Raw genomic sequence first — 72,089 nt, 5'->3', positions numbered from 1 at the left:
CTCCTGTTGTCCCTGCACATCCACTGGAGATCTACCCTGGGAGGTCCTCCGAGGAAATCTGCTGGAAGAAACATATTGTTTCAACAGGGAACAATGGAAAGTATTCCCAATTCTGAGAGATCTTGGCAAGCGTAGCCGAAAAGCAACTGGGTTGACCTTCTTAATGATAAGAAACGGTCCAATAAATTTGGGTCCCAGTCTAGCCGAGGGTTGTCGAAGCTTGATGTTGCGAGTTGACAACCATACCTTATCTCCCACCTTAAAAGTGCAAGGACGTCGGAGCCTATCAGAAAATGTATTTTCTCGGAAGGCCGCTTTTCTGAGGGCAAGGTGCACTTTTCTCCAAATTGCTCTGAGATGGGAGGTTAAGGTCAACGAGGAAACTGGAGAATGATGGAAAAAAGAGTTGGCTCTAGGATGAAAACCAAAGACTGAAAAGAATGGGGACTCCTTGGTGGAGGAATGACAAGAGTTATTATAAGCAAATTCGGCCAAAGGAGGAAACTCAGACCAATCATTCTGGAGTTTGGCCGAATACAAGCGTAAGTACTGTTTTAATGACTGATTGACTCGTTCGGTTTGCCCGTTAGACTGTGGATGGTAACCCGATGTTAAAGACAGTTTCATCTTCAATGAGGCACAAAAACGTTTCCAGAATTGTGCGATGAATTGTGGACCCCGATCAGAGACAACATCAGTGGGCAAACCATGGAGCCTGAACACATGGCGGAGGAACAAAACTGCCAACCCTTGAGCAGAGGGTAATCGGGGAAGAGCAATGAAATGAGCCATTTTACTAAAACGGTCCAATACCACCCAAATGACTCGCAATCCGGCTGAAAGGGGAAGGTCCACCACGAAATCCATGGAAATATGAGACCATGGCCTGAGAGGAACGGCTAAAGGCATAAGTTGCCCGATAGGCAACGAACGAGGAACCTTATGCTGTGCACAAACCTGACAGGAATGGACGAATTCCTTAACGTCTTTAGAAAGACTAGGCCACCACACTGAGCGAGAGACTAACTCCAAGGTCTTAGTGATACCCGGATGCCCCGAGACTTTGTTGTCATGAAACTCAGTTAAAACAGTGCCTCTCAAAAATTCAGGGACAAAAAGACGACCAGCAGGAGTAAGGGTGTGCACACACGGTGAGATCCTTGCTATGTCCTATTTTTACTTGCGATTTCCCCTGAACTCCCCGGAGGCCAGGTAGGACAGATTTTGACTAACTTTTCTTGAGATCTGGACTATGTGTGCTTACGATTTTGGCTTATGTGAGATTTTGGCTTATGTGAGATGTCATTGACATGTGAGATGAACTAGATAGGACACTGATCTAGCAAGGATTGACTTGCCTGCACAGCCTATCTTTTCTTGCGATGCCGACCTGGCGGGACCGCGCATCGGGATCGCAAGGTGAAAGTCACCTTGCGATCTGCACTAACTTTTCTTACGATTTTGACTATATAGTCAAAATCTTAAGAAAAAATCTCACCGTGTGTACACACCCTAAGTCTAGGAGCTTGGTGTTGAAGCTGGTTTAACTGAGTAAATAAATCCTGTGTGAGGCCTGCCCGGATGACTGAAGATGGAACTATGGGGGTAGTAACAGGATTGCTATTGTGAACCGGAAGAAAGCAACGTGACAGGGCATCAGCTTTCGTATTCTTGGAACCAGGCCTGAAGGTGATTATAAACCTGAAACGAGTAAAAAACAATGCCCAACGTGCCTGCCGAGCATTAAGCCGTTTAGCTGATTCAATATATTGCAGGTTCTTATGGTCGGTAAAAACAGTAATAGTATGCCTAGCTCCCTCCAGCCAATGCCTCCATTCCTAGAAAGCCCATTTTACTGCCAGTAATTCCTGATTACCAACGTCATAGTTGGATTCAGGGGAGGAGAATTTCCTGGACATGAAGGCACAAGGATGTAACTCCTGAGACTCCGGATCTTCCTGAGAAAGGATAGCCCCCACTCCAACCTCTGAGGCATCAACCTCCACAATAAAGAGAAGCTCCAGATTAGGATGTCTGTGGACAGGAGCTGAGACAAAGGCCTGCTTCAAGGCCCGGAAGGCTAACTCAGCTTCAAGCGACCAATTGGAGGGATCTGCTCCTTTTTTAGTCAAAGCTACTATGGGAGCGACCAGGTCAGAAAAAGAATGAATGAACCGCCTATAATAATTAGCAAACCCTAAAAAGCGCTGAATTGCTTTTAAATTAGTGGGTTGCGCCCAATTAAGGATGGCCTGGAGTTTTTTCGGTTCCATGAAAAATCCCTGGGGAGAAATAATGTACCCCAAGAAAGACACCTCTGTGATGTGAAAATCACACTTCTCAAGCTTGGCATATAAATGATTCTCTCGTAATTTTTGAAGAACCAGACGCACCTGGGTAACATGTTGTTCCATAGACTCAGAGTATATCAAAATGTCGTCAAGATTAACGACCACGAACTTCCCAAGGAAGTCACGGAGAACATCGTTAATGAGGTCTTGAAAAACCGCCGGAGCATTTGACAGGCCGAACGGCATCACCAGGTATTCATAGTGACCCGACTGAGTGTTGAAAGCCGTCTTCCACTCATCCCCAGAATTTATTCGGATGAGGTTGTAAGCTCCCCTAAGATCAATTTTCGAAAAGATCACGGCGGAGCGTAACTGATCAAAAAGCACTGAAATTAATGGCAAAGGATAGGTGTTTTTCACAGAGATCTTATTCAGAGCCCTAAAATCAATACATGGTCTAAGTGACCCATCTTTTTTCTCAACAAAGAAAAATCCTGCACTCAACGGAGATTTTGAAGGCCTAATAAAACCTTTTTTAAGGCTTTCCTGAATGTAATTATTCATGGCCGTGGTTTCTGGCCCGGACAGGGCATATAATCTCCCCTTAGGCAAAGTGGCACCTGGTACTAACTCAATTGCACAATCGTAGGACCGATGGGGAGGCAGAATGTCCGCATTGCCTTTGGAGAACACATCGGCAAAATCCTGATATTCCACAGGAATAAGCTCTGGGACGATTGCTGCAACCCGGACTGGATAAGAAATACATTCCTTAACACAAAAAGGACCCCATTGGGAAATCTCCCCGGACCGCCAATCAATGGTGGGATTATGAAAGGCAAGCCAAGGGTGACCCAAAACTACAGGAACTGCCGGACAATGTGTAAGGTAGAATTCTATATCTTCAGAATGTAAGGCTCCTACTGTAAGTAATACTGGAGGTGTGCGGTGAGTAATTATCCCATTGGAAAGCGGACCCCCATCTAACCCGTGCATGGTGATACGTTTATCCAACGGTATCTGTGGAATGCCTAAGGCCTTAGCCCAAGTTAAATCCATAAAATTTCCTGCAGCTCCACTGTCGACAAAGGCCGACACCAATGAACTGAGGCTGCCAAAGGAAATTTTAACAGGGACTAAGAGAGAGTCATTTGAGGAGATAAGCTGCAGACCAAGTGAACCCCCTCACAATTCACTTGGTCAGAGCGTTTCCAGACTTGTTCGGGCAGTTGCGAGCAATATGTCCCTTACCACCACAGTACAAACAAAGACCAGAACTTAATCTTCTGGTTCTTTCCTCTGGGGACAGCCGGGAGAGACCCATCTGCATGGGCTCCTCGACGTCCTCTGGAAAGGTATAAACACAAGGACTAGGCCTAACAGTTGTTCCTCTTTCAGCCCTCCGCTCTCGGAGACGACGATCTATTTTTATTTCAAGCTCCATGAGTTTATCGAGAGTCTCAGGAGCGGGGTACTGGAGGAGACTGTCTTTAATAAGTTCAGATAAACCGAGGCGAAACTGACTGCGCAGTGCCGGGTCATTCCAGCCACAGTCGTTCGACCAGCGGCGAAATTCGGTACAATACACCTCTGCTGGATTTTTACCTTGTTTGAGAGCACGCAGGTGACTCTCAGCTGACGCCTCTCTATCTGGGTCATCATACAACAGACCTAATGATTTAAAAAAGGCGTCTACAGATAACAAAGCAGGATCTTCAGCTTTTAACCCAAACGCCCAGGTCTGTGGATCTCCCTGGAGTAACGACATAATAATCCCAACCCGCTGAGATTCAGTACCAGCGGAACTAGGCCTTAAACGAAAATATAGCTTACAAGCTTCTTTAAAATTAAAAAAATCTTTTCTGTTACCCGAAAAACGGTCGGGTAAATGCATCTTTGGTTCTGGGACCACCCACGGGGAGGCTCGCAAAAGATCTTCCTGTGATCTCACCCGAAGAGAAAGGTCCTGAACCATCTGAGTAAGTTCTTGAAATTGGTTAACTAGAAGCTGACCGGGATTTGGTCCTAACCCTGCCGGATTCATGAAGCCGGTTAACTCTTACCAAAACTGAATGGGGAAAAATTTAAAACCCCTCTTTTTTTTTTTTTTTAGTTTTTTGGGCCGGTGATAATGTTATGATTCTAATACTCAGGTCTGGGGTGATTTTATATGAAAGGACCTGAATACCAGAACGAAATGCTGGGAAAGGGGAAAGGAATGGGAATAGCCCCTGGCGCCCTATCTCCGTTGTCTCGCCCGTGCTGTCAGTACACTCTCGCGAGACTATGGTTGCTTGGGCCCATGGCAGCCGCGTTTGAAGGGCGGATTACGTCTGCCCAACTCCGATGCCCCCTCAGGTCTTAATGAGAGACAAAGAGTGAACCGAGACAGGGTGATAACAAGGGGCCCTCTAACTAAACAACAAGGCCAGGGGCTACTAACAAACCTAAAACTAAAGTATGCGCGGATTACCACCAGGGAAAAGAACAACCAAAATACTCCACTTGTCCACTCTCCTACACGGCACCGCCGAGTTCCGGAGAGGACTGTGGAAGCGGATACCTCCGCAAATGCTCCAAAACCAGAACACAATATAAAGCGGCCTAGGCCGCAGCACACGGCAGAGCCGCCACTCACGAAACCAAACGAGATCCTCTAAAGACTGTCACAGGTAAATTAGGACCAGGAGAACTCCTTGGGATGAGATGACAAACACCAAGACTCAGGAACTCAGAGGACTGGAATGACCGGGCACAGCAGACCAGGAACAGACGTTCACCAACATGAGCAGCATGCAGGAAACTATCACCGGCGTCTGTGTGAGGCACTGAGAAGGTATTTAGCAGGGAATCCTCCAATCAGAGTCCAGAGCCTGATTACAATGAATGTCGTGCAGCTGCCTTGCTGCACGACCAGAAAACATGTGTGCACAGTTAAATAATCAACCCAGCAACGGGGAACGCGGTCCGTCCGTGGCGTCCCCGTTGCTAGGGTCCCGGCGGCTCAGCGCGCCCGGCGTCCTAGCGTTGCTAGGGAGCCGGCGGCTCAGCGCGCACGGCGTCCTAGCGTTGCTAGAGACCCGGCGGCTCAGCGCGCTCGGCGTCCCTAGTTGCTAGGCGCCGGGCCGGGAGGAAGTCCGGACCGCGGCGCCTAACAACGACATGACTGAAATACCAGCAAATGTCTAACTAACTGGCAGATGTTCTAATCATGAAACTATACCTAATAGAACATAGAGTCAAGGGGGATCACTACAAGTACATTATGAGTTGAACCCTGAAAATATAAATAGAATTATGTATAGAAAGAAGTTGTCAAATGCTGAATACACTGGCCCAGAGGTAAATTTTTACACACAACTGCTTACTCAAGGCATCATATGGATGACAAGGTACATTGATGACCTGTTCCTGATTTGGAAGGGGCCACAGGATGCTTTAGCAGAACATATCATCACCGCTAATACTAAGGACAACAACATAAAATTCACCTACAACATCAGTGAATGTGGCGTTAACTTTTTGGATGTCCGAGTCACATTAGTTGACAATTATCTGCACATGGGCTTGTTCATGAAACCCACAGACAGAAATATGTACCTGCACAAATATGTACCTGCGCAAGTTTGTGACGTCATATACCCGGTGACCTGTTCGTGGAGCACACTATCTGATTCACTGGGTGACTTCTATATAGGTAAGCTCTTTTGTTTGTATCATTGTTCTGACAAAAGTTTAGCCAATTAAACTGAAACGTTAACCTGCATATTGTGGTGCTAGTCGCCTGATTTACATAGCCATTTCAAGACCTGAGAGTGCCGCTATGTGTTTTCGTATATATATATATATATATATATACACACACACACACACACACACACACACACAGTATATGTATACATGTACACACATACACGTTGTGAGGGTCCCAGGACCCATGAGGAACTTAACACAGCCAGGGTGTCTTGTGTCTGCAGGGCCAGGTGTGCGGCTGCGGGTGGCTGCATGATGTGCTTGTCAGAGGCAGCGGAAGGCAGGCAGCTGGCCCGGGGACCCCTCTCACTATTGGTTGTAGCAGGTGAACGGTAGAAGCGGTGTGGGCGGCCATTAGAAGCAGTGCTGCCGGTAGTAGCAGGAAGGTGGTAGGTGCGATGCGGGAAGGAGGTAGGAGCAGTGCGGCCAGTAGGAGCAGGAACTTGAAGGCTGCAGGTGTGGTGCAAGCGGGCAGTGTGGGTAGGCGGTAGGAGCAGTATGAGCTGAGCAGGAGCAGTGCGGCTGAAAGTAGCGGGGGGAGGGGCGGTGCGGGCAATTTAGAGCGGGCCAGCCCAACTGACAGAACAACAGGGGAGGGGGACCTGCACAGCCAGAAAATTGTTTATTTACTTACCTGGCTGGGAGATGGAATACTGTCTGGTGGGCGGACAGCCCAGCTTTTTGTGTCCATGATCCTCGGGGCCCCCTCTGAGCCGCAAGGCCCGTAACAGTTGTCCCCTTTGACCCCCCCTGTCGCCGGGCCTGCCTAGTATAGGGTAGGATCAGTTGTGTAGTGTTAATGATGATTATGACTAATAGCAGACCTACCGTTTTATCTGTGCACACATGGGCCCTCATTCCGAGTTGATCTCTCGCTGCTGATTTTCGCAGCGCAGCGATTAGGTTGAAAAACGGCATTTCTGCACATGCGCATGGTATGCAGCGCACATGCGCTAAGTACTTTCACACAAAACTGTGTAGTTTTACAGAAGCTCAAGCAACGCTTTTCAGTCACTCGAGTGTTCATTATTTGATTGACAGGAAGTGGGTGTATCTGGGCGGCAACTCAGCGTTTTCAGGGAGTGTGCTAAAAAAACGCAGGCGTGCCAGGTTAAAACGCAGGAGTGGCTGGAGAAACGGGGGAGTGGCTGGCCGAACGCAGGGCGTGTTTATGACGTCAAATCAGGAACTAAACAGACTGCAGTCATCACAAGCTAGAAGTAAGTCTTCAGCCACTCTGAAACTGCATGAAATTTTTTAGTTGCAGAACTGCTAACCTTTCGATCGCACTTCTGCTAAGCTAAGATACACTCCTTGAGGGCGGCGGCCTGGCGTTTTCATTGCTGCTAAAAGCAGCTAGCGAGCGATCAACTCGGAATGAGGGCCATGGGTCATTCCGACCCGATCGCGCACCGCTGCCCGGCGACGGGAATGCCAGGCAGCGATTGTTCTAACGAAGATTTTGACTGCAGTGGAGATCGCAAGGTGACTGACAGCAGGAAGGCGTTCCGGGGTGGCAACTGACCATTTTCTGGGAGTGGAGCGGAAAACGCAGGCGTGTCCAGGCGTTTGCGGGGCGGGTGTCTGACGTCAATTCTGGGACCTGACAGGCTGAAGTGATCGCAGTGGCTGAGTATGTTTAGTGCTACTTAGAAACTGCACAAAATGTTTTTGTACAGCTCACCTGCACAAGCGTTCGCATACTTGCACAGCTAAAATACACTCCCCTATAGGCGGCGACTATCTGATCGCACGGACTGCAAAAAGTTGCAGCGTGCGATTAACTCAGAATGACCCCCACAGTTAGGGGGCAACATGTGTTGCATTTACTTGTAGCTCTGCATGAGACACAAAAGGTTTATCATTGCTTGATTAGGGTATGTCTTCACCTACTGTTTAATCAATGTCAAGGTACAATACTTGGAAGGCTTGAGGTGATGTTTAAGGCTGAGCTATGGACAACCCAGTCGGCTCGCATTGCAAAAGGAGCTAAACATTACTTTAGTGTCCCTAAATGTGACAATCATTATCATCAGTATGTAGTTACACCTGGCCTCAGGCACACGCAGCAGATCTTTGTGTCAGTGCAGGGTGCTTCAGTTCACAAGTTACATAAACATGCATTTACTGTATTCCATCCCTTTCCTCCCATTTAACTTCTCCAATCTTAAAGATGCTCAAGTGACAGATTTGCCCCTGTCCCGCCTCTTGTTTGTCATGTACAGTGCATTAATGGCCTGGGGGGTAATTCAGACCTGATCGCTCGCTAGCTGTTTTTTTGCAGTCCTGCATTCGCATAGTCGCCGCCCATAAGGGAGTGTATTTTAGCTGTGCAAGTGTGCGATCGCATGTGCAGCCGAGCGGTACAAAAAGATCTTGTACAGTTTCTAAGTAGCCCAGGACTTACTCAGCCGCTTCGATAACTTCAGCCTGTCTGGGACCGGAACTGATGTCAGACACCCGCCCTGCAAACACTTGAATACGCCTGCGTTATTCCAACTACTCCCTGAAAACAGTCAGTTGCCACCCACAAACGCCTTCTACCTGTCAATCTCCTTGCGATCGTCTGCACAAATGGATTCTTCATAAAACCCATCGCACAGCAACGATCCGCTTTGTACCCGTGCGACGCACCTGCGCATTGCGGTGTATATGCATGCGCAGTTTTGACCTGATCGCAGCGCTGCAAAAAACGCTAGCGAACGATCAGGTCTGAATTACCCCCTGGTTAGTCTGTTCCAAGCCAGAAACAATAAGCCTTCACTGTGGGAGTTCACAATGGCAAAGTCTCTATTTGGGCACAACACTGTTCTCATCCAGAGCCTGTTTGATGTCTCTGCAAATATTTTGAAATCTCAGTATTGAAAAAGAAAAAAAAAAGTTACGCAAAGCAGGTATGTGCAACATGGCCCTGATTCATGTACGCAATGCCGATGTTTTCGCAACGGAGTGATTATCAGCAGGCTGCACATGGGGTGCTATTGCATCATTACAAACATGAATTAGACCCTATGTCTATTAGCATTCATGTGGCTAAATTAATTGAAATGAACTTTAAATGGTAGAAATGTTATCTACAATACCTCAGAAACATTATCACGATAGAGTAGATATTCAGAGACGAGAGTATCTAAAAGAGGTACATGTTGGCTTATGTAGGTCTCTTGTGCTACAATTGTGATCAAAGCCTCTCTGGAGGCAGGGGTGTAACCAGTGGTGCAAGTATGCAGGTACGCTCGGGTACGGAGTACCCTTAAGAATTTGGCAGCAGGTACGCAGTACCACCTGCCCCACACTTTGCCACTACCAAAATTATAATATGCCACAAAGCAACATGACCATGGTGCTTGGCATGACTGCTCCTCCCAGTTTGTCAGGGTTACTGGGAGTGCGACAGTGGCTGTATAATGGAGGCATTACTATATATTGTTATTAAATTGGGGGCATTACTATATATTTCTATTATACTGGAGGAATCACTATATATTTCTATTATACTGGAGGCATTAATATATATTTTTAGCCTTGCCTCCAGAATCCCCCCAAAAAGGGGCTGTGTCATGTGGCCACGCTGCTAGTGTCATGTAGCCACTCCCACTAGCAGCATGTGGCCACGTCCCATCACAACACATGACCACGCTCATTTTTCATCACTCAGTACCCATAAGAAAATATTTCTACTTGCACCACTGGGTGTATCGAGAGTGGCTCCGGTGAACCTCAAGCTCCGGGCACCGTAAAAGCTAGAGGGTGCCCCCTCCCTGTACTGGCAGCCACAGAGCAGGAGGGAGGAGCAGAAGAGCGCACACTGACTTGGACTCGGAGACTAGGTAGGGTACAGGACGAGCCAGAGGTGATAGCTGGAGACACTGACAGCCAGAATATGCAGGAGCTCTGCCACCCTCTTTATATGTCTCCCTGTCTGCTTGTAGCTGTGCAGCAGGGTTACTTCTGTCCTGCTACACCACTCTCTGCCCCGGCTGCTGCAGCACCTCTCTCTGTCACAGCTGCTGCAGCACCTCTCTCTGTCCTAGCGGCTGGAGCACCTCTCTCTACATTGATGCTGCAACACCTCTCTCTGCCCCAGCTGCTGTTGCAGCACCTCTCTCTGCATTACTGTATTAGAAGCTGCAGAGTAACATGTATAAGCAGCTCTACTGTGGCATAACATGTATAAATGACTCTACTGTTGTGTAACATGTATAAGAGGCTCTACTGTGGAGTAACGTGTATAAAAAAGGCTCTACTGTAGTGTAACGTGTATAAAAAAGGCTCTACTGTGGTGTAACGTGTATAAGGGGCTATACTGTGGTGTAACGTATATAACTGGCTCTATTGTGGTGTAATGTGTATAAGCCGTTCTACTGTGGCATAACATGTATAGGCGGCACTTCAGTGTTGTGTAACATGTATAAGGGGCTCTACTGTGTGGCATAACATGTATAAGGGGCTCTATTGTGTGGCATAAAGTGGATAAGGATTACTACCGCATGGTGTAATGTGAATAACGGACACTATTGTGTGGTGTAATGTGAATAACGGACAATACTGTGTGGTGTAAAGTGAATAAGGGACACTACTGTGGTGTAATGTGAATAACGGACAATACTGTGTGGTGTAATGTAAATAATGGACACTACTGTGTGGTGTAAAACATAATAACATAGTAACATAGTATCTAAGGTTGAAAAAAGACAATTGTCCATCGGGTTCCACCTATTTGTGGTCTCCTATGCACGATTATTTTGTATAAAATTTTGACTGAAGTTGCTGACTGCCGTTACGATTAACCCCTCTTTTTTATAATAACCATAGTACGTGACTATACCCCGTAACCCTGGATATTCTTATCCATTAGGAATTTATCTAACCCATTCTTAAAGGTGTTGACTGAGTTGGCCATTACAACTCCCTCAGGCAGGGAATTCCAAACACGTATCGTCCTTACCGTAAAAAAGCCTTTACGCCATATTGTGTGGAATCTCCTGTCCTCTAACCTGAGCGAGTGTCCACGAGTTCTCTGTGTTGATCTAACCAAAAACAGGTCCTGCGCAAGATCTGTATATTGTCCCCTTATATATTTGTAAATGTTGATCATGCCCCCTCTTAATCTCCTCTTTTCCAGTGTAAACATGCCTAGTCTTGCAAGCCTTTCCTCGTATTCCAGCGTCTCCATACCCTTAATTAGTTTGGTCGCCCGCCTTTGAACCTTTTCTAGCTCCAGGATATCCTTTTTGTAGTAAGGTGCCCAGAATTGTACACAGTATTCAAGGTGTGGCCTCACAAGTGATTTATATAACGGGAGTATAATACTCTCGTCCCTAGCATCAATTCCCCGTTTTATGCATGCTAATATCTTATTAGCCTTCTTTGCTGCAGTCCTACTTTGGGTACTACTGCTTAGTTTGCTATCTATGAGGACACCTAAGTCCTTTTCCAGAACAGAATCCCCTAATTTTACCTCATTTAGTAGGTAGGTGTTATTTTTGTTCTTGTTACCACAGTGCATTACCTTACACTTGTTTGTATTGAAGCGCATTCTCCATTTCGCTACCCAAGCTTCTAATTTAACTAAGTCATTCTGAAGCGACTCAGCATCCCCCTCCGCATTTATAACTTTACACAATTTGGTATCATCTGCAAAAATTGACACCATGCTATCTAGACCTTCTGTTAGGTCATTAATGAAAATATTGAACAATAGCGGTCCTAATACTGAGCCTTGCGGCACACCACTTAGCACTTCAGTCCAAGTTGAAAAGATCCATTAACCACAACGCGCTGCTCCCTATTATCTAACCAGTTTTTGACCAAGTGCATATTGTGCTTCCTAGCCCTGATTCTTGTAGCTTGTAGATAAGTCTCATGTGTGGTACAGTATCGAACGCTTTGGCAAAATCTAAAAAGATTACATCCACCTCTTTACCCTGATCTAGGTTTGCGCTTACTGTTTCATAAAAGCCAAGTAAGTTGGTTTGACAGGATCTGTCCTTCATAAACCCATGTTGATTCCTTTTAATGACCTTATTGACTTCAAGGAACTTCTGAATACTATCTTTTAGAATACCTTCCAACACTTTCCCCACTATAGATGTAAGACTAACTGGTCTATAATTACCTGGTTCAGCTTTACTTCCCTTTTTGAATATAGGCACTACTTCCGCTATACGCCAGTCTTTGGGAACCATACCTGATATTACTGAATCCTTAAAGATCAAAAATAGCAGTTTTGCAAGTTCAGAATGAAGCTCCATTAGAACCCTTGGGTGAATACCATCGGGACCTGGTGACTTATTAATCTTTAAATGTTTTAATCGGTCACAGACTACTTCCTCGCTTAAATAAGTACCTATCAGTGGGATATTCTCATTATTGAGATTATATGTTAGTCCCTGAATTGGGTCCCCTCTAGTAAATACTGTTGAAAAAAATTCATTTAGTGTGTCCGCTATGTCATTATCATTTTTGCTTAAGACTCCCAACTTGTCTTTTAAAGGGCCTATACTCCCCTTCTTTAATCTCTTGCTATTAATGTATTTAAAGATTTTTTTGGGATTCGCTTTGCTTTCCTTTGCTACTAGTTTTTCAGTTTCTACTTTAGCCGCTCTTATTTCCTTTTTGCATATTTTGTTACATTCCTTATAGTGCTGAAATGACTCTGCTTCCCTGTAAGATTTGTATTTTTTAAATGCTCGCCTTTTCTTGCCCATAAGTTCCTTAATCTTTTTGTTAAGCCACATCGGTTTATGATTTTTATTCCTTTTTTTGCTGCTCGTAGGAATACATTTGAGTGTATTTTTAGCTAGCAGGAATTTTAGTACCTCCCATTTCTCCGTAGTATTTTTTCCTAAAAACAAACCTTCCCATTCAATATCCCTGAAAAATTTGCTTTGCTAAAGTTTAGAGTCCTAGTTGAGCCAGTATAGGGCTGTTTATGGAAACTGAAATTGAATGTGACCATATTGTGGTCGCTGTTTCCTATGGGTCCCCTACTATAATACCTGATACCAAATCCCCATTGTTTGTTAATACCAGGTCTAAGATTGCATTGTACCTAGTTGGTTCCCCAATTAGTTGAACTAAGTAGTTATCATTAAGTGTGTTTAAAAACATATTGCCCCTAGCAGTGTCACATGAATTGTTTTTCCAGTTTATCTCTGGATAGTTAAAATCTCCCATCACTACTATGTCTCCTACTCCTGCTGCTCTTTCAATTTGCTTTAGTAACAATTCCTCATCAGATGCGTTGATACCAGGCGGCCTATAACATACACCCAATACTAACTTTTTTATTCCTTTTTCCCCGCATGCAATTTCTACCCATAATGTCTCGACAGTGTCTACAGTCCCCTCCTGAATATATTCCCGTATATGAGGTTTTAAAAACGGCTTTACGTAAAGACACACCCCTCCACCCTTTTTATTTAGCCTGTCTCTCCTAAACAGTGTATAGCCCTCTAGATTGACTGTCCAATCATGAGATTCGTCCCACCAAGTTTCAGTAATGCCTATAATATCATACTGTTTGCTTGCTGCAAGTATTTCTAGTTCACCCTTTTTACCAGTAATGCTTCTGGCGTTTACATACATACAACTAAGATAAGTATTTCCCCTTGCGTTAGGGACATCTTTCACCTTATGTAGCAATGATGACCTGTAATCGTCATTGGTTAGTGCTTTGGTAAAATCTTTTTTAGTACCCATTTTAGTAACCTTACGGCCTGCTCTTATCCTCCCCACAACTTCTCCCCCATTTCGTTTACTACCGCCATCCCCACTATTCTCACTGCATGACCCGTAGTTTCTAGCTAAACCCTCCCCCCAGGCTCCTAGTTTAAAATCTCCTCCAACCTTCTAACCATCCTTCCCCCCAGCACCGCTGCCCCCTCCTCAGTCAGGTAACAACAGCGGCAGCACCTTTGTGCGCACCATGAACCCAAAGAATACCAGGCGCTTCAGACTGGTGCACATGATAAAGATGCTCAGCATAGAAAAAGCGACTGCAGTAAATCCTTGAACTCTTCCATCCACTTGAAGGTTGATGCCTGTGGCAAGGACAGACAGATACAGAAGTCCAGTGCCTACAGCAAATAGCGGTGTGAGGTAACAAAACTTCACTGTGCCAACATTCTCTTCGAAACCGCCGCCAAAATACCAAATGATCAGGCAACTGCACACCAATGTTGGTAGATCTTCATGGAAAAAGTGAATAAAGTGAATAGGGGACACTACTGTGTGGTGTAGAGTGAATAAGAGACACTACTGTGTGGTGTAATGTGAATAAGGGACACTACTGTGTGGTGTAAAGTGAATAAGGGACACTACTGTGTGGTGTAATGTGAATAACGGACACTACTGTGTGGTGTAATGTGAATAACTGACAATACTGTGTGGTGTAATGTGAATAATGGACAATACTGTCTGGTGTCATCTGAATTGGTACTATTCTGTAGCCATGCCCCTTCACCATAAAGCCACGCCCCTATATTTTTTTGTGCACCTTTGGCGCACACTATTGCTATTTTATACATGGAGAGGTGCCCAAAGGAAACTTTTGCCATGAGCTTCACAATGTCTAGAACCAGCCCTGTCACTAATTTTAACTATTTTTTTCTTTTCAAATGTAACACGCACCCAATTCAGTACAGGGGAGGGGGTGCTGTAACATACCTTTGCTCCAGACATCATGACACCTAGCTACACCTCTGTCTGGAGGTAAATCTTTTGCAGAGGAACCAAGAGGGAGTTGGAAAGGTTACCAGTCTCTAACGGGAAGAAGAGAGCAGAAGAGGTGTAACCACATGATGCAGCAACCAAGCCCATCCAGGTAAGTGTACTGTAGGTATCTGTATAATGAATAGCCGTAGTCATGCCCCCCTCAACTGGCCATGCCCTACATCACCTGGGCCCGCTTTAAGTCTCATTAGTTCTAATCTTTTACACCTAGTATAGTAAGTACTGATGATGATGATGATGATGATTAGCAGCAAACCAGACTCATACGCTACAGATGCATCATACACTCTGCAATGGGTGATTATAAGCATTTTATCCATGCATGTTTATTTAATCCCTAAATCATGTACAATTTACTTTCAAGTCTGCATCAGGCACCACTCTCAAATTATTGCAAAAACAGATAAACCTTATAGTGGGGATGAGTAGAGCAAACTATTAATTATTTTTTATATAGAAATTTCATTGTGCAAAACCTAAAGAACAGAGCCAGTTTAAGGACCAGATGGGCCTGGGGCTGAAAATGTTCAAGGGCCTATACTGAGAAGGGGAGGAGCTGTGAGCAGTACTGTGTGGGTGTGGCCAGAGCCCAATGGGTGGTGTATATCCATTACACAATCAGCCCCACTGTTTCCCTTAATACATAAAATGAGTTAATTTGCATAATTTTGTAAGAAAACTAGAAATACCATTGTAATACATATGATTTTATGGCTGACTGTGTAACCAGCTACGCAGCTGGTCCTCAGCATGCTGCCATGACGATGGGCCTATTTTAATGAAGAGGCCTGGAGCTGCAGCTCCATACGCCATATTGTTAATCTGGCCCTACTAAAGGGTTAAAAAAGGCTGTCAACATGAAGTTTTTTCTCCAGTATATTCTGTGGTTTTATAAATGTGTTACATGCAAATTATAACGTTTATTTTATGATGTGAATACACTCTGTTTACAATTAGCCATTGTTCTAATGAATATTTGCTTCACTCTTACACTGTTGTGGTTACTAGTCTTTATACTGTTTATATTAGCGGTTGTACTTTAATCACTGGATAAGCACATCACACGCTGTACTAGTAAACTAGACTACTATTCCATCATGTCATGCTTACTGAATATGCTTGTAATGTATTTTGATATATTTTATATATTCTTAAAAATGTAGAGAAGAAGAAATACGTTCGGCGTGCTTACAAAGGGGTAACGTTTTACCTCCTTCACACCAAAATACTGGGTTCTTTCCAGGATAATGAACACAGTTTTAACCAGTGGTGAGACCCCTTTCACACCAAGGCAAGGACCCAGGAAAAAAACAAGTCAGGTGTCGACGTAAATGGGCTGACCCAGGTTGTGTGATCTGGGTCTGCAACTCTGAGTGAATGGGGTATTATTATGCAGTGAAAATGTAAAGTTTAATATGCTAAAGCCTAACTGTGTGTGGCCACCCTAAGGGGTAATACAGAGTTGGACCAACATTGCTCAATAAATGGAGAAGTAAAATGCACATGAAATAATAGTTAGCATCTCAAGATCTCATGATATGTCCAGCTCTGGAAGGGCAGCATACAGTATGCACCAATTTTATGCCAGGAGACAACAGTAGTGTACGTGCCAGGTTGAGGCTAGACCAAAACAGTAGTATATCATTAACATTTACTGTACTTTACACCAGGAGATGTGAGCAAATCCTGATTAAGGGTTCTGGACCCTCTGGGGTAAAAAACTTCTAGTGTCCACTGTAATGCTAGATCAATCTGCAACAAGTTGCCAACTATCCACGACCTCTTCATCTCCCACTCTTTTAACCTTCTCGCCATCACTGAAACCTGTCTCTCCTCCTCTGACACCACCTCCCCTGCTGCCCTCTCCTACGGAGGCCTCTCCTTCACCCACACGGTCAGACCTGATGGCCGCCAGGGTGGAGGCGTGGGCATCCTCTCTCTTAACTGCACCTTTCGTGTCATCCCACCTGAGCCCTCCCTCACCTTCTCCACCTTTGAGGTCCACACTCTACCCCTCTTCTACCTCTTCTACCCCATTCACCTCCATGTGGCAGTGATCTACCGCCCCCCTGGCCGCTGTTCACCTTTCCTTGACAACTTTGCTGCCTGGCTTCCCCACTTTCTCTCCTCCGACCTCCCCTCTATCATCCTCGGTGACTTTAACATCCCTATCGACATCACTAATGCAGCTTCCTCTAACCTTCTTGCTCTTTTCACCTCCTTTGGACTTTCTCAATGGTCCTCCACCCCTACTCACAATCTCGGCCACTCCCTCGACCTTGTCTTCACCCACCGATGTGATCTCTCTGATTTCTCTAACTTTTCCTTCCCTCTCTCTGACCACCATCTGCTTTATTTCACCCTCTCATCTTCCCCTCTATGCTCCACACCCAGACACACCATCACCAGACGTTATCTCGGGTCCCTCAACCCCGCTATCATGTCCTCCCTCGAGACCTTCCTCTCTCCTCTTTCCACTATGACTTGTCCCAACCAGGCAGCCTCCTTCTATAACTCTTCCCTTACTGCTGCTCTTGACTCTGTGGCCCTCCTCTCATCTGTCCCCCTCCGCCGCTCCAAACCCCAACCATGGCACACCAAAATTACACGATTCCTACAAAAATGTTCACGGTCCGCAGAACGCTCCTGGAGGAGATCCCACTCTCTGGCGGACTTTCTCCATTTCAAGTTTATCCTCTCCTCCTATAGCTCTGCTCTTTCTCTCGCCAAGCAATCCTTTTTCCAAACACTCATCTCTTCTCAGTCCTCCAGTCCACGCCGACTCTTTGAAACTTTCAACATTCTCGTTCGCCCCCCTCCTCCTCCCCTCCCCTCTTCCCTCACTCCCACTGACTTTGCCTCCTTCTTCATCTCCAAAAATTGAGGATATTCAAAATTACATCTCCTCCCGTCACCCCTCTGCTGCCCCCCTGCTCCCACCATCCCTCCCATCCATCTATCCCACCCTGTCCTGCTTCCGTCCCACCTCAGACAAGGAAGTCCACTCCCTCATCTTATCCTCTCCCCCCACAACCTGCCACTTGGACCCCCTCCCCTCCCGTCTTCTCCGCTCCCCCCTTCCTGCCTGCTCCCACCTTGCTCACCTCTTTAACCTATCGCTCTCTACTGGCATATTTCCCTCACCATTCAAACATGCTCTGGTGTCCCCTATTCTCAAAAAAGCCAACCTCGACCCTTCATCACTCACTAGCTACCGCCCCATCTCTCTTCTCCCTTTCGCCTCCAAACTACTTGAACAGTCTACAGCCATCTCACAAGCTACCTCTCTGACCACTCCATCCTTGATCCACTACAATCTGGCTTTTGCCCACTCCACTCCACCGAGACTGCCCTGGTGAAAGTCACCAGTGACCTGCTTTCGGCCAAATCCAAGGGCCACTTCTCTTTGCTCATCCTTCTGGACCTCTCTGCTGCCTTTGACACCGTGGATCACCCTCTCCTCCTCCGCACACTCCAAAATGTTGGAATCTCTAGCACCGTCCTTGACTGGTTTACCTCATACCTCACTAACCGCTCCTTCTCTGTGTCTGCCTCCGGAACCACCTCACACCCTTCCATCCTTCCTGTTGGTGTCCCTCAGGGTTCTGTCCTAGGCCCCCTTCTGTTCTCCCTGTACACCTCTTCCCTGGGTGCGCTCATTAACTCCTTTGGCCTTCAATACCACCTCTATGCTGATGACACACAACTCTACCTCTCCTCTCCTGATCTGTCCCCCTCTGTCCTCTCTCAGGTCTCCAGCTGCCTCTCTGCCATCTCCTCCTGGATGTCTGAGCGCTCTCTGAAGCTCAACATGGATAAAACTGAACTTATTATCTTTCCCCCAGCCAGAGCAACACCCCCTACAAATATCTCTATCACTGTTGACAACACTATCATCTCCCCCGTTCCCCAACTCCGCAGCCTGGGCGTCACTCTTGACTCCTCCCTCTCCTTTGCACCCTACATCCAAGCTCTGGCGCAATCTTGTCGGTTCCAGCTATGCAACATTGCTCGCATCAGGCCATTTCTCTCCCAGAGTGCAACTAAACTTATCATCCACTCACTGGTCATCTCACGTCTCGACTACTGCAATGTGCTCCTCACTGGCCTCACTTGCTCCCACATCGCTCCCCTCCAATCTGTCCTCAACTCCGCAGCTAGGCTCATCTTCCTCTCCCGCCGCTCCACTTCTGCCACTCCCCTTCGACAAAATCTACACTGGCTCCCATTCCCCTACAGAATCCTCTTCAAACTCCTCACCCTCACATACAATGCCATCTCTAATTCCACTGCTCCCTACATCTCCAACCTCCTCTCCCTTCATACTCCCTCCCGCCCACTACGGTCGGCTGATGACCGTCGCCTCTCCTCTGCCTTGGTCACTGCTTCCCATGCACGAGTTCAGGATTTTGCCCGTGCGGCACCCCTTCAGTGGAATGCGCTCCCCCGCTCCATTAGACTCTCCCCGACCTTGCATAGCTTCAAACGGGCACTGAAAACCCACCTATTTATCAAAGCGTACCCCTCCAATGCATAACCTAGTCCTTAGGCTGCTCCTCCATCCCCCTGCCCCATGCCTTAGACATCTCTGCTTTGCTCGCATACCACCATCAGGCTTCTACCTGCTTGCTTGCTTGCACCTCATGTCATCTGTCTGTTGCCCCTCCCCACTAGATTGTTAGCTCTTCAGAGCAGGGCCCTCTTTCCTCTTGTCTAAGCCCTCTTCTTGACACATTTCACTCAGCGACCATCTTTACCTGCTTTTTCTCCTGCTGATAAATGGCCCCTCTCTATCTTTGGCCGCCAGCCCCAAGTAGTACAATGATCACTCCCTCACTACTTATATCTAAGCTGTATTGTGTATGAGAATTGTGTTGCTCTTTGTTACCTGCACTCCATTATTGTTATTTATTTACTGTTATGCTAAGTTTTGTCTCCCTGTACTGTCCTTTGTACGGCGCTGCGAAACACTTGTGGCGCCCTATAAATAAAATGTAATAATAATAATAATAATTCCCCAAAATGCAGAGAACAGTGCATGGGATTATTCACTACTTTAACAGAGATGACATGTTTGATCTTGGCCGGCTCGGACTGGCCCACAGGGGTACAGGGGAAACCACCGGTAGGCCCCACTGCCTGGGGAGCCCTCCTCCTCTAGAGATCAGGTTCTAGACTGTGCACTTGAATTATATATTATACATATGTTACCTTATACTGCACAGGATTATGATGTATTCTCTACAGTACATTGCTGTCATTAATCTGGCACATTATCATTCATGCACTAGCATTAATTACTATATAAATTATCAAGGAGTCCAGACCAGGTACTCTATAATGGTTAGCCAAACCTCTCTCTTGGCTGACCACACCCCCTTTGGAGACTGGCCACACCTCTACTCATGGGCCCCTACTACTGCATACCCCTGGTGGGCCCTTCATGCTCCAGTCCGACACTGGATCTTGGCATTTAATGATGTTTGTGGAGTGTAAGGGAGACATTGACTTCTGGGAAATGTGAGGAAGGTTCTAAAATCACATGCAGCTACCCAGATGGCCAGATGGAGCTGCACCCCAATGTACATAGAGAAAGGTTTTAGCAGTAACAGTTAGAAATACATCAAAGCTTGGAGAGAGATAAGGTGAGAGAGATAAAGGGGTCCATGAGATAAAGGGAGTTCTCTGCATTTTGGCTGTTTGCTAGATTTCCATGCTTCTATAGGCACCTATGGCAGTGCTAAGTGTCCCAGCTGTCCCCAATGTCATCTCCAAGGGCCAGCACTGCACCCGTGGGAATTACCCTGATCAATGTCACGGTGGAAAGGGTTCTATCCAGGGTGTGACCTGGTTGGATACTGTGTTCCAAATCCTGGTTCAGACCCGAAACTTAGGTGGAAAAAGGGTATAAGTGTAAGCAGGCATTAGCATAAAATGTGACCATATCTGCATACCATCTTGAGAGAGAGAGAGAGAGAGAGAGAGAGAGAGAGAGAGAGAGAGAGAAAGGAGCCAGTACAGTGGGAATAGCCAGCTAGAGATTCCGTTCCCTGGGTTTGAGTGAGTACTGTTTGAAACTGACAGCCAGCCACAGACATGTGTGCCTTTCAGCCTCCACCACCTGTGTACAAACTAACCAGTGTTTTAACAAGGGTGCCATATTGTGCTAGTGAGGACTCAGAGAAAGAGGGCTAACTCAGGACTAAAGCTGGGTACACACTGGCAGATATATCTGCAGATGGTGGTTGTTCATACACACACAGAAAGATGCACCAATATATCTTAAGGCCCGTACACACTGGTCGATGTATCGGCCGTTCTCTTGAACGGCCGATACATCGCGGGACCGTCGGCCAGTGTGTACGGGCGATACGTCTGTGAACTCCGTCGTTCACAGACGTATCGCGTCGGCCGCGCAGCACAGCCGACAGCCAATATATCTAACGATATATTGGCCCGTCGCTGTGTGTGTACGGGGCGGTCGTCCGACCGCCCGAACACATGCTGCGGCGGCCGGCGGTGATTGACAGGTGAACTGGGCGGGCGCGAGCGCCCGCCCGCCCAGTTCATGACGTCAGTCATGAAGGTGGGTACACACTATTAGATATATCTGCAGATCAATTGATCTGCAGATATATCTATGTACGGATCGGGCAGTGTGCTGTGCATACACACAGCCCGATCCGTCGGGGGACTGACGTCATGAACTGGGCGGGCGGGCGCTCGCGCCCGCCCAGTTCACCTGTCAATCACCGCCGGCCGCCGCAGCATGTGTACGGGCGGTCGGACGACCACCCCGTACACACACAGCGACAGGCCAATATATCGTTAGATATATTGGCTGTCGGCTGTGCTGCGCGGCCGACGCGATACGTCTGTGAACGACGGAGTTCACAGACGTATCGCCCGTACACACTGGCCGACGGTCCCGCGATGTATCGGCCGTTCAAGAGAACGGCCGATACATCGACCAGTGTGTACGGGCCTTAATAGTGTGTACCCACCTTTAAAGATATATCTGCTGTTCAACCTATTTGCAGCTATATATGCAGATGGGGATTGTTCATACACACTGAAAGATGCACTAATATATCTGCAGATATATTGGTCATCTGCTGTGTTGCACAGCAGATGCAATATATCTGTGAAAGACGTCTTTCAGATAGGCCCTACACACTTGGCGATATTCTGAAAGATATGAACGATCTCGTTCATAAATGAACGAGAACTCGTTCATATCTTTCAGTGTGGAGACTTAAGCGATGAACGATGCGCGTCCCCGCTCTCGTTCATCGCTGGTCTCCCGTCGGCTGTGCATGCAGGCCAATATGGACGATCTCGTCCATATTTGCCTGCACTTCAATGCAGCCGGGTGACGGGGGGAGTGAAGAAACTTCACTGCCCCTCCGCCGCCGGGTCGCTCGTCGGCCGTATCGGCCGTCGGGCACCTCGGCGGCACATCGCCAAGTGAGTAGGGCCCAAGAGACATATTGCTTGTACACACCTGCAGATCAGCAAAAGATATATTGGACAACCAACCGATTGGCCAATATATCTGCCAGTGTGTACCCAGCATAAGTTTGTTATGAGTTCATGAAAAATATTTTTGCTCCAGGGCAGAGTTTAAACACAAGGATAAGAGATATATCTGGGCTAAAAGACTGAGGGGGTGATTCAGACCTGGTCGCTGCTGTGCGTTTTCGCACAGCGGGTGATCAGATCATAACTGCGCATGTGTATGCACCACAATGTGCACGCGCGTCAGACAACAACAATGGGCATCGCCGGTCAGCGACAGGATGGTGCGAAAATTCCGATCGCATGGACGTTCGCAAGGTGATTGACAGGAAGAGACCATTTGTGGATGGTAACTGACCGTTTACTGGGAGTGTCTGGAAAAACGCAGGCGTGCCCAAGCGTTTTCAGGGAGGATGTCTGACGTCAGCTGTGGCCACGAACAGCCTCTTCTGATCGCACTGTAAGTCCTGGGCTACGCAGCGACTGCACACAGTGAATTTTTGCAGCTCAGCGTACACATGGGATCGCACACTTGCATGGCGACTTTACACTCCCCCTGGGGGTGGCGACTATCTGAACACAGGACAGCAAAGTTAGCAGCCCAGCAATCAGGTCTGAATCACCCCCTGAATTTGTGCAACGCAGACAGATAGTTATTGCCAGAAGGGCTGAGCTAATTATACAAGTGTTGATCAAGCCCATACAAAAGCCCCCTTATTTTGACATAAGTGCCGTTGGCAAGAGACAAATAAAGGGCCTAATTCAGACCCTGTCACTGATGTGCAAAAATCGCTATGAAGCAATTTTTGCACATCTGCACATGCGCGTACGCCGGTACGTACATGTGCAAGTTCCTAAACCGTGTTCACTTCAGAACGCAGTTAAAGACCGGGAAGAGGGCGGGAACGAGACATTGATGCTGCGCTTTGTGCTATGATCAAGTCTGAATTGCCCCAAAAGAACTGAGTTATATTGATATTTTCTATCCCAGGATCCCCTCAGTAACTGTGGCCCATTTCACCCCCCTTCTCCCGATTGACACACTGTGGCACAGCAGACTTTAACAAGAGCTCCAACGATAATTGCCTGTGAAGATTATTAGGGCCTAATTCAGACCTGATCGCTATTGTGCAAAATTGCACATTGGACAATTATCGAATGACTGCGCATGCGTATGCCCCACAAGGTGCACGTGTGAGCCCTAACAGCGACAGAATGGTGCAAAAATTTCAATCGCTAGGCATACGCAAGGTGATTGACAGGAAGCGGACATTTGTGGGTGGTACCTGGCCGTTTTTTAGGAGTATCAGGAAAAAATGCAGGCATTCCCAAGCATTTTCAGGGCGGGTGTGTGACGTCAGCTCTGGCCCCGAACAGCCTGTTTCTTTCGCACTGTAGGAATAAGTCCTGGGCTTCACACAGACTGTACAGAATGGGAAAATCATTAGATGGTGAGTGAGTTGCAAACGGATTTGCAGATGTCCGCTATCTGGGAAAGTTTTCGCACGGCGTACGCATGCATTCGCACACTTGCACAGGTCAAGTTTTCACTCTCTATGGGCGGCGGCTATCTGTTCGCAGACCTCTGCAAAAACACAGAGGAGCAATCAGGTCTGAATTAGGCCCTTATTACCTTGGCTAGGGAAAGATAGAAAGTCAGTATTGAGGATTACTGAAACGTATTGTTATTATTCTTCTTGTGATCACATTATAGAATGGAATGCACAGTGTCCAATTTGATCTCCTGATTACAATGATTTTATGTTAATTTTGTGATTCCAACCGTTTCTTATCCTGATTCTAATTCTTCTTCTTCATGATTCTAATAACTTGTCTTTTGCAAATTGGATGATCTTTTTGTGGTGTGAACTGTGGAGAATTGCATATTCCTGTTTTCTCTTGTATGCCAAGTCTTCTTTTTGTGATTTGCAACCCAAGCAACATCCTTTAATTAACCAATCATCCCAATTCCAGAGTTCATTGCAAATTAATAAAAAGACTTCCTGTTGGAATTGCTGACTCACTTCTATCAATTCGTATCAATCTTTCCTACCACTCTGAGTACGTTACTGCGAGACAAGGTACAGGGAACAACATTTCAGGGGAAAGGTCACTCACATAGCCACCTAACACCTGTGATACCTCTCTCAACCACTTAGACATACCCTGCCAACCCCCGGGGTGTTACACTTGCTCTGCACTTCTCTATTACACTACAATCTGCATTCTATTTAAAGTTAGGGAATATTAGTTCCCCTTATTGCAATATGATCTATCCAGACAACAGTGTTGATTACTTATATATGGATGCAGCTCCAATGTGTATAATAGCACAATCACCATGTGTTTGAAGCTCCTTATACTAAAACCTGTTTTTTTGTTGTTTTTTTAGAACAGGTTGTCTGTATATGAAATAACAAACTTTCACATACACAGTTTATCATCACAGTCTTTCACTTTTGTTCAAAGGTGTCATCAGCACTGCATTTTAATGTGCTTTGTTTGTGCAATGCTACAACCTTGAAATCCTGCCCCACTCAGGGACCTCATGCAGCTACTAGAACTCACTAATTAGCATTAAATACATTTAAAGAATTTGTTTCGTTTTATACAGCTTTGAAGATGATTTATTCATGTCCTTGAAATTTCTAGAGTGCTATTATTTTGAGATCTTGGATTTAACAAAATCATCAATTTTATGACATATATTATTAAAGATGAGCTACATGTATAATCAGAATTCAGTGGTGTAGGGGGTTCATTTTAAATGTATTCAATTCTACTTCAGTTCTTTACTTCCTATAGGAAAGAGTAAATTATTAGTCTTGATAACTGCCTATTGTCTACAACAAAGTGTAGTAAGTATTTGTGGGGAGGGGGGTGGAGCCCCCAATAATGGTCGTCTATCACGGTCCTCTAGAACTAGGGCCAGTTGCTGGAAAGCCAGAGCTGAATGTGCCCTGAGTGCTCCCACATTCCCTATGTTTGGAAAGGCACCTAGTGCACTAAGATCAGTGGAAACTGTTTGCCTAGGACTTTTGGTGTGGCAGAAACAATTGTCAAATGTCTGGATGAATGGCTGCAGTGTATGACACTTTTTTATTTACACACTTTTAGAAATTCTATACTCATTCACTATTTTATCACATTTGATTGGGGATAGTGCATCTGATTCTTATGGGCTTTAAGGTGGCCATACACTTACGCGACTTTTCCGATGGAGAAGTCGCATGACGTTTCCCATTGAACTAACCGTCAGCTTCCTGGGCGGCAGGATTGCATACGATACAATGTATGCGGTCCTTTTGCATGCGATGTATCATATGCGATCCCAGCCATGCCTGCGTAATCTAATTTATTTATAGTGCAGTACTTATGATCTCCGGCTCCGATCCGAAGCACACAGGGTCGCGCATCTGATTGGATTGGAGGTAAAACAGTATCCAGACAGCGGCATCTCATCTGCCGGAATACCTGCAGCGAGGCAATGAGTTCCTTTGCGGACTCGCTGCGCTTGCCATGCTGCGGGCCCACTTTGCTCCCCACAGGCTCTATTCCTACTTGGTTGGTGGTATGGACCCACCAACCGAGTGAGAATCAGGGGTGGGTGTCGGGATGCCAGCCGTCAGCAAATTACGGCTGTCGGGATTCCAGCGTTGGTCTCCTGGACACCAGGATCCCGACCACTGGCATTTTGACTGCATTTTGATTGAGCATGCACCTTGGACATGCTCCAGTTTCTTTGCAAGCATAGAGATTAAGGGGGTAATTCCAAGTTGATCGCAGCAGGAATTTTGTTAGCAGTTGGGCAAAACCATGTGCACTGCGGGGGAGGCAGATATAACATGTGCAGAGAGAGTTAGATTTGGGTGTGATGTGTTCAATCTGCAATCTAATTTGCAGTGTAAAAATAAAGCAGCCAGTATTTACCCTGCACAGAAACAATATAACCCACCCAAATCTAACTCTTTCTGCACATGTTATATCTGCCTCCCCTGCAGTGCACATGGTTTTGCCCAATTGCTATCAAAAATCCTGCTGCGATCAACTTGGAATTACCCCCTAAGTGCAATGCAAAAAAAAAGAAGCACATATTTGCATATTGGAAAATCCATGTTGCACTGCAGGTTGGGCAAGTGTTGGACTGGGGCATGAAGGGCCCACCGGGGGAATGCAGTGGTAGGGGCCCATGTTTAGGGGTGTTGCCAGTTGTTACAAAGGTTTGGCTGACCATTAGAGTAGCGCTTTTCAAACGTTGTGCCATGGCACACTAGTGTGCTGCAAACGGTTGTCTAGTATGCTGCAGACTCAGAGCCGCTTTCACTTCAACTGAAGGCCTGGCCAGCGCTGGACTCTTCTGGGAGGCTCAAGCATGCCTGGGCCATGACCTACACTGATGTGGCAGTGTGATATCATGGCCATCCCATTAGACTGCCTGCATGCCTGCACACCAGCCAGCCCGCACTCCCATCTGCCGGCCAGCTTGCACACCCGCCCATCTACTGCTCACAGCTCTGTACTGTGAGCATGACTCCAGGCGATGAGGGACCAGGAAGACTGAGCTCCTTTCTCTGCTACCAGCAGGTAGTGACCAACGTGTTTTATTTATTTTTTTCTTATTCAATTATTACTATAAGCGCACATGTGTTTGTTTTATTACTGCATGGGCAAAAGTGTTTCTTTTAATACTGTGGGGGTGAATTTGTGTGTTTTATTACTGTAGGGGCCAAAGTGTGTGGTTTTTCCATTGGGAGATAATCTATGTGGGCTTTTTTCCCATTGGGGACTGGTGGTGTGCCTTGGCAATTTTAAAATTCTGTTCTGTGTGCCTGAAGCTGAAAAAGGTTGTACATTAGAGACTGCATGGTCTGGGCTACTTGATAAATACTTCCAGACTCGGAAACCAGAACGAGGCAAAACGTCATCATCCCGCTGTCGGATTCTTGGGTTTTGGATTCCATATAAGGAGCCACACATCATCGCCATTTTCACTCCAGTCCTGGAGAGTGTAGCGAGATCTCCTCAGTATCTGTGCGGGAAAGTAGTGTGCAGAATTTTTTTAAAAAATGACAGGGGCGTGCAGGAGATGCTGTCGGTGGCATGAAAAATTGCGGGCCACTTTCGACATTCAGCCACTGCGTGACACTTCTAGATGGGCCAGGTGTTTGTGCCGCACACTTGTGTCCCTTAGCAAAGTTATCCAGATACCTCATTACACCTCTTTTTCTTCTTTGCATGATGTGCTGATTGGGACCTAGTTTTTAAAAGTGCCATCGGGTCTGCCACACTTGGGTCGCTTAGCTTAGTCATCCAGCTACCTCGGTGCAACCTTTTGGCCTAAAAACAATATTGTGAGGTGTGAGGTGTTCAGAATAGACTGGAAATGAGTGGAAATGAATGTTATTGAGGTTAATAATACTGTATGTCACGATCCGGGTATCTGGACGCCATTTCTTACCCATCAGATGCCTCCTAAGGCTGGCTCAGCGCTCCAGGACCGGATCCCATCTGTTATCCTAATGTTCACATTCCTGCATCCTCTCCTGTCTCTCTGAGACGCTGTCACAGTAACGCCTTATTACATCTGGCATGGCGTCTCCCGCGGCCTCCGCCGCCGTCCCTGAGCTTCTGCATGCAGAGTGTCAGAGTGGCGATTACGTCAGCCGCGGCCTCCGCTGTGTCCGCGTGGTTGGATGTGCACTTGTCAGCCTGGCGTCTCCTGTCTCCAGTGGCCGGCGCCGCCATTACTGTTTTCATTACCACATGGATTACAAACCAAACTTCCCTCCAAGTGTCTGCATGGGCGCAGCCATCTTGGATTCTGTCAGCTGATTATTTCCTCCAATCTGTTGTCAGTATTGTTAATCTGCATAATTGCCTAGCCAATCCCTTCCTTGCTGCAGGTATAAATACACTGTGCCTGAGCAAGGAAGGCGTCAGTGCTTTGGTTGTCAAACCTAGTTCCTGTTTGTCTCTCTCCTGTGATTGTCTTCCAGGTTCCAGCTCCTGTCTCAAGACTTCCACCATAGAGACCCGCACCAGCATTCCACCTGCGGTGTAGCCTGACTCTCCAATCCATTGTGGATTCATCTGTTTCCAGCTACAACATTACCTGCTTCCAGCTCAGCTTCCAGCAGAGTACAGCTTCCCTTAAAGGGCCGGTGTCCTTTCTACACTTTACCACTCTCCACCGGTATTATTATTTCTCCGCTCTCAAGTTCTACATTTCAGTTCATATTTCATCGCTCCCAAGTTCATTTATTATTTAACTGGTTCCAGCCAGTATCCACTCCGTGCTAACAACAGTCTGGTTCCAGCCAGTATCCACAGCAGCTGTTTTATCTTCAGCAACCCAGCTTTTCCTGGAACACCAGCTGGCACAATCCTGGGTTATCTCCATTGCTACAGTCGGGCCTGGTAAGGACTTTCCATCTAGAAGATCATAAGAACTATCTCACACTACCAGTGCCCTGTGGCTCCTGCCATCCTGTAGTACCCAGGAACTGTATTTATTCTTTGCTGACTTTTACGTTTTCTTTTACTGCTGCTGTGTTGCGGAGTTGTCATAATAAACATCATTGACTTTTTATCCAAGTTGTCGTGGTCACGCCTTCGGGCAGTTATTATTCATGTTACTTACATGTCCAGGGGTCTGATACAACCTCCCAGGTTCCGGTACATCTCAGCCCCTACAACTGAGGCTGCCTCCCGTCAGCTCAGGCCCTCAGTTGTGACAGTAAGCACTGACCTAATGAATCCAGCCGGAGACCAGGATCAAGCGGCCAGGCCGATGCAAGAACTGGCAGCCCGACTAGAACATCAGGAGGCTGCACAGGGCCACATCATCCGCTGTCTCCAGGATCTCTCTACTCGGCTGGATGGGATTCAGACAACTCTCCGTGGATCAGGCGCGTCTGGTGCGTCAACCACAGTGACTCCAGCTATAACCCCACCCACCTTACCCATTTCTGCTCCACGTCTTCATCTTCCAACGCCAGCAAAATTTGACGGATCTCCAAGATTCTGCAGGGGATTTCTCAACCAGTGTGAGATTCAGTTTGAGCTACAACCTGGCAATTTTCCCAGTGACCGTACAAAAATTGCCTACATTATTTCTCTTCTCAGTGGCTCAGCCCTTGATTGGGCATCACCGTTATGGGAGAGGTCCGACACCCTGCTATCTTCCTACACTGCCTTCGTGTCAACATTCAGGCGCATCTTCGACGAGCCAGGCCGGGTAACCTCAGCTTCATCCGAGATTCTCCGTTTACGCCAGGGGTCACGTACTGTAGGACAATATCTGATACAGTTCCAGATCCTGGCATCCGAACTGGCATGGAACGACGAGGCCCTGTATGCTGCATTCTGGCATGGCTTATCTGAGCGTATTAAAGATGAGTTAGCTACCAGAGACTTACCTTCTAAGTTAGATGAGCTAATCTCACTCTGCACGAAAGTTGATTTACGTTTCAGAGAGAGAGCAACTGAGCGTGGAAGATCATCTGCTCCAAAATCTTCTGCTCCTCCTCCTCGTCAACTGTCACCATCTAAAGATGAGCCCATGCAACTTGGCCGTTCCCGTTTAACTCCTGCTGAGCGCCGAAGACGTCTCTCCGAGTTTCTTTGTCTCTATTGTGCAGCTCCGTCTCACACCATTAATGCCTGTCCCAAACGTCCGGGAAACTCCAAATCCTAGCTCGCCAAGGAGAGGGCCGGCTAGGAGTAATGATCTCCTCTCCATCTCCTCAAGATTGTAATCTCCCAGTCTCGCTTCAAGTTGCTCAACGTTATCGGAACGTCATTGCCCTCCTTGATTCCGGAGCGGCTGGGAACTTTATTACCGAAGCCTATGTTAAACGGTGGTCCCTACCCACCGAAAGACTTCCTTTGTCCATTTCTTTAACTGCCGTGGATGGCAGCAAAATTTTTGATGCAGTTATTTCTTTAAGGACTCTACCAGTTCGTCTGAGAGTGGGAGTTCTTCATTCCGAACTTATTTCTTTTTTAGTGATTCCAAGAGCCACACATCCTGTGGTCCTGGGCCTTCCATGGCTCCGTCTTCACAATCCTACAATTGATTGGACGACTACGCAAATCCTGGCATGGGGTTCCTCCTGTGCTGAGACATGTTTGTTTAAAGTATTGCCTGTCTGTTCTTCCTCCCCCAGGTCATCTGATGTTCCACCTCCTCCATATCAAGATTTCACGGATGTGTTCAGTAAAGCTTCTGCTGATATCCTTCCTCCTCATAGAGAATGGGACTGTCCGATTGATCTCGTTCCAGGGAAGGTTCCACCTCGAGGCCGAACTTATCCGTTGTCTCTGCCTGAGACGCATTCTATGGAGGAATATATTAAAGAGAACCTAGCAAAGGGGTTCATTCGACCTTCTTCTTCTCCAGCCGGCGCAGGCTTCTTTTTTGTAAAAAAGAAAGATGGTGGTCTGCGGCCGTGCATCGACTACAGAGGTTTGAACGACATTACCATCAAGAACCGTTATCCTTTACCCCTGATTACTGAGCTCTTTGACAGAGTTAGCGGAGCTACCATCTTTACAAAGCTGGACTTGCGAGGTGCATACAATCTCATCCGGATCCGTGAGGGTGACGAGTGGAAGACCGCCTTTAACACCCGTGACGGACATTATGAGTACCTCGTCATGCCCTTCGGATTGAGCAATGCTCCAGCTGTCTTCCAGCATTTTGTCAATGAGATCTTCAGAGACATTCTATACCGTCATGTCGTGGTCTATCTAGACGATATCCTCATTTTTGCCAACGATTTAGAGGAACATCGTTTTTGGGTTAAAGAGGTTCTGTCCCGTCTCCGTGTCAATCATCTCTATTGCAAATTAGAAAAATGCGTCTTTGAAGTCAAGTCCATTCCGTTTCTAGGGTACATTGTGTCCGGTTCCGGACTAGAGATGGATCCTGAGAAACTACAAGCAATCCAAAATTGGCCGGTACCCTTAACCCTCAAAGGGGTCCAGAGGTTCTTAGGGTTCGCCAACTATTACCGAAAGTTTATACGAGACTTTTCCACCATTGTGGCGCCTATTACTGCTTTCACTAAGAAGGGTGCTAACCCGTCCAAGTGGTCTGAAGAAGCCATGCAAGCATTTCATCTTTTAAAACAAAGGTTCATCTCTGCGCCTGTTCTGAAACAGCCTGACATCGACTCTCCTTTCATCTTAGAGGTGGATGCCTCCTCCGTTGGAGTAGGAGCGGTGTTATCTCAGAGGGCTAAAGATGGCCATTTACACCCTTGCAGTTTCTTCTCCCGGAAGTTCTCCCCAGCTGAGCGCAACTATGCCATTGGCGACCAGGAGTTGCTAGCCATCAAGCTCGCTCTAGAAGAGTGGAGGTATCTGTTGGAGGGAGCCTCTCATTCAATCACCATACTTACAGACCACAAGAACCTTTTATACCTGAAGGGCGCACAATGTCTCAACCCTCGTCAGGCCAGATGGGCACTTTTCTTTTCCAGGTTCGACTTTAAACTCCAGTTCTGTCCGGGCTCTCAGAATCGCAAGGCCGATGCCCTTTCCCGCTCATGGGAGCAAGAAAATGAGTCAGAGTCTTCAGACAAGCATCCTATTATAAATCCGTTGGCATTCTCCACGGTAGGGATGGACTCTACGCCCCCATCAGGGAAAAGTTTTGTGAAGCCGATGCTAAGGAAGAAGCTCATGCATTGGGCCCATGCTTCCCGTTTTGCCGGACATACAGGTATCCAAAAAACCCTGGAGTTTATCTCTAGGTCCTATTGGTGGCCAACTCTGAAAAAGGACGTCTTGGAGTTTATTGCATCTTGCCCAAAGTGTGCCCAACATAAAGTATCCCGCCAGTCGCCTGCGGGGCAACTGGTTCCACTATCCGTTCCCCGTCGACCATGGACCCACTTGTCGATGGATTTCATTACAGACTTACCCATGTGCAACAAGTTCAATACCATCTGGGTGGTAGTTGACCGGTTCACCAAGATGGCACACTTCATTCCTCTCACCGGTCTTCCGTCAGCTTCCAAGTTGGCTCAAGTATTCATACAAGAGATCTTCCGACTCCACGGTCTTCCTGAAGAAATTATCTCAGATCGAGGAGTTCAATTCACAGCCAAATTCTGGCGAAGTTTATGTCAAGTCCTCCAAGTCAAGCTAAAGTTTTCCACGGCTTACCATCCTCAGACCAATGGTCAAACCGAGAGGGTGAATCAGGACTTGGAGGCCTTCCTCCGCATCTATGTGTCCTCCTCTCAAGATGACTGGGTTCAATTACTTCCCTGGGCCGAGTTCTGTCATAACAACCAGTATCATTCTTCATCTGCTTCAACACCATTCTTCACTAACTTTGGATTCCACCCTAAAGTCCCTGAGTTCCAACCGCTTCCAGCAACTTCTGTTCCCGCAGTGGATATCACCTTGCATCAGTTTGCCAATATCTGGAAGAGCGTACGATCAGCTCTGCTCAAGGCATCGTTCAGGTACAAGAAGTTTGCGGATAAGAAGCGTCGAGCAGTTCCTGCTCTCAAGGTGGGTGATCGGGTATGGTTATCCACGAAGAATTTGAGGTTAAGAGTTCCCAGTATGAAGTTTGCACCTCGCTATATCGGTCCTTTCAAGATTGAACAAGTCATCAATCCTGTTGCTTACAGACTTCAGTTGCCTCCCTTCTTAAAAATACCCAGGACATTCCATGTTTCCCTGTTGAAACCGCTGATCTTGAATCGGTTTCAATCCTCACTTCCTCCAACTCTGAAAGTCCAAACTCAACGAGGCGTTGAGTATGAAGTGGCCAAGATCCTGGACTCACGTCACCGTTACGGTCAACTACAGTATCTTATTGACTGGAAGGGTTACGGCCCTGAGGAACGTTCATGGACCAATGCTTCTGATGTCCATGCTCCTGCCTTGGTCCGGAGATTCCATTCCAAGTTTCCTCAAAAGCCAAAGAAGTGTCCTGGGGCCACTCCTAAAGGGGGGGTGCTGTCACGATCCGGGTATCTGGACGCCATTTCTTACCCATCAGATGCCTCCTAAGGCTGGCTCAGCGCTCCAGGACCGGATCCCATCTGTTATCCTAATGTTCACATTCCTGCATCCTCTCCTGTCTCTCTGAGACGCTGTCACAGTAACGCCTTATTACATCTGGCATGGCGTCTCCCGCGGCCTCCGCCGCCGTCCCTGAGCTTCTGCATGCAGAGTGTCAGAGTGGCGATTACGTCAGCCGCGGCCTCCGCTGTGTCCGCGTGGTTGGATGTGCACTTGTCAGCCTGGCGTCTCCTGTCTCCAGTGGCCGGCGCCGCCATTACTGTTTTCATTACCACATGGATTACAAACCAAACTTCCCTCCAAGTGTCTGCATGGGCGCAGCCATCTTGGATTCTGTCAGCTGATCATTTCCTCCAATCTGTTGTCAGTATTGTTAATCTGCATAATTACCTAGCCAATCCCTTCCTTGCTGCAGGTATAAATACACTGTGCCTGAGCAAGGAAGGCGTCAGTGCTTTGGTTGTCAAACCTAGTTCCTGTTTGTCTCTCTCCTGTGATTGTCTTCCAGGTTCCAGCTCCTGTCTCAAGACTTCCACCATAGAGACCCGCACCAGCATTCCACCTGCGGTGTAGCCTGACTCTCCAATCCATTGTGGATTCATCTGTTTCCAGCTACAACATTACCTGCTTCCAGCTCAGCTTCCAGCAGAGTACATCTTCCCTTAAAGGGCCGGTGTCCTTTCTACACTTTACCACTCTCCACCGGTATTATTATTTCTCCGCTCTCAAGTTCTACATTTCAGTTCATATTTCATCGCTCCCAAGTTCATTTATTATTTAACTGGTTCCAGCCAGTATCCACTCCGTGCTAACAACAGTCTGGTTCCAGCCAGTATCCACAGCAGCTGTTTTATCTTCAGCAACCCAGCTTTTCCTGGAACACCAGCTGGCACAATCCTGGGTTATCTCCATTGCTACAGTCGGGCCTGGTAAGGACTTTCCATCTAGAAGATCATAAGAACTATCTCACACTACCAGTGCCCTGTGGCTCCTGCCATCCTGTAGTACCCAGGAACTGTATTTATTCTTTGCTGACTTTTACGTTTTCTTTTACTGCTGCTGTGTTGCGGAGTTGTCATAATAAACATTGTGGCGAATAGGACATTAATTTGTATCCAGCGAAATAAGAATTGTATGTAATATCTACGTGTATATTGTAATGGAGTCTGTGACACAAAATGGTTTCCAACCTGTCCTTTAAATGAACCCATAGTTACATAGATATGGGAGTAGAGGACACTGATGTATAGTGGTAGAGTCAGAGGTTAGTTTATGGCTCTTACCTTATCTCAGAAGCTATAAACGACATTACCACAAGCCAGGCCAGGCCAAGAAACCTGACCTCTTGAAACTTAAAAGGAAGACAGTTGTTGAAAGTGAAACCAAATAAAGTCTGGTTGTTACTGCTCAGGTACCCAGCATTGAGAGAGTTAATGAAAGGGTGGGGGGCCTGCAGCTATGAGGGGGCTATATCTGTCCCTCACACACACACTGTCTTGTTCATTCTCTGAGGGAAGCAGCCAGGAGCTGGGAATGCACCATATATCTTCCATTGTGAGATCCCTCCACACAGAAAGCTAACTGAGGTTGAGTAAGTTAGGCTTCTGAAATTATTCTCTTTTTGTTTATTGAGACTGCTAGTAACCTGTATATCTTTTCTAAACTCCCTATATTCTTTGTAATCTTTTTACCATTGTAAACCCGAAGATATTTCTTGATTATAATAAACATATAATTAGATCTGACTGCTGTGTTCTTGAACCCAAGTCAAGCCAAGTGAAGTACGTTACCTATGGTTTTCATGAGATATTGAGATTGGTGATCACAGGTGAAGCTAAAGACACCTGCAACGTCCGCAATACGTTGAAAAGTCTTTGCTGGTGGCAGTGGAGATTCGCACGGCGCTGGCGCAACTCTCGGATTGGTGTATCTGGAGAGTGAGGCGGCCGGGGTCCGTGACAAAGTGGCTGGCAGCGTGTGGGATTGATAAATAACTTTTTACAAGAACTTGAGTGAGTGGGAGTAATTCCACTTCACCAGAGTCAGAACTTGGGCTTACAAAAGACAATAGTTAGAAATTATATACCGTGAACGCAGTCTCTGTTCCCCTCCCCTTCTCTTGTTTTTCTTTTCTATTATTTTATTTTGGCGAAAATGAGATCAAAGATGACTAAGTCTAAGCATCTGATGAAGGATGATGGCAAACCTGTGCGTGGGAAAGATGCATCGCCCTGTGCTGCCGAGACAGTAGGGGATGTATTGCGCACTGGACTGTTACGTACTGCGAGTAGTAATGGTGCCATGCTGATTTCTGATGTGGACTCTGTTATCGATGTGAGGCCTGTGCATATGGCCTTGGATGAATATTCGCCAACGGATATCAAGTATGGGAAAGATACAGAGCATCATGATGGCTGCAAACCTGTGCGTGGGAATGATACATCGGCCTGGGCTGCTGAGACAGTAGGAGATGTATTGCGTACTGGACTATTATGTACTGCCGGTAGTAATAGTGCGACGCTGGATTCTGATGTGGACTCTGTTATCAATGTGAGGCCTGCTGTGGCTGCCTCAAATGTGGATCTTATCCCCCCGTTCCTGGAAACTGTCGGAGCTGCGTGCTGGACAGGGGAAAAGTGTTCCAGTGCACGAGAGGAGAGAGAGATAGGGCCTGCCAGTGCTGCACGCCTGGTGCAGAGGGAGTGTTCTATGGCAGAAACGAGTTCTGCAAACCGAGTAGCTAAGAGAGAGTGTGAGCTACAAATTGCATCAGGACAAGAAAGTGATTGCTCGCGATACCATGAGACCAGGGAGGTCACTGTTAAACCTTGCCTGGATCAAGTCCCTAGTATGACGGACTATGTGAACGTGGACAGTACTGCAAATACCCAGTGGAGGTCAGGCACCTCTTACAGCTACACTGAAGATCCTGACCTGGATAAGTATTTACAGAGTGCAATTTCATCTATGAAGTCATCTCCAGCCTGGGCAACCCTTATGCATCTGGGGCAACAGATCCTTGCCGAAAGCCAAGCAGCTCTGGAACGTGAGGCTGCCAGGGAGATGGTAGAAAATTCCTGGCAACCATCTGAGACAGAGTCAGAAGAGCCATGGTGGGATGACCCAGCTGAACTGTTTGCCAGGATGAGTACAGATGAGCTAATCAATGAATGTCAGCTGCAAGGTATCTCCTGCTGCAACAATTCCCGCAGGGAGATGATCATGCAGCTCACCTATGCACAGGACGATGAAAGCAACGCCTTCAGCCAGTATCGTGCAGAGTTTCGCAGCTGGGGAGCCGATGCAAGTCCTGGGATATTGCTGAGAGAACTGGCGGAATGTTTTGAATTAGCGCAGCAAGAGGCCTATGATTGTGGAAAGCTCGCTACCCCATTTTGGAAGGATCAGTGCCGCCGGGTAGATGCTGAATGGCATCGCCTACAACAGCTTCCGTTACCAGCTTTAGAAACAAAGGTCCAGCCTGCAGGGGTGCCCCACGAGGAAAAGGTACCCCTTCCTGTTAACATCGTTGTGGAGCCTGCTCCTGAGACATCACATCACAAGGCCCAGTTTAAACTGCTGGGAGAAGATGAGGAGGTGAGCAGCATGCTCCCAACAGATGCCCAAGATTTGTTGCTGGAAGAGGCTGATTTTCAAGAGAACCTGATTGAGGAGGAGATTATGTCGACAAGAGAGGTGGGAGTGTCAGATATTATTCCCAAGAATGTGTTCGTGAGAACTGACTTTGGACAATTGATAGCACAATCTGTGCCTGACATTTCTAAGTCGGTTGAAATATGTGAATCATCTCAGGTAGTATGTGATGATGCTAAACCTTGCAATGGTATTGCTCTGTGTACAGTGCCTGTAATGCTATGTGATGCTGCTTTATCTTGCACAGAAGTGACTCTGGGTAAAAACTTAGTGCCCCGTGAACATGTTGCATTTCCTACTGTGACAGAGACTTGTGATAATACCAGTGAAATGAACGGTATTGCTGCAGGAACTAACCCTTCTTTTCCTCAGGGGACACCCGCTGATCCACACAACATTATTGCCGATGTATGTGATGCTGAGAATGTTACCAACCAGTGTGAACTAGAAAATAACATGCCAATGTCTATGTGTAGGGACAAAGAAATGACTCCCTGTATTGTTGAAAATGTTCAAATTGATTTGCAGGTACTGAGGGGCCCCGAAAACAGGCAAACGTCTATGTATAAAGGAGGGGCAATGATTCCTTGTATTGATGATAATACTGTGTTGAATACTTTATGTGATACCACGCCTGGGGTAGCAGTAATGACACGCAGTGCAGCAGCACAGAAAATATGTGATTTAACCCCTGCAAGTGAGGAGGGTGACTCAAAAGCCAGAGATCTCCCTCCACCCACCTCCCTCCCTGTGAAAGTTGCAAGCTCAGATACTGGCCTAGGGAAGGGAGTCTATGGGGATGATGTATTGTCTTGTATACAGGTTACCAGTAATTCTGATGATGCATGTATCAATATAGGAAATAATGTGTCTGAGGGGAGGTGTGACCTAGCTATAGGTACCAAGCAGAGGGCAATGCAGAAGGGCTGCACATTAACCCTTGGAAAGGAATCAGAAAGTATTTCTGCTGATAAGAGACTGTCTCCTTTACACTTAGCAATGAAAGTTGAAAACTTATCAGTGTCAGGAATGACTGTGCTGGACATAGGCACTGATGTATGTAAAAAGTGTGAAATTGTGGTCAACCAGAATGAGAATCCCCATTTACAAGTGCCAGGTGTTAAGATGAACAAAAGGTTTGGACAGAAGTGTGATGCAAGTTCTGCCATGCAAACCCCCCTGTGTCCTGACAGAGAACAGCCAGGGAGGGGTGGGCCACAGTCAGATACTGCAGAACCTCTGAGGGCGAGGGCCTACCAACCTTCTCCTGAGGCTGAGCCAGGAAAGGAACATGTTATTCTCTCTCCAGGTGTAGGTAACAGGAGTGTAGAAGTACACAGTGGTTATTCACAGAGGTATATGGAGGTGGGCAACCCCAGTCTTGTGAAGATGGGGCCGAGTGACAAAGGCCATAGCTGTGACGCAGCTATAACACGTACACTAACAGCAGAGCTAGCAACACAGGGAGCACCGTGTACGAAAGAGTGTGTTCCCATCACAAAACACATATTTGCCCACTATACCAAGGAAGGGCTGCCCCCTGCTTTGTTCCCTCACACTGATCAGCTCATCAGAGGTGAGGAATTCCAAGCAGGACAACCAGCTGACTCTGACTTAGCATCTGTAAAGACACAGATCAGTCAGACAGGCCGGGGAGGTAAATCAGGAAGAATTTCTTTGAGAAAGAGACATTTAGGTGATGATCCCAATATCCTAGGTATACCCCAAATGATGTGCAGTGAAACCTGTCAAGGGCATCCCGTAGAGCAAGGTGCCCCCACCTCTGGGACCGTGTGGGTGAGGGGCAGGCAACCACATCAGGAAAGAGCACAAGGGCAGGAAGAGTTTGTTGTGGAGAAGTATCTAGGCGTATTTTCCCCAGTATGTGTTAATGAGGACATTTCTCCCCATTATAGTACCACTAGACCCGCCGAGTTACAGACACCTAGGAATGATGTGGGCACACTGTATAAATATGTGACGGGTGGCCTCGCTATAGGTACCCAGCAGAAGGCAATGCAGAAGGGCTGCACATTAACCTCTGGAGGAATCAGCAGTGGTTCCTTAGATCGAAGCACTGAATGGCTAGGGACAGGAGGAATCTGTCAGAGTGAGCTGAGTAGAGTCCCTGGAGAAAGGGGAAACCTCCTAAAATGGTGCCTGATGCTGCAGCATTACAATTTTGCCATTATGCACAGGGAAGGTGCAGAACACAATCATGCTGATGGGCTTTCACGCCAAAATGAGCATGTGGTCACTGGCGCACAAGTAAGACTGTGACGTGTGTCACTAGTCCCCTTATGCTTCAATTCACTGGCGGGAATGTGGCGAATAGGACATTAATTTGTATCCAGCGAAATAAGAATTGTATGTAATATCTACGTGTATATTGTAATGGAGTCTGTGACACAAAATGGTTTCCAACCTGTCCTTTAAATGAACCCATAGTTACATAGATATGGGAGTAGAGGACACTGATGTATAGTGGTAGAGTCAGAGGTTAGTTTATGGCTCTTACCTTATCTCAGAAGCTATAAACGACATTACCACAAGCCAGGCCAGGCCAAGAAACCTGACCTCTTGAAACTTAAAAGGAAGACAGTTGTTGAAAGTGAAACCAAGTAAAGTCTGGTTGTTACTGCTCAGGTACCCAGCATTGAGAGAGTTAATGAAAGGGTGGGGGGCCTGCAGCTATGAGGGGGCTATATCTGTCCCTCACACACACACTGTCTTGTTCATTCTCTGAGGGAAGCAGCCAGGAGCTGGGAATGCACCATATATCTTCCATTGTGAGATCCCTCCACACAGAAAGCTAACTGAGGTTGAGTAAGTTAGGCTTCTGAAATTATTCTCTTTTTGTTTATTGAGACTGCTAGTAACCTGTATATCTTTTCTAAACTCCCTATATTCTTTGTAATCTTTTTACCATTGTAAACCCGAAGATATTTCTTGATTATAATAAACATATAATTAGATCTGACTGCTGTGTTCTTGAACCCAAGTCAAGCCAAGTGAAGTACGTTACCTATGGTTTTCATGAGATATTGAGATTGGTGATCACAGGTGAAGCTAAAGACACCTGCAACGTCCGCAATACGTTGAAAAGTCTTTGCTGGTGGCAGTGGAGATTCGCACGGCGCTGGCGCAACTCTCGGATTGGTGTATCTGGAGAGTGAGGCGGCCGGGGTCCGTGACAAACATCATTGACTTTTTATCCAAGTTGTCGTGGTCACGCCTTCGGGCAGTTATTATTCATGTTACTTACATGTCCAGGGGTCTGATACAACCTCCCAGGTTCCGGTACATCTCAGCCCCTACAACTGAGGCTGCCTCCCGTCAGCTCAGGCCCTCAGTTGTGACACTGTAGGATAAAGATACCCCCAAATTCTGTGATTTTAGCTGTTTTTGTGTGTTTTTTCCCCAAAATCTTCCAGATCCAAAACCAAAACCCGAAATTGTGGTTTTGGCAAAAAAACTATCCACATCCATAATACGAGCGAGGATCCAGATCCAAAACCAAAACACAAAACACGAAATCTCTAATAGCACATCTCTAATATATATATATATATATATATATATATATAAACAAACGTGCTGGGCGAGGCACTCCCAATGCAACAAATTCAAGTGCTGCGGTGCCCTCCAGGAGAAGAAGCTCATTCCCCAATATAGCAAGCGGTGTATGGGCGGCACTCAAGCAGACTCCTCACAGGCGATGAAGTATCGGTAGGTTTATTATGCCAACATGCTTCGGGTAAGCATACCCGTCCTGAGGGCCCTGAGGACGGATATGCTTACCCAAAACATGTTGGCATAATAAACCAACCGATACTTCATCGCCTGTGAGGAGTCTGCTTGAGTGCCGCCCATACACCACTTGCTATATATATATATATATATATATATATATATATTAAATACTGCCACTAGCGCATGCAGGGGGGGGTTCCGAGTACCTAGAAACCCCCCCCCCTGCCGCCGATCCATCGCCTTAAGTTACCGATTTTTTTGGATGGTGGGGAGAGAGACAGAGGAGTTGGGTCAGTGCCAGTAGCAGAACTAGTGGTTGGACCGTCCACCGCTAGTCAAGGGCCCCCAACTGGCAGCTTTATAATAAGTCAAACTGACTCATTAGTACACCGCCGCTCCTCTCTGTGGACCTGGCCTGAGGACTAAGGACACACGTTTCCGGCCAGAGGAGGAGAGGGAGAAGGAGGACGGACCTCATCTCTCCCCAAATCTTCTTTCAAGTTCTGTGTGATGGTGGAGAGCTGGGCCACGAGTTGTCAAACAGCCCAGCGCTCAGTCTCTCCAGCCCCATCGACAGCACTGGCTCAGTCCCTGGGTGCAGAATGGTGCACAGGCAGCAGCACCTTGTAGGTAACTGCAGCATGGAGGGGGGTGATTTGGTGCATAATAGAGGATGCTGTGTGCATTGTGGGATGGGATGCACAGTGTTGGATGGGGGATGGGATGCACAGTGTGGGATGGGGAATGGTGTGTACAGTGGGGAGATGGGATGCACAGTGTGGGATGGGGGATGGTGTGCAGCGTGGGATGGAGAACATAGTGAGGGATGATGTGTATGGTGCGGAATGGGGTCATATGTGCATCTGTGTGTGCGTTTATATATATATGGGTTGGGTATGCGGGTATCCTGGCAGCAAAATGCCGATGGGGGGGGCAACAAGCCCCTTGCAGGCTTGCTGCATTCGCCATGCTACAGGCTCGGTGGCGACACTTTAGGGGTGTCATGGACACCCACGAGTGGGAATAGTCCCTGGGAGGATTCTCAAGGGGCGGGATGTAGGGGGAAATAACTACATCCCTCAATATATATATTTGATCAGTTAAGGATGCTTCTTGGTCTTCATTTCCCTGCTTCAAACAAGACCCATGAGTGCCTCCTGCCTGCATGTCTGTACATTCAGTGGTCATCCACTAAGGAAGGCACCTGGGCTAATCTTAAGAATTAAGGGACTGAGCGCCGGCTTATCTTGTAAATATATATATTCAAAGGAATTGTCTGTAGACCTCCGAGACAGAATTGTCTTGAGGCACAAATCTGGGGAAGGGTACAGAAAAATATCTGCTGCTTTGAAGGTCCCAATGAGCACAGAGGCCTCCATCATCCGTAAATGGAAGACGTTCAGAACCAACAGGACTCTTCCTAGAGCTGTCCGGCCGTCTAAACTGAGCGATCAGGGGAGAAGGGCCCTAGTCAGGAAGGTGTCAAGAACCCGATGGTCACTCTGTCAGAGCTACAGCATTCCTCTGTGGAGAGAGGAGAACCTTCCAAAAGGACAACCATCTCTGCAGCAATCCACCAATCAGACCTGTATGGTAGAGTGGCCAGATGGAAGCCACTCCTTATTAAAAAGCACGTGGCTGCCCACCTGGAGTTTGCTAAAATGCACCTGAAGGACTCTCAGACCATGAGAAACAAAATTCTCTGGTCTGATGAGACAAAGATTGATTTCTTTTGCATGAATGCCAGGCGTCATGTTTGGAGGAAACCAGGCACCGCTCATCACCAGGCCAATACCATCCCTACAGTGAAGCGTGGTGATGGCAGCTGTTATGAACCACAGGTAGTGGTTCATTCCTGTTTTCCGTATATTATGTTTATAGTAGTCTTGCAGGCCAGGATTTCTCGTTGCTCTGGTTTAAGAAGACTCTTGTTTGCTGCCGGTGGTGAGTCTGTGTAATTGCAGCTTGTTCCCATGTGTTCAGCCTCACCTGTCTGTTAATTGCACCTCTCAGTTGCGCAACAGGACAGCTGCACGACATAATTAATTAGGACTCTCTGTTATATTCTGGCTCAGTGCAATTCACAGACGCTGGTGATAGTTCCAGAGTTCTTGAGTTTTGAGCTAGTCCCTGCCAGTTCCTGAGCTCCTGTCTAGCAGTGTCTGTCTAGCTGCTTCCAGGGTCGGTTCCAGTGTTGGTTCCAGTGTCGGTTCCAGTGTCTGATCCCGTGTCCTGCCGTGAAGCGTCCCTGTCCAGAAGTCCTGTGGCTTTGTCTGTGCCTGGTCGAGTGTCTGGCTTCTTGGTGTCCACCGGTCTGTCGTTTGGGATTCTGCCTGTCCTCCGGGTTCTGAGAGTCTGTGTCGGCTGCATTGGGGGTTCCTGTCCGTTTGCCAGTATTTGTACCGGTTCCGTGAGTAGCGGCTTTGCCGCGTCCGTCGGCCTAGGCCGCAGTCTTCTTTGGTTATAGTTTGTTACTGGTGTTTTGCAGAGGGTTCTGCTTATGCTGTCACCGCCGGTACACAACAGTATTCTGTCGGCGTGTGGACAGCATTTCCTTTGTTGTTCCTTTCCTTTGGCGGCGTGCCGCACATATATTTAGTTTTAGGGTTGTTAGTAGCCCCTAGCCTTCTGTTTGCTTTAGTTAGAGGTCCCCTTGTTATTATCCTGTCTCGGTTCACGCCTTGTCTCACTCTAAGACCTGGGGGCATCGGAGTTGGGCAGACCTAATCCGCCCTTCAAACGCAGCTGCCGTGGGCCCAAGAAACCATAGTCACTCAGGCGTGAACTGACCACATGGGTGAAACAATGGAGGTAGGGTGCTAGGGGCTATTTCCACACCACACCTTATTTCAGCGTCACGTTCTGGTGCTCTGGACTCACTACGCAACATCTCCCTTGTTCTGAGCACCAGGAACCTAACATTATCACCAGCCATACAACAAAAAAGAAACAAAGCTAAATAGTAGTATTTTCTTTTTTGGTCCAGTGTCTTGTCTAGAATTCAGTGTGCAGAATCCAGTCCGGTGTTTAGAATCCAGTCCTGTCTAGAATTCAGTGTGCAGAATCCAGTCCGGTGTTTAGAATCCAGTCCTGTCTAGAATTCAGTGTGCAGAATCCAGTCCGGTGTGCAGAATCCAGTCCGGTGTGCAGAATCCAGTCTTGTCTTGTCTAGTTTTAAAAAAAAAATCCAGTCTTGTCTTGTCTAGTCTAGTTTAGTCTTGTCTTGTCTAGTTTAAAATCCTCCTATGTCAACTATGCAAGCCCTGCAGGCATCTCTCTCAGCCCTGAACTCTGCTTTCAGTGCTTTGAAACCTGAGCGGCTGGAAGTTTTGCAGCAATCCTTAAAGCAACTGCAAAACCTTCTGACTAAAATTTTGCTTATCTTGCCAGAAGTCATTGAGAGTTCATCTACCTCTAAAGAGACTCTTGCTCACAATATGGTGACAAGAGAATCCTCAGGTTCAGTTGGAGAGAAAAAGTTTAAAAGTTTTCTGCAGACCAGGCTCTCAGAAGAGGAGCGTCTGCGTCGCAGAAACTTAGATTTATGCCTATATTGTGGGGGTTTAGGCCACTATCTGCAGACCTGTGAGTTGTGCAAGCCAAAGTGTGGCGACAAGTCCTGCCCTCTGGCCAAGTTGAGCCAGGATACAAGACCTACTCCTGTCTCTACTGTGGCAGAGGTACTTGTCACACAACCCACACAAAAAAGCACTCTGTCCTATAATTGGGGTCCTTGGGCTAGGGAGCCCCATTATAGATTCAGGAACCAAAGGAGAATGTTTCTCTCCTCTCTTGATTTTCCTGTTGAAGCAGAGTTGCAAACCCCTGGAGCGGTGCCCGATGCCCGGAGTCCTGGAGTGGTGCCCGATGCCCGGGGTCCTGGAGTGGTGCCCGATGCCCAGGGTCCTGGAGTGGTGCCCGATGCCCAGGGTCCTGGAGTGGTGCCCGATGCCCAGGGCCCTGGAGTGGTGCCCGATGCCCAGGGTCCTGGAGTGGTGCCCGATGCTCAGGGTCTTGGAGCGGTGCCCGATGCCCAGGGTCCTGGAGTGGTGCCCGATTCCCAGGGTCCTGGAGCGGTGCCCGATGCCCAGGGTCCTGGAGCGGTGCCCGATGCCCAGAGTCCTGGAGCGGTGCCCGATGCCCAGAGTCCTGGAGCGGTGCCCGATGCCCAGAGTCCTGGAGCGGTACCCGATGCCCAGAGTCCTGGAGCGGTACCTGATGCCCAGAGTCCTGGAGCGGTACCCGATGCCCAGAGTCCTGGAGCGGTACCCGATGCCCAGAGTCCTGGAGCGGTACCCGATGCCCTGGGTCATAGAGGGACATCGAATATTATAGCTCAGGTGTCAATACCAGAAGGGGTCTCAGAAGCTGTTACCCCAGGTAGAGACTTGAAAAGCGCAACTCCAGAGAAGGTGTCTAAAACCATAGTTCTAGAAGGGAACTCGAGAAGCAAAACCCAAGAAGGGATCTTTGAAGTAATATCCCCAAGTGGGGTCTCGAGAGACACAGCCCCAGAGAAGGGTCTAGAAGTCGCTTCCCCAGGAAAGGACTCAAGAGGCATAGCGTTAGTGGAGGTTCTGAAGGTTATAGCTTTAGCAAAAGTCCCGGAAGTCGTTGTCCCGGGAGAAGTTTTGATAATTATCGACTCGGAGAGGGAGGCTGACTGCCCGGTCCCATAGAGGGAGGCTGACGGCCCGGTCCCAGAGAGGGAGGCTGACGGCCCGGTCCCAGAGAGGGAGGCTGACGGCACGGTCCCAGAGAGGGAGGCTGACGGCCCGGTCCCAGTAAAAGAATCCGAGGTGCTGCCCCCAGCGGGGATCCCGAAGGCCACTGCCCCGGGTGGGGTTCAGAAAGTCACTGCCCCGGGTAGGGTTCAGAAAATCACTGCCCCGGGTGGGGTTCAGAAAGTCACTGCCCCGGGTGGGGTTCAGAAAGTCACTGCCCCGGGTGGGGTTCAGAAAGTCACTACCCCGGGTGGGGTTCCGAGGGCCACTACCCCAGGTGGGGTTCCGAGGGCCACTACCCCAGGTGGGGTTCAGAAAGTCACTGCCCCAGGTGGGGTTCAGAAAGTCTCAGCCTCGAGTAAGGTCAATAGTGACCAGGTCCTAGCAAAGCACTCTAGTCAGTCAGATGGGAAGGAAGCAGATCCTGACTCTGTTGATATCTCAACATCTATAATCTTTGATGGGGACGTAGTCCAATTTCTGGCGCTTTACAAACACTATTACATCATTATGTTGTCTAGACCATTTCTGGGCATCACTTCAGAGAACCTTGTGCTCTATCTGATATATTCCTTTAGAGGGGAGCCTTTTGAGTGGGCATCCAATTTAATGAAAACTGAAGATCCCATTCTTCAGGATCCCCCAGCATTCAGTGATGCAGTTATTAAAAGATATGGTTCCAAAGAAATTGGTTCAGGTTCCTCTAGGTCACCCGTCTTATCTGCTGAGAGTTCACTGTTGTTTTGACTGCAGGATGTGCTTTTCTGTCTTCTTCTAATAGTAGTACTTTGCCTGAAAGTTCAGCTCCCAAGGTTAAGAAACCAATCTCTGATTTGAACCCAGCCTTGCTGGGAGGTACCATCAGTTCAGACAATGTTTGGGGAATTACCTTGGTCAGACCTCAAGAACTTTGTAAAAATAAGAAGAAGAAGAAAAATAAATAATTATTGACTCTTGCCTTGATATATAAAAAAAATAAAGATTTTTTTCCCTTTGTCTTGTGTCCAGTGGCCACCGTCAAGAGGGGGGCACTGTTACAAGCTGTTGCCACAGCTTGTTTCTGTATCTTGTCTTTGTCTGTTTGTTCCAGTGTCAGGTTTATTAATGTATACCTTGTTTTGGAAAACCTGAATTTTGGGGTCCTTTGACCCCTCCTCAAGGGGGGGGGGGGGTACTGTTATGATCCACGGCTGTGGCTCATTCCTGTTTTGCATTTTGGTTATGTATTTTATGTTGTACTTCTGTTTATGTTCCCCATGGTCGTCATGGGGTGTTCGGAGCTCACGCTTAAGGAGAGGGTGCTGTTATGAACCACAGGTAGTGGTTCATTCCTGTTTTCCGTATTTTATGTTTATAGTTGTCTTGCAGCCCAGGATTTCTCGTTGCTCTGGTTTAAGAAGACTCTTGTTTGCTGCCGGTGGTGAGTCTGTGTAATTGCAGCTTGTTCCCATGTGTTCAGCCTCACCTGTCTGTTAATTGCACCTCTCAGTTGTGCAGCAGGGCAGCTGCACGACATAATTAATTAGGACTCTCTGTTATATTCTGGCTCAGTGCAATTCACAGACGCTGGTGATAGTTCCAGAGTTCTTGAGTTCTGAGCTAGTCCCTGCCAGTTCCTGAGCTCCTGTCTAGCAGTGTCTATCTAGCTGCTTCCAGTGTCGGTTCCAGTGTCGGTTCCAGTGTCGGTTCCAGTGTCTGATCCCGTGTCCTGCCGTGAAGCGTCCCTGTCCAGAAGTCCTGTGGCTTTGTCTGTGCCTGGTCGAGTGTCTGGCTTCTTGGTGTCCACCAGTCTGTCGTTTGGGATTCTGCCTGTCCTCCGGTTCTGAGAGTCTGTGTCGGCAGCATTGGGGGTTCCTGTCCGTTTGCCAGTATTTGTACCGGTTCCGTGAGTAGCGGCTTTGCCGCGTCCGTCGGCCTAGGCCGCAGTCTTCTTTGGTTATAGTTTGTTACTGGTGTTTTGCAGAGGGTTCTGCTTATGCTGTCACCGCCGGTACACAACAGTATTCTGTCGGCGTGTGGACAGCATTTCCTTTGTTGTTCCTTTCCTTTGGCGGTGTGCCGCACATATATTTAGTTTTAGGGTTGTTAGTAGCCCCTAGCCTTCTGTTTGCTTTAGTTAGAGGTCCCCTTGTTATTATCCTGTCTCGGTTCACGCCTTGTCTCACTCTAAGACCTGGGGGCATCGGAGTTGGGCAGACCTAATCCGCCCTTCAAACGCAGCTGCCGTGGGCCCAAGAAACCATAGTCACTCAGGCGTGAACTGACCACATGGGTGAAACAATGGAGGTAGGGTGCTAGGGGCTATTTCCACACCACACCTTATTTCAGCGTCACGTTCTGGTGCTCTGGACTCACTACGCAACATCTCCCTTGTTCTGAGCACCAGGAACCTAACATTATCACCAGCCATACAACAAAAAAGAAACAAAGCTAAATAGTAGTATTTTCATTTTTGGTCCAGTGTCTTGTCTAGAATTCAGTGTGCAGAATCCAGTCCGGTGTTTAGAATCCAGTCCTGTCTAGAATTCAGTGTGCAGAATCCAGTCCGGTGTTTAGAATCCAGTCCTGTCTAGAATTCAGTGTGCAGAATCCAGTCCGGTGTGCAGAATCCAGTCCGGTGTGCAGAATCCAGTCTTGTCTTGTCTAGTTTTAAAAAAGAAATCCAGTCTTGTCTTGTCTAGTCTAGTTTAGTCTTGTCTTGTCTAGTTTAAAATCCTCCTATGTCAACTATGCAAGCCCTGCAGGCGTCTCTCTCAGCCCTGAACTCTGCTTTCAGTGCTTTGAAACCTGAGCGGCTGGAAGTTTTGCAGCAATCCTTAAAGCAACTGCAAAACCTTCTGACTAAAATTTTGCTTATCTTGCCAGAAGTCATTGAGAGTTCATCTACCTCTAAAGAGACTCTTGCCCACAATATGGTGACAAGAGAATCCTCAGGTTCAGTTGGAGAGAAAAAGTTTAAAAGTTTTCTGCAGACCAGGCTCTCAGAAGAGGAGCGTCTGCGTCGCAGAAACTTAGATTTATGCCTATATTGTGGGGGTTTAGGCCACTATCTGCAGACCTGTGAGTTGTGCAAGCCAAAGTGTGGCGACAAGTCCTGCCCTCTGGCCAAGTTGAGCCAGGATACAAGACCTACTCCTGTCTCTACTGTGGCAGAGGTACTTGTCACACAACCCACACAAAAAAGCACTCTGTCCTATAATTGGGGTCCTTGGGCTACGGAGCCCCATTATAGATTCAGGAACCAAAGGAGAATGTTTCTCTCCTCTCTTGATTTTCCTGTTGAAGCAGAGTTGCAAACCCCTGGAGCGGTGCCCGATGCCCGGAGTCCTGGAGTGGTGCCCGATGCCCGGGGTCCTGGAGTGGTGCCCGATGCCCAGGGTCCTGGAGTGGTGCCCGATGCCCAGGGTCCTGGAGTGGTGCCCGATGCCCAGGGTCCTGGAGTGGTGCCCGATGCCCAGGGTCCTGGAGTGGTGCCCGATGCTCAGGGTCTTGGAGCGGTGCCCGATGCCCAGGGTCCTGGAGTGGTGCCTGATTCCCAGGGTCCTGGAGCGGTGCCCGATGCCCAGGGTCCTGGAGCGGTGCCCGATGCCCAGAGTCCTGGAGCGGTGCCCGATGCCCAGAGTCCTGGAGCGGTGCCCGATGCCCAGAGTCCTGGAGCGGTACCCGATGCCCAGAGTCCTGGAGCGGTACCTGATGCCCAGAGTCCTGGAGCGGTACCCGATGCCCAGAGTCCTGGAGCGGTACCCGATGTCCAGAGTCCTGGAGCGGTACCCGATGCCCTGGGTCATAGAGGGACATCGAATATTATAGCTCAGGTGTCAATACCAGAAGGGGTCTCAGAAGCTGTTACCCCAGGTAGAGACTTGAAAAGCGCAACTCCAGAGAAGGTGTCTAAAACCATAGTTCTAGAAGGGAACTCGAGAAGCAAAGCCCCAGAAGGGATCTTTGAAGTAATATCCCCAAGTGGGGTCTCGAGAGACACAGCCCCAGAGAAGGGTCTAGAAGTCGCTTCCCCAGGAAAGGACTCAAGAGGCATAGCGTTAGTGGAGGTTCTGAAGGTTATAGCTTTAGCAAAAGTCCCGGAAGTCGTTGTCCCGGGAGAAGTTTTGATAATTATCGACTCGGAGAGGGAGGCTGACGGCCCGGTCCCATAGAGGGAGGCTGACGGCCCGGTCCCAGAGAGGGAGGCTGACGGCCCGGTCCCAGAGAGGGAGGCTGACGGCCCGGTCCCAGTAAAAGAATCCGAGGTGCTGCCCCCAGCGGGGATCCCGAAGGCCACTGCCCCGGGTGGGGTTCAGAAAGTCACTGCCCCGGGTAGGGTTCAGAAAATCACTGCCCCGGGTGGGGTTCAGAAAGTCACTGCCCCGGGTGGGGTTCAGAAAGTCACTGCCCCGGGTGGGGTTCAGAAAGTCACTACCCCGGGTGGGGTTCCGAGGGCCACTACCCCAGGTGGGGTTCCGAGGGCCACTACCCCAGGTGGGGTTCAGAAAGTCACTGCCCCAGGTGGGGTTCAGAAAGTCTCAGCCTCGAGTAAGGTCAATAGTGACCAGGTCCTAGCAAAGCACTCTAGTCAGTCAGATGGGAAGGAAGCAGATCCTGACTCTGTTGATATCTCAACATCTATAATCTTTGATGGGGACGTAGTCCAATTTCTGGCGCTTTACAAACACTATTACATCATTATGTTGTCTAGACCATTTCTGGGCATCACTTCAGAGAACCTTGTGCTCTATCTGATATATTCCTTTAGAGGGGAGCCTTTTGAGTGGGCATCCAATTTAATGAAAACTGAAGATCCCATTCTTCAGGATCCCCCAGCATTCAGTGATGCAGTTATTAAAAGATATGGTTCAAAAGAAATTGGTTCAGGTTCCTCTAGGTCACCCGTCTTATCTGCTGAGAGTTCACTGTTGTTTTGACTGCAGGATGTGCTTTTCTGTCTTCTAATAGTAGTACTTTGCCTGAAAGTTCAGCTCCCAAGGTTAAGAAACCAATCTCTGATTTGAACCCAGCCTTGCTGGGAGGTACCATCAGTTCAGACAATGTTTGGGGAATTACCTTGGTCAGACCTCAAGAACTTTGTAAAAATAATAAGAAGAAGAAAAAGAAATAATGATTGACTCTTGCCTTGATATATAAAAAAAAATAAAGATTTTTTTTCCTTTGTCTTGTGTCCAGTGGCCACCGTCAAGAGGGGGGCACTGTTACAAGCTGTTGCCACAGCTTGTTTCTGTATCTTGTCTTTGTCTGTTTGTTCCAGTGTCAGGTTTATTAATGTATACCTTGTTTTGGAAAACCTGAATTTTGGGGTCCTTTGACCCCTCCTCAAGGGGGGGGGGTACTGTTATGATCCACGGCTGTGGCTCATTCCTGTTTTGCATTTTGGTTATGTATTTTATGTTGTACTTCTGTTTATGTTCCCCATGGGTGTCATGGGGTGTTCGGAGCTCACCCTTAAGGAGAGGGTGCTGTTATGAACCTCAGGTAGTGGTTCATTCCTGTTTTCCGTATTTTATGTTTATAGTTGTCTTGCAGCCCAGGATTTCTCGTTGCTCTGGTTTAAGAAGACTCTTGTTTGCTGCCGGTGGTGAGTCTGTGTAATTGCAGCTTGTTCCCATGTGTTCAGCCTCACCTGTCTGTTAATTGCACCTCTCAGTTGTGCAGCAGGGCAGCTGCACGACATAATTAATTAGGACTCTCTGTTATATTCTGGCTCAGTGCAATTCACAGACGCTGGTGATAGTTCCAGAGTTCTTGAGTTCTGAGCTAGTCCCTGCCAGTTCCTGAGCTCCTGTCTAGCAGTGTCTATCTAGCTGCTTCCAGTGTCGGTTCCAGTGTCGGTTCCAGTGTCGGTTCCAGTGTCTGATCCCGTGTCCTGCCGTGAAGCGTCCCTGTCCAGAAGTCCTGTGGCTTTGTCTGTGCCTGGTCGAGTGTCTGGCTTCTTGGTGTCCACCGGTCTGTCGTTTGGGATTCTGCCTGTCCTCCGGTTCTGAGAGTCTGTGTCGGCAGCATTGGGGGTTCCTGTCCGTTTGCCAGTATTTGTACCGGTTCCGTGAGTAGCGGCTTTGCCGCGTCCGTCGGCCTAGGCCGCAGTCTTCTTTGGTTATAGTTTGTTACTGGTGTTTTGCAGAGGGTTCTGCTTATGCTGTCACCGCCGGTACACAACAGTATTCTGTCGGCGTGTGGACAGCATTTCCTTTGTTGTTCCTTTCCTTTGGCGGTGTGCCGCACATATATTTAGTTTTAGGGTTGTTAGTAGCCCCTAGCCTTCTGTTTGCTTTACTTAGAGGTCCCCTTGTTATTATCTTGTCTCGGTTCACGCCTTGTCTCACTCTTAGACCTGGGGGCATCGGAGTTGGGCAGACCTAATCCGCCCTTCAAACGCGGCTGCCGTGGGCCCAAGAAACCATAGTCACTCAGGCGTGAACTGACCACAGGGGTGAAACAATGGAGGTAGGGTGTTAGGGGCTATTTCCACACCACACCTTATTTCAGCATCACGTTCTGGTGCTCTGGACTCACTACGCAACATCTCCCTTGTTCTGAGCACCAGGAACCTAACAGCATGATGCGGGGATGTTTTTCAGCAGCAGGAACTGGAAGACTAGTCAGGATAGAGGGAAAGATGAATGCAGCAATATACAGAGACATCCTGGATAAAAACCTGCTCCAGAGCGCTCTTGAACTCTGACTGGAACGACGGTTCATCTTTCAGCAGGACAACAATCCTAAGCACATAGTCAAAATATCAAAGGAGTGGCTTCAGGAAAACTCTGTGACTGTCCTTGAGTGGTCCAGCCAGAACCCAGACTTGAATCTAATTGAACATCTCTGGAGAGATCTGAAAATGGCTGTGCAGCAACGCTTCCCATCCAACCTGATGGAGCTTGAGAGGTGCTGCAAAGAGGAATGGCCGAAACTGCCCAAAGATAGGTGTGCCAAGCTTGTGGCATTATATTCAAAAAGACATGAGGCTGTAATTGCTGCCAAAGATGCATCAACAAACTATTGAGCCAAGACTGTGAATACTTATGTACATGTGATTTCTTAGTTTTTTTATTTTTAATGAATTTGCAAAAATCTCAAAAACACTTTTTAACGTTGTCATTATGGGGTATTGTGTGTAGAATTTTGAGGGGAAAAATTAGTTTATTACAGTTTGGAATAAGGCTGTAACATAACAAAATGTGGAAAAAGTGAAGCGTTGTGAATACTTTCCGGATGCACTGTATATAAAGTAACTGGTAGTAATAATAATAATAATAACGAGGGGTAATTAGCTTGGTAGAGGGGTGAATTTGTGCAGTGTGTAGTTGTTCAAACAGATTTCAACTTCAGGTAAATAAACAGAATGGTGCTTTACTTTCAGCATTAAATGGTACAACACAAGTGAACAGAAAATAACAAACGCCTAGCCCCCATGCAGACATGTGTGGCAGGGACATATGTGAAGGATGATTTCCTGACGCTTGAAGTCTTCTATGAAAGGGAGAAGGGACAGGGAAGCTGATGCATGTCATCCCTGCAGCATAGCTACTGCAGCAGTACCACTCTTGGCCATCGCGTGCACTGTAGAGCACTAACATTCTTCTCTTACTGAAATTGTCACTCTTACTAAAATTGGCAATGCTCAGCTCCCTTTTGTCATAGATGAATGTTTCATACACCTAAACCTTCCTTGACAAATGTTCTATAAAACTGTGAAATCCACATCAAAATCTGTCCAATAGTTCTTGAGAGCCCGAACAGACAGACAGACAAACGCCTACCAGGGACTTTATTTTATATATATATAGCTGCGAGGTACCACTCGAGACGCCTTGAAAAGCTGACAGCAAACTCCATAATAGGTTATCAACATTTCAAAACCATGGTTCTTTCGTCCGGATACAATATAATAATAAAACATGCTTACCTTTATTGAAATGCACAACCAGTTAAAAAAAATTCTGGGAGCCCTCCATCACTGACACCATAATTGAGATTGACATACCCAACACCATAGAAACAGCAGTATGGAAGTCTGTAAGGTACAAAAAGCTAAAAATCACATCTGAAAGACTCATGGGAGACAAACTCGCAGACAGCCAACATTACTGTATACAGAGCTGAATGAATACCTGTCTTACAGCTCCATGTATAAATTTGAAACATCCTAATTTTAGATGTAAAAATACTATATTCTTATATTATAAATAAAAATATTTCACAAAAATGTGTATAAAGATTAATGTAGTGCTGATATTATGATTAGACAAAAACCAATCCCATGCATATTATATATAAATAATAATCAATCTATAAATGAGCTATTGAAAAACTCGCTATTGAAATAATAGCTTTTGTAATGTCTGTGATATACTGTGTGTGTATGTGTGTGTGTGTGTGTATGTATATATATATACAGGTTGAGTATCCCATATCCAAATATTCCGAAATACGGAATATTCCGAAATACGGAATTTTTTGAGTGAGACTGAGATAGTGAAACCTTTGTTTTCTGATGGCTCAATATACACAAATTTTGTTTAATACACAAAGTTATTAAAAATATTGTATTAAATGACCTTCAGGCTGTGTGTATAAGGTGTATATGGAACATAAATGAATTGTGTGAATGTACACACACTTTGTTTAATGCACAAATTTATTACAAATGTTTGCTAAAATGACCTTCAGGTTGTGTGTATAAGGTGTATATGTAACATAAATGCATTCTGTGCTTAGACTTAGGTCCCATCACCATGATATCTCATTATGGTATGCAATTATTCCAAAATACGGAAAAATCCGATATCCAAAATACTTCTGGTCCCAAGCATTTTGGATAAGGGATACTCAACCTGTATATATATATATATATATATATATATAGTGGAATTCTATTATTGTAAATAAACATTTACATACCACTGTTATTATATACTGCGGATGCAAGTTGCGTCTTATTACCAGATACAATAATAATGCGCTAACTGTCGCAGCACTATGTCCCTTAGGAGAAAGCAAGTAGTCACACACATGGTTTACTGAGGTAAAATGCTCAGATATATATAAATGTATTTGATATTAAAAAGGTATGCATACAAAATAACATACGTACAATATATATCATTAAGTAAAACATGTATATGAAAGAGGTACAGAGTTACAATTACGTAAGAAGCAGTTACAGCCAATGTACATCACCCTTAGCTCAGAGGACAGTCATCACCAGTTAGAATCAGCAACACTGAACTCCCTAGGCAAGGGGGATGTACTTATATACTGTGTATTGGAGAAGGTATACAACTGGGGCTGGGTCTTCTGCTATTGGTCCAGGAGAGGGAGGTTTCTCATTCATTGTGTGTTATTTGTCAGTTCATATGTGAGCAATGTCTAGTTTTAAGATGCAGGTACAGGTGTTTGCCCCTGAATTCACTCCGAAATGCTGCGGCAGGAAGTCCTTTGTCTCATAGAATGTGACTTTATAATCCTACATTTGATCATAACTAATTGTCGCAATGTACGACAATTTACTCACAGCTACTGGTTTATTACTCACATTCTCCTGACCATTTTGATACTAAACATGATATGATTAACTTGTTCTGTCCCAGTAATACATATATGTCTGGTTTTACACTCCTTAATACATATACCAATACAATACAATCCTTGTGTTGGACATGTTTTGTCTATGTGTCATTTATGTGTTGTATGAATATGTGCCTGTGGGCGTCTTTATGGCATTTCTCAGTGATTGCGCCTTTTACCGTATACACACCCACCACGCGGCAACACACACGCCGTGCGACTCTATGCACGATGTGTGGTAAAGAAGCATGGTGCGTCCATATACGTCAATTGCATCCTTTCGCCACCACGAGAAGCGCCACTATGTGTGTAGTTTGTATATGTAATATATATATATATATATATATATATAGATATGGGTTCACAGGCGGCACTCAAGCAGACTTTGCAGCAGTATTAGATCATGTCATTTTTATTTGCCAACATGTTTCGGGGACTGCGCCCCGTCCTCAGGGCCAGACAAGCCAAATAAGACAAACTTACAACAATTTATAAGACACAGACAAAGACATTAAGGCAGAACATACTCACCTGCTCCACGGCGCGACCGCCCGCCAGTTCGAGTGGCCCCACTTCCGTGTTGCTTCCGCTGACGTCACGGTGCGCCGCGTCGCAGGAAGGTAACCATGGTGACTGTAAACAAACAACAGTGCGTCAGCCATGGAAAGAAATACACTTACGATATCTGCAATTGTTAAAAAACATATATAAGAATGCATGAACATTAACATTAAAAGCTCAGGATGCACCACGCTTAGTGTGTACAGCTGGAGCCTTATTAAACATTGATCTCATTATCTCTATACATACCGCACTATGCATTATGGAGACAATATTTGAGTACAATAATTGAGTATGTGTAGAAGATACGTGATGCAGAGAGACGAATGTAAACAGGCAGGAAAATATCGTCATGTTAATAACATGGTAGGTTAGACACAATTGTAGATTAGTGTAACTACTGATTATTCTACAGGAAACACTGTAGACCCAGGTTCTCATTAAGTCCCCTGGGAGACAATGTCCCTAAATTGAAGATCCATCTGGATTCTAACTGTAACAGGGCCCTGTCCCTATTACCCCCCCTAAGTTTACGGGGGACATGGTCAATCAAAATGGCCCTAATGCTAGCCACCCCATGACCATATTGCATACAATGGCGTGCAAAGGGTTGTTCACTCTCCCTCTTCTCCAATGCCTTCTTGATGGCACTCCTATGGAGTGCCATACGCTCACGGAACTGTCTAATGGTCTTGCCCACGTATGCAAGACCACATGGACACGTGAGTAAGTAAACCACATGTGTGGTAGTGCACGTCATTCTGTGTTTGATGGAAATTTTACGGCCTGTTAATGGATGGTTAAATGTTGTGCCTACCGTCAAGGTATTACAAGTGGCACATCCTAAACAACGGAAACAACCATTCTTGGGTCGTAAAAAATGGGATTCCCTATTTCTAGCCAATTCTGTTATATCCAGTTTCACTATGTGGTCATTGATGTTGCGCCCCCTAGTGTGACTTGGTAGTAAGGCTGTATTGGCCAAAGATGACAGGGCACCATCTGTTTGTATGATTGGCCACATTTGTTTGGCCTTCTTCACTACTCTCTGACTCCTATTGGTGTACTTATTAATCCAGGGAAAAATGTCCCTAGTTTTCCGTTTTTTAGGGCCAGCTTCCAGTACCTGTTGTCTGGTCAAACTGAGTACCCGTTGTTTAGAAAGCTCCAGTTCCCTTAAGGGGTATCCTCGCTCTGCAAATTTGTGCTTCATCTCCTCCAGTGCCCTATGGGTCTCCTCCGGATCTGAGGTGATTCGTCGCACTCGTAAGAATTGCGAGTATGGGAGCCCTTTGCATAGGGGAGCTGGGTGGAAGCTCTGGTATTTCAATAGAGTGTTCCTATCAGTAGTTTTGACATACAGGGAGGTAACCAATTGGGCATCCTTATTAGTAATAGTGACGTCTAGATAATTAATAGTTTTCATATGTATCATGTAAGTAAGTTGTACGACATGTCCCGTAGAGTTGTGATTGTTGAGGAGAGACTCTAACTCCTCCTTCGGACCCTGCCATAGAATCAGGAGGTCGTCTATGTATCGCCTGTAATAAAAAACCTGCCTGGATACCAATGGGTCCAGTGAAAACATTTTACATTCTAATTGATACATAAATGCATTTGCATATGACGGGGCCACTGCTGACCCCATCGCCACCCCTGCCAGTTGTAACCAGAATTTACCATTGTAAACAAAGTAATTACGCCTAAGTACCTTGTTCAACAGTGACAGAAAAAATGAAACCTCAGGCCCTTTATATTCCATATTGTTATCTATCAACAACCTAACTGCCTCCATACCTGCATCATGTGGGATGCAGGTATAGAGGCTGGTGACATCCGCACTACACAGGACCAATCCCTCCGGCAGTGGGCCCAGATCCTGTAACTGTAAGAGTAGTGACGTGGTGTCTTTTAAATAGGACGGTATGGATTGTATACATGGGTTGAGATAAGTGTCTAAATAGACCGATATGGGTTGGAATAGTGACCCCCTGGCCGATACGATAGGTCGACCGGGTGGGTCAATAGTGGTCTTATGGACCTTCGGGACCGTATAAAACAGCGGAGCTTTGGGGAAATCTACTGTAAGGGCCTTGTGGATTTGTAAGTTGATAATACCATGTTCTAAGGCATTTTTCAATAGGGGGTCCAATTCTAACTTAAATTCCCTTGTGGGATCACTGGTTAACCTCTTATACACAGCAGGATCATTAAGTTGTCGATCACTTTCCTTAATGTAATCCCCATGCTCCATGGATCTCATCTTGTTGGTTGTGGAGGAATCCACAAGAGAGCTCAATAGCACACGTGAACAAATACAGGCTTTTGAGACAGAACACAAAACGGCTTTATCAACGGATACCCAAACAGATTGGGTTACGAAATTAGGCGGTCAGTTAGAACAATACCGCCAGGAATTGATACGTTTCAAGAAGGATAAATTAATTAGTGACACCACGTCACTACTCTTACAGTTACAGGATCTGGGCCCACTGCCGGAGGGATTGGTCCTGTGTAGTGCGGATGTCACCAGCCTCTATACCTGCATCCCACATGATGCAGGTATGGAGGCAGTTAGGTTGTTGATAGATAACAATATGGAATATAAAGGGCCTGAGGTTTCATTTTTTCTGTCACTGTTGAACAAGGTACTTAGGCGTAATTACTTTGTTTACAATGGTAAATTCTGGTTACAACTGGCAGGGGTGGCGATGGGGTCAGCAGTGGCCCCGTCATATGCAAATGCATTTATGTATCAATTAGAATGTAAAATGTTTTCACTGGACCCATTGGTATCCAGGCAGGTTTTTTATTACAGGCGATACATAGATGACCTCCTGATTCTATGGCAGGGTCCGAAGGAGGAGTTAGAGTCTCTCCTCAACAATCACAACTCTACGGGACATGTCGTACAACTTACTTACATGATACATATGAAAACTATTAATTATCTAGACGTCACTATTACTAATAAGGATGCCCAATTGGTTACCTCCCTGTATGTCAAAACTACTGATAGGAACACTCTATTGAAATACCAGAGCTTCCACCCAGCTCCCCTACGCAAAGGGCTCCCATACTCGCAATTCTTACGAGTGCGACGAATCACCTCAGATCCGGAGGAGACCCATAGGGCACTGGAGGAGATGAAGCACAAATTTGCAGAGCGAGGATACCCCTTAAGGGAACTGGAGCTTTCTAAACAACGGGTACTCAGTTTGACCAGACAACAGGTACTGGAAGCTGGCCCTAAAAAACGGAAAACTAGGGACATTTTTCCCTGGATTAATAAGTACACCAATAGGAGTCAGAGAGTAGTGAAGAAGGCCAAACAAATGTGGCCAATCATACAAACAGATGGTGCCCTGTCATCTTTGGCCAATACAGCCTTACTACCAAGTCACACTAGGGGGCGCAACATCAATGACCACATAGTGAAACTGGATATAACAGAATTGGCTAGAAATAGGGAATCCCATTTTTTACGACCCAAGAATGGTTGTTTCCGTTGTTTAGGATGTGCCACTTGTAATACCTTGACGGTAGGCACCACATTTAACCATCCATTAACAGGCCGTAAAATTTCCATCAAACACAGAATGACGTGCACTACCACACATGTGGTTTACTTACTCACGTGTCCATGTGGTCTTGCATACGTGGGCAAGACCATTAGACAGTTCCGTGAGCGTATGGCACTCCATAGGAGTGCCATCAAGAAGGCATTGGAGAAGAGGGAGAGTGAACAACCCTTTGCACGCCATTGTATGCAATATGGTCATGGGGTGGCTAGCATTAGGGCCATTTTGATTGACCATGTCCCCCGTAAACTTAGGGGGGGTAATAGGGACAGGGCCCTGTTACAGTTAGAATCCAGATGGATCTTCAATTTAGGGACATTGTCTCCCAGGGGACTTAATGAGAACCTGGGTCTACAGTGTTTCCTGTAGAATAATCAGTAGTTACACTAATCTACAATTGTGTCTAACCTACCATGTTATTAACATGACGTTATTTTCCTGCCTGTTTACATTCGTCTCTCTGCATCACGTATCTTCTACACATACTCAATTATTGTACTCAAATATTGTCTCCATAATGCATAGTGCGGTATGTATAGAGATAATGAGATCAATGTTTAATAAGGCTCCAGCTGTACACACTAAGCGTGGTGCATCCTGAGCTTTTAATGTTAATGTTCATGCATTCTTATATATGTTTTTTAACAATTGCAGATATCGTAAGTGTATTTCTTTCCATGGCTGACGCACTGTTGTTTGTTTACAGTCACCATGGTTACCTTCCTGCGACGCGGCGCACCGTGACGTCAGCGGAAGCAACACGGAAGTGGGGCCACTCGAACTGGCGGGCGGTCGCGCCGTGGAGCAGGTGAGTATGTTCTGCCTTAATGTCTTTGTCTGTGTCTTATAAATTGTTGTAAGTTTGTCTTATTTGGCTTGTCTGGCCCTGAGGACGGGGCGCAGTCCCCGAAACATGTTGGCAAATAAAAATGACATGATCTAATACTGCTGCAAAGTCTGCTTGAGTGCCGCCTGTGAACCCATATCTACACATCGGGGACCAAGTATCTCCAATTGGGAGGGCACCGCAGCAAGTTGCTACATTTAGAGAGTGGAGTGCCGGGAATATTGATCCTTGTATATATATATATATATATATATATATATATATATATATACATACACACAACACATACCGGTACTTCATACACTTAATAAACTATATGTAAATAACTGATTATATTTACTGTGTTATCATTTGTGCAGCTTCCAAGAAATAAATATAAAGAGCCAGATGCCAATGCATGTTATCTAAAAGAGATAAGCTGCCATTAGAAGTTGCAATTAAATGCTAATTTCTCAGCTAGTCAGGTATCTTATAGAGATAATGTGGAGTAAAGGAGATAATATTCTGCTACTTTGTATGATTAAAAGAACAATTGAGCGCAAGGAAATAAAATACATGCGCAGCTTGTAAAACGGAATTCAGCCACACACAGACTGATCCAACCAATGGGTCGCTGTAATAACAAATCTTCTATAGCTAAAATTTGTAACACTTTAAGTTCACCGGGACTCTTGCCATTTTGCTAGCCAATGGGAGGGCTCGCACATATCTAGTGGAACTTCTCTTTGGCTTCTACTGTAGTTCCACTTTTGTGGAAAATGAATTAATACAATAAAAAAAAAATTTTAAGAAAACTTATATTGTTACCTTTGGAAAAAAATGCATTAGTTAAACAATAAAGCATTTTTCACGATAGCCATCTTAAGAAGGCAAAAGTTGTAGGGAATTGCTGTGGTATTGATCCTTCTTTTCATGAGGAAGCTATAGCTAGACATGGGAGGAATTCATTGTCGTAGGTTAATTGGTCCCCAAGGGCTATTCAATTAGACCTAAAGTCAGTCCGACGATGATACTTACCAGGTATTTTTTACTTTTTGGGACTGACTGAGGTCCCGGAAAAAAAAAAACTCCATAATTATTCTGTCTTTGTAATTGCAGCAGCGAAAACACATACATTATTGGGGCTGATTGAATCCCCCCCCCCCCCCCCCCCATAGAGTCCAAAGCAAAGGTTAGTACCCCTGGACGTATCTTGTTGAAGATATTTAGCAAACATTCTAAGGCGCCTACACCTGCAGGTTGTACTAAATTATTGTAGCTGCTGAGAGCGAGATGAACTTGTTTTCAGTAACCTTTTTCCCTGCCTTCTTAATAAGCCAAATGTGTCCGGTCTACTTCTTACTTGCATTGTTTCAGAATTAATGTAGTGTACTTTGAGTGAGGTATTTTGAAACCTGAGTGGACTGTACTTGAGGTGCCAGGAAACACAGTGCTGATGGCTGAAGTTCAGGCGCTCAAAAGATTCTTGCACTTTGTATAGTAATTTAATAGGGTCTCTTTGTGAAGAGGTAATGGTATGAGCAGAGGTTTGATTCATGTCAGATGCAATCCTGTCCTCTCTGGGGAAACACTGGGGTAGCTCACCTTGTGTAATGGTTTAATGTGGCACACGCTCTGTCTGCCAAGGAATGAGAAGCTATTTAAAGTTTTATCCTACAAGGATAAAACAGCCAATAATACTTTACAACAAAGTGTCCCTATCTAAGAATTCTCCAATTGTTAATAACACATCACAACACAAAAATGCACACAGCTAAACTGAAATGGTTACTAATCAGTAGTAAATTCCTTACAGAAGAAAATACGAAGAGATGTATCAAGTCTTGGAGACAGATAAAGTGGAGAAAAATAAAGTACCAATCAGCAGCCTGCCCCTGCATGCCAGCACTCGGAGAACCACAAGTGCCTGCATGCCAAGACATCAAGGTCCCGCTGGCACCCGTAGTCCGCAATAAAAATATTTAAATAAATACAAGACACAATGTTTTATTTCTTTTATTGTACAGGGTCTTCTTCTGGGGGGCGACGGTCCTTAAGCTCTTTTGCATGGCCGCTGCCTCTCCAGGACATCTGGCATCTTCACCTGGGGAGCGGTGGCCCTTAAGCTCTTTTACATGGGCTCACCTACCCAGGGATTCCAGCGCCGTCACCTGGGGGCAGAAATCTTTAAACGCTTTTGCAAGGCTGCTGCCTCCCCAGGGCTGCCGATGTCTTCCATGCTCCCTCACTCTCACTGCTGGCAGACTGCCAGCCGCTGCCTCATGCTGGCTTATATAAGCCAGCCAAGGGGCGGGGCGATGATGTGGCGAGCCATGACTGACTCACGATGGCCATCATGAATTTCAAAAATGATGCTAAGGATCTATTTTGAAATTGGAACCGGTGCCAAACTCTGCAAAATGGCTGGCAGGGACTGGTTCTTCTTGGATCCAGGCCTACCATCATTCCAGCTATCCCCGCTAGGTCCCGCTGCCACTAACACCTGCACCTCTGCCGCATTCCCACCACATTAGCTGGCCACCCATTCAGTGATGAGAGTGGATTCATCACTGGACAACTGTACCTCGTGATGGATCAGCTGTCCAATCACATCTGCCTCACTGACAGGGGCGGGCTTTCATGTGGACTGAAGGCAAGTCCCTGTCAACTTCTATAGGTGCCATTTTTAAAACTTATTTCAATGAGATTTTGCTGCCAGCGGCTTTTCTCTCTCCCCACCCACCCCCCCGCTTCTGCCCCATTCCCATTGTCAACATGATGCACCACAATCGGTGACTCACAAACCTAATTTAACTGTAGAAATGAATACAGAAATATAAAGCAGATACTTATGCCACAGAATATGTGTCATAGGTATCTTTGTATTGTTTTAATCATTAATGACAGGTGAGGCACTGCCTCCTCTGACTGCACGTCCCTGCTTCAGACATATCAGCGCATCTGGCTGTGTGTACAGGCGGGGCTGACTGCCTGTACACTTGCTACACGTGGCTGACGTCACAGCTGGACTGGCAAATTCAAATGCCCGCCCATCTGGGTGTCTGGACAAACATTTCAAGCAGACAATGATTAAGTGTATAAGTGTACCTGAACTGGCCGCTCGGTCGGAGCAATGTCGGGTCTGCCGATGTGTCAGTTAGGCGTGTACCCAGCTTAACTGACAATTTGCAGGCTGTGTTTGAAAAAGGACATGAAGGACCTGCTTGAGTTGTACTTTAGCTCTCTCCAAGCTTTGATAAATCTCCCTTTTAGTATCAAAAACAATTTAAGTCTAAAACAGAGAATATAAATAAAATAAAAAATACACTATGGGTGTTTCAGTTGCATCCCAGCTTGTGACTGAAGAGGTGTAACTGGGCAGAAATGGGATATTCTCACATAAGCAGTGTTTATTGGGGGGGTGCCAACAAAAATGGATCCAGTTTTATATGTATCAATTGAATTAATAACAGGTTAGGTTCAAGTACACATTGTGAACAGTTATTAAGTCAAGCGTATTGATAGGGGTTGACTAGTATACAACTCAGCATACAAGTAAATATAGATAGTTATTTCTGTTCATGCAATGCAGGATGAATTACATCCAACTCACATTCACCTCAGCATGGGCTCCAATGTGTGTATAGGTTATTCTCCTTTAGGAAATATTCCCGGAATGCTATATAGACAGGATTTTAAGGAATGGGCATATTGGGTAGGATGGTTTTGGTCATCATTTAGTCATACAGGTAGTATTGAACATGTTTGTGTTATTCACTGACAGAGCCTCAGTCTAATCGGAGTTCTCTGGTGACTGAAGAAGCCAGTATACTGCTACCAATACTACTCAGCTATGAGAATGGTGTAATTTTATCCTTGCATCCTCTTTTTAGGCCCCTGATTTGTGGCATTATATCATGTGAGTTTGGGGCCTAATGACTTCATGCACCCGGTAATGCTCACATTATCAGTCAGCTGTTTCTACTGGCAGGGAAAGAAAAAAGTTAGCAAGTACGTCCCATGTTAATGCTTTCCCATCAAGGATAATAGCTGGTATAACCTCATTACTATATAGGGTGAGCCAAAAACAAGCAATCTTGCTGTCTAAACACCTATTTTGTCTTGGCCCTTAGGTAAATTAGTTGACGTGTTTTATTTTCTGCAATTGTGTGAGTACAGCTAGCAAGTGCTATGTGCCCTGTTCTCAGGACTAAGGCCTATCTACTGAGGAGCCTTTTATTGTAGGCAGTATCGGATGGGGCATGAAGGGCCACCAGGGGGGAATGCAGTGGTAAGGGCCCATGCTTAAGGGTGTGGCCAGCCTCCAGAAGGGGTGTGGCTAATCCCCATAGAGGCTTGGCTAACCATCACAAAGTGCATGGTCTCGCCTCTTGATAAATATATCTAATAAATACCGCTAGTAAATGCATGATAATGTACCATATTAATAACAGCAATGCATTGTGGTCTTGTGCAGTATAATGTAGGCTATGTATAATGTATAAGTTAATCACATAGTCTGGTATCTGATCCATAGTGGAGGGGGTGGGCCCTCTGGCAGTGGGGCCGACCTGGGGTTTCCCCTGCACCCCTGTGGAGAAGTCTGACCCTGACTGCAGGGCATGCTTCTGAGAGAATCAGGACTCCAAGTAACAGACAAGTGCAATCCAGGGGACTTGGAGTATGCTGCTATCAGTTTTATATCAACAGCAGATGCAGGGTGGCAGTGTACACGCCTCCCCATGTCTTCTGCCCTGAACTCGCCATTTTTTAAAGTTCTAGATGTGCACGTGTGTAAAGTCTACAGCCGGGAGGTGGCCACTAGTCATCTTGCACAAAGGCGAACTATTTCATAAAATGCCCCTGTTTGATGTTTCAGGTTTTTAGATAGTTGAGCCTAGGGTATATGCCAGGCAACTAACCACTGGAGATTATTTTGAACAACTAGCAGTTACAACAAATATGAGGGTGGTTCAAAAAGTAAAGTAACAAGACCCCTCACTTGTGTAATGTTTTCTATTTCATTCTAATTTCCCACCAGGCCAGAGCAGGTAGACCAGTGCTTCCCCCTGCATCCTTTAGACTGTGTCTCATATCAGTCATAATGTCCCAACATAAGTTGTAAGATGGTGGGGCGGACGAGAAAACATAGTCACACATTGAGGTGCGTAGGGAGATCAGATTTCTGCATCTAAAGGGCACATCAGCAGCTGATATTCACTGTCAACGTGTCGATTTGTACGGTGATAACATCATGTCACGGACATAGGTTTGGGTTTGGTGCACTGCCTCTGATAATGGCATCATAGACGTTCAAGATGAACAGCGATCCGGCGGTCAAGCATGTCCACCACATGCAGTACATAAATGAGCCTTGGGCACCTACGACCCTGTCGCTGGTTCACCGGTTGTCCTTCACTGGACCACTTTTGATAAGAGCAAACCACTGCATATCGAAAATACCTCACAAGAGCTGTCACTTTGGAGATGCTCTAACCCAGTCATCTAACTATTACATTCGCTCAGATCCTTACGATTGACCATTTTTCTTAATTCCAGCACATGAACTTCAAGAACTGAGTGTTCACTTGCTGTCTAATATATCCCACCAAATGACAAGTGTCCATGTAACAAGATAATAAAAGTTATTCACCTCACTTGTCAATGTGTATGTATGTACAGTGAATATATATATATATATATATACACATATATATACACATGTGGAAAAAAATATATATATATAACTGTAGTAGATACTCAGCACTCCACTTTTAAAAACACAGCAGCTCACCGGGTGCCATCAGCGTTGAACCTCCATTCAAATAGATATATCCCAATAGGAGCGGCACTCTGCGGAATTTTCAGTGATTGACAACACAGTCAGAGTGTATCTGTACTGCAGTACAGATACCCTTTGTCTGTGTTGTCAATCACTGAAAAATCCGCAGAGTGCCGCTCGCTCCTATTGGGATATATATATATATATATATATATATATATACAAGGAGTTCCTGCACTCTCACAATAATAAAGTCAGCTGCTGGGGTGCCTATCAAGGTCCAGTCACAAAGGAGACCGGGCCCATAGTACAATACAGGAAATCCCACTTTCGTGGGAAAAGATAGCACTCTCCAGACTAAATATCCAATAAAGTCAAAAATAAATTTAATGCAAAAGGTAGTCTCACAGTTCATATGAAGTATCAAACGATCTCCAGCAATGTCCAACGTTTCGGTCCCTGACGGGGCCTTTTTCAAGGAATAAATACAGTCAACAATGGCAGCAGTTCAACTTCAATTCAGCCTTGCAGGGAAACTGGAGACACAGATGGTGCCTCACCGGCCCCTGCTAAATACCATAGTAATTGGCGCTAGCCACGCCCCCAGAATGGCCGCCGGCCGTGTGGAACGCACGGCTGGACCGCATGCTAATCACCTCCCCCTGGAGGTGGGCTGCGTCCAGCTGGCGATGGTAGCAGTGTAACATCATTGTGGTCATTGTCAGGGATAGAGCCGTGCACGGGGTGTATCGCGTCACTTCCGGTGACGCGATATCACCATAGCAGCGGCTCCGAAACCCAGAAGCGGTCAGCGTCCGTCCCTGGACCGCATGTGGAACGCATCGCGTCACTTCCGGTGACGCGATGTGCCGAGCAACAGTAGCCAGAAACAATAAGTATTAGCTCACACTGCTAGTAACGTAATATATTGTATTAATAGTGCATACCAGTAATCTGTGGGGAAATGGGGCTGCAGTGTCAATGTTAGTTTCAGGTCAATGCTGCCTATCATGCAGGTGCAGCAACGTAAAGTCATAACTATAGTATAGTTGGTAAGTAATGGTATAGCAAAGGCCGGTGGGGTCACTCGGGGGGATACATACTATATGCAGTTAGGTGCAAATACAAGGTGCAAATAAAGTGTGATAATCAATAAAAGGTATAACAGTGGATCAAAACATGCCATGGGAAAATTTCATTAACAAGGTGAACATGTTATAAATACATAGTGCATGATCCTGTATCAGAACAGTGGTCATGTAATATTAGGGCTATACAGGAATAAGTGATCCAAGCTCTATTTCAAAAAAATTGACAAGGGATTATTTTCATTCATGCCCCTCGGGGCTATCGTATCAAGTCTATGAATCCACATGCTCTCCTTTTTCTTCAGTAGTAGGGCACGGTCTCCACCCCTGGGTGGTGGCGGTATCCAGTCAATCAGCTTAGATCGTAGGTCAGAGACCTGGTGCTTAGAAGTCATAAAATGCCTGGCTACAGGTAGGACTGCCGAACCTGTGGCAATAGCTTGGTGTATAGATGTCCTGTGGTTTGCCATGCGATCCCTAAAGCGTCTTGTGGTCATTCCCACATAGTATAGCCCGCAGGGGCAGGTCAGAATGTAAATCAAATGGTCCATAGCACAGTGAAGTCTGAATCTGATCGCTATGGGGCGACCTGAGTGTGGAGGCGGAAAATGCGAACCCGTAAGCATGGCCCTACAGGTCGTGCAGCCAGTGCACCTAAAGCATCCTGGCCATCTCTCGTGTAGCCAAGTGGTACTTTGTGCCCCTCCTGCGCTGGCCATTGGTCTCAGAAGTAGCTGCTTCAAGTTAGCTGATCTACGGTAGGCCATCATAGGTGGCGGACACCTCTTCAATTTCAGGCGGTCATCAGTAGTGAGAATGGGCCAGTTTTTTCGTATGGTACCCTTGAGCTTATTGGAGACATTATCATAAGTGGTTGTAAAGACCGTCCGCTCTGGTGTATGAGTAGGCAGAGTAGGTGTCGCAGGTGAATCAAATTTATTTCTTGCTTTTGCAAGACATCTAAGAACATTCTTCTTCTCATATCCCCGTTCAAGGAACCTTGCAGTCATATCAACCAATTGGGTCTCCATAGTGCTGCTGTCTGAGTTATTGCGCATAACTCGTAGGAACTGCGAGATCGGGAGATTGTCCTTAAGTGCAGGCGGGTGCTGACTGCTGGGATGGAGAAGTGTATTCCTATCGGTAGGCTTTCTGTAGAGGCTTGTCCTAATACGACCCCCTTCAAAGGAGATCGAGATATCCAGGAAATTTACATTATGTGGGTCAACCTGGAATGTAAACTTTACCGGATTCTCCAATCCGTTCAGTGAGGAGATCATCAGTTTGAAGGATTCTTCCGTACCTTTCCACAGCATAAAGATGTCATCTATATACCTCTTATAGAAAAGTATATGTTCTCCAAAATGGGGTAGGATATGCTGTTGTTCGTATTCAGACATGTATATATTAGCGTACGCCGGCGCTAGGTTCGATCCCATCGCTGTCCCCTTGTGTTGTAGGTAATAGCTGCCTTGATACAGAAAGTGGTTCTGTTTGAGAACAAAGCTTGTCAGTTCGAGCAGGAAGTCTGATGGTGGCCCGATCGGTGGTTGTTGTCGCCAAGCATTAGCCAATGCTTGTAATCCCTGATCATGTGGGATAATAGTGTATAAAGAGCAGACGTCCATAGTCACAAGGAGAATATCATCCAACCCATCCGGGATGGCACGAAGCTTCTGGAGGAAGTCTGTGGAATCACGTAAGTAACTATCTCCCTGTTGTACTATGGGCTGAAGAAAGCTGTCTACATAGATGGCTAATGGTTGTAATAAGGAATTTCTGGATGAAATGATGGGCCTGCCCGGGGGTTGGACCAATGTTTTGTGCACTTTTGGAAGAGTGTATATAATTGGGCATACTGGGTGCTCAACAGTCAAGAATTCATGCGTATTTTTGTCAATGTAGTGCTCTCTAAGGGCCCTATTCAGTGACTGGTCAACAGCTGCTTTGATGTCCTTGATAGGGTTATAGTTTAGACAGACGTAAGTTGTTTCGTCAGACAGTTGTCTCATAATCTCTGAGTTATAGTCAGCCCAGTCCTGTATCACGACAGTACCCCCCTTGTCAGCAGGTCTAATCACTATGCTAGTGTCTTTTTTCAAAGAGTTAAGTGCTCTGCGCTCTGCATGGGACAGATTATCAAATCGTCTTTTGGATACAGATGACAGAGCATCATGTTCAATCATACGAGTGAACGTCTTGATGCTTGCGTTAGAGGAGGTTGGGTCAAATGTAGAAGGCTTCCGAAACTGGGTTTTATCAATACCCATATCAGAGGCAAAATGCTCCCTTAAACGGAGCTTCCGGCCAAACCTGTAGATATCTACCGCAGAGTCGAATTGTTTATGGGGGGCTGTAGGTATAAAGACAGACCCCTGGAGAGGAGTTTAACCGTAGCTTCATCCAGTGTCTTACTGGAGAGGTTAAAAACTAGGTTCTGGTCTTGTCCCTGCACCTTCGCCAGGTATCTCCCCTTCCTTGGGTGCGGCCTCCGTGGTTTGCAACAGGGGGGAGGTCGGGAGTATTGGTGTGGTCTAAAAAAGGCCTCTGTGCTGGGCGGTTGTCTGATAACTCTGTATCCGAGGCTGAAGCTGAGGAACCAGTGTCTTGAGTGTACAATTGTCTTCGCCCCTGTCGTTTTTGCCTAAATGGCCTCTGTTGTCTATTTGATCAGGGGTCACCAAGGAGCCACCTGTAGACCGTGTGGTTCTGGTAGTCAGATGTTACCGTATTTAGTTTGCTGCGCTTAAAGGCGGTTATCTCTTTTTTATAGTTATCAATCTGAGTTTGCAGTTTCTCTACTAAGTTACTTGTTTTGTCATTTCTAATCGTTAATAGGTGTAAACCGTTAAACGCCTCAATCTGGGATTTAATTTTCTTTAATTCAATACCAACCTCCTCAACGACTAGTAGCACCAGGTCCAGGGAGCATTTATTTAGAACCCCGCACCAACGGCTACAAAAGGTGGGGTTGTTCCTGCCCAATGTTGGGATATTGTTAATTCTAAAGCCCCTGGGTATCTGCTTTTTGCGGTAATACTCGGACAAAAATTGGCCATGAAGGGTCAAATCTATCTCCCTTTAGACGCTTTAGGGATCACATGGCAAACCACAGGACATCTATACACCAAGCTATTGCCACAGGTTCGGCAGTCCTACCTGTAGCCAGGCATTTTATGACTTCTAAACACCAGGTCTCTGACCTACGATCTAAGCTGATTGACTGGATACCGCCACCACCCAGGGGTGGAGACCGTGCCCTACTACTGAAGAAAAAGGAGAGCATGTGGATTCATAGACTTGATACGATAGCCCCGAGGGGCATGAATGAAAATAATCCCTTGTCAATTTTTTTGAAATAGAGCTTGGATTACTTATTCCTGTATAGCCCTAATATTACATGACCACTGTTCTGATACAGGATCATGCACTATGTATTTATAACATGTTCACCTTGTTAATGAAATTTTCCCATGGCATGTTTTGATCCACTGTTATACCTTTTATTGATTATCAGACTTTATTTGTACCTTGTATTTGCACCTAACTGCATATAGTATGTATCCCCCCGAGTGACCCCACCGGCCTTTGCTATACCATTACTTACCAACTATACTATAGTTATGACTTTACGTTGCTGCACCTGCATGATAGGCAGCATTGACCTGAAACTAACATTGACACTGCAGCCCCATTTCCCCACAGATTACTGGCATGCACTATTAATACAATATATTATGTTACTAGCAGTGTGAGCTAATACTTATTGTTTCTGGCTACTGTTGCTCGACACATCGCGTCACCGGAAGTGACGCGATGCGTTCCACATGCGGTCCAGGGACGGACGCTGACCGCTTCCGGGTTTCGGAGCCGCTGCTATGGTGATATCGCGTCACCGGAAGTGACGCGATACACCCCGTGCACGGCTCTATCCCTGACAATGACCACAATGATGTTACACTGCTACCATCGCCAGCTGGACGCAGCCCACCTCCAGGGGGAGGTGATTAGCATGCGGTCCAGCCGTGCGTTCCACACGGCCGGTGGCCATTCTGGGGGCGTGGCTATCGCCAATTACTATGGTATTTAGCAGGGGCCGGTGACAGTGGCGGAACTAGCAAGCGGTGGGCCCAGGTGCGACAAAATGCTTTGGGCCCCCCCCCCCCATCCCATCCAAGTCCACCCCCTCACCCCTGGAGAGGATCTGGTGAGGGGGACCTGCTCAGGGCCAGAGAAATGGATACCTAGCAACAGTGCCGTAACTAGACATTTTAGCACTGTGTGCAAGAAACGGCATCGGAGCCCCACCCCTGCCTGTAAAACAGGGGTAGTGCGCGCCGTAGGTGCGCGCAAAAATACATAGTGGCGTGGCTTCGCGGGGAAGGGGTGTGGCCACAAAATAATACCAATTCCTAAAACGGTGCACAGTAGTCTCCATTCTTCAAATTACACCGCACAGTAGCACCACTACACCAGGTAGAGACCCTTTTACACCTTACAGCGAACAGATTCCTCTTTTTACACATTACGGCAGACAGCGTCCCCTTTTTACACATTACGGCAGACAGCGTCCCCCTTTTTATACATTACGGCAGACAGCGTCCCCTTTTTACACATAACGGCAGACAGCGTGCCCTTGTTACACATAGCGGCAGACAGCGTGCACTTTTTACACATTACGGCAGACAGCGTACACTTTTTACACATAATGGCAGACAGCGTGCCCTTGTTAAACATAGCGGCAGACAGCATACACTTTTTACACATAACGGCAGACAGCGTCCCCCTTTTTACACATTACGACAGACAGCGTCCCCTTTTTACACATTACGGCAGACAGCGTACACTTTTTACACATAGCGGCAGGCAGTCCACCCTTTTTACACATTGCGGTAGGCAGTCCCCCATTTTTACACATAGCGGCAGGCAGTCCCAACAAATAAAGAAAGAGACAGAAAGAAATAAAGAGACAGAAAGAAATAAAGAGAAAGAAAGAAAGTAGAATCATACTTACCCTCTCCGCTGGCTCAGGCTCCTCGTGCAGCTTGACGATTCCCGGGCAGTAGACGAGGTGGAGGAGGGAGCCGCAGCAGCACTGTGTTATTGGTGGAGGCGCTGCTGCTGCTGCCCCCTTGCTTCACTATAGGCTGTTCTCGGAAGACAGCCTATAGTGAAGCAGAGGGGCAGCAGCAGCGCCTCC

This window comes from Pseudophryne corroboree, chromosome 3 (assembly GCF_028390025.1).
Source record: "Pseudophryne corroboree isolate aPseCor3 chromosome 3, aPseCor3.hap2, whole genome shotgun sequence".
NCBI lineage: Eukaryota > Metazoa > Chordata > Amphibia > Anura > Myobatrachidae > Pseudophryne > Pseudophryne corroboree.
The sequence above is the reverse complement of the archived record's forward strand: the minus strand, read 5'-3'. Positions refer to the sequence as shown.